General features: G+C 43.2%; 5 protein-coding genes and 1 long non-coding RNA gene across 6 annotated transcripts in view; all 6 read left to right on the plus strand.

The window, feature by feature from the left end:
- The first annotated feature begins 7,280 nt into the window (after nucleotides 1-7,280).
- Nucleotides 7,281-8,005, plus strand: LOC306828522. The gene is made up of 3 exons (XR_013779758.1): nucleotides 7,281-7,321; nucleotides 7,444-7,555; nucleotides 7,700-8,005. It is a non-coding gene; the product is annotated as an uncharacterized lncRNA (long non-coding RNA).
- A 3,963-nt stretch (nucleotides 8,006-11,968) lies between these two features.
- On the plus strand, nucleotides 11,969-22,117 carry LOC306827999 (cytochrome P450 2J6-like). The gene is made up of 9 exons (XM_079350158.1): nucleotides 11,969-12,528; nucleotides 13,918-14,083; nucleotides 14,174-14,326; nucleotides 14,411-14,571; nucleotides 14,687-14,863; nucleotides 14,963-15,101; nucleotides 21,202-21,389; nucleotides 21,478-21,619; nucleotides 21,711-22,117. The coding sequence occupies exons 1-9, from the start codon at nucleotides 12,337-12,339 to the stop codon at nucleotides 21,884-21,886; spliced, it is 1,494 nt and encodes a 497-aa protein (XP_079206284.1). The 5' UTR covers nucleotides 11,969-12,336; the 3' UTR covers nucleotides 21,887-22,117.
- Nucleotides 22,118-23,104: 987 nt separating this feature from the next.
- On the plus strand, nucleotides 23,105-28,125 carry LOC306827995 (cytochrome P450 2J6-like). Its single transcript, XM_079350153.1, has 9 exons — nucleotides 23,105-23,395; nucleotides 24,209-24,374; nucleotides 24,465-24,617; nucleotides 24,703-24,863; nucleotides 24,971-25,147; nucleotides 25,251-25,389; nucleotides 26,689-26,876; nucleotides 26,965-27,106; nucleotides 27,198-28,125. Exons 1-9 carry the CDS (start codon nucleotides 23,201-23,203, stop codon nucleotides 27,371-27,373), a joined length of 1,497 nt encoding a protein of 498 aa, XP_079206279.1. The 5' UTR covers nucleotides 23,105-23,200; the 3' UTR covers nucleotides 27,374-28,125.
- Nucleotides 28,126-32,739: 4,614 nt separating this feature from the next.
- LOC306828615 (uncharacterized protein) lies at nucleotides 32,740-49,783 on the plus strand. The gene is given in 21 exon segments (XM_079351137.1): nucleotides 32,740-32,957; nucleotides 33,768-33,933; nucleotides 34,024-34,176; nucleotides 34,262-34,422; nucleotides 34,540-34,716; nucleotides 34,819-34,957; nucleotides 36,257-36,444; nucleotides 40,551-40,692; nucleotides 40,787-40,957; nucleotides 41,561-41,622; nucleotides 42,233-42,508; nucleotides 43,324-43,489; nucleotides 43,580-43,732; nucleotides 43,818-43,978; nucleotides 44,093-44,269; nucleotides 44,369-44,507; nucleotides 48,342-48,541; nucleotides 48,544-48,615; nucleotides 48,618-48,759; nucleotides 48,851-49,322; nucleotides 49,400-49,783. Coding segments are annotated over 20 exon segments (3,216 nt in total). The 5' UTR covers nucleotides 32,740-32,762; the 3' UTR covers nucleotides 49,027-49,322; nucleotides 49,400-49,783.
- A 580-nt stretch (nucleotides 49,784-50,363) lies between these two features.
- LOC306827993 (cytochrome P450 2J4-like) lies at nucleotides 50,364-56,000 on the plus strand. The gene is made up of 9 exons (XM_079350146.1): nucleotides 50,364-50,596; nucleotides 52,071-52,236; nucleotides 52,327-52,479; nucleotides 52,565-52,725; nucleotides 52,833-53,009; nucleotides 53,112-53,250; nucleotides 54,550-54,737; nucleotides 54,831-54,972; nucleotides 55,061-56,000. Exons 1-9 carry the CDS (start codon nucleotides 50,402-50,404, stop codon nucleotides 55,234-55,236), a joined length of 1,497 nt encoding a protein of 498 aa, XP_079206272.1. The 5' UTR covers nucleotides 50,364-50,401; the 3' UTR covers nucleotides 55,237-56,000.
- Nucleotides 56,001-60,585: 4,585 nt separating this feature from the next.
- The window catches only part of LOC306828616 (cytochrome P450 2J4-like), a 15,561-nt gene continuing 5,926 nt past the window's right edge, over nucleotides 60,586-70,220 (plus strand). The window contains exons 1-7 of the mRNA XM_079351138.1: nucleotides 60,586-61,062; nucleotides 63,907-64,083; nucleotides 64,185-64,323; nucleotides 64,546-64,733; nucleotides 64,866-65,007; nucleotides 65,458-65,537; nucleotides 69,623-69,823. Coding sequence (XP_079207264.1) covers nucleotides 63,931-64,083; nucleotides 64,185-64,323; nucleotides 64,546-64,733; nucleotides 64,866-65,007; nucleotides 65,458-65,537; nucleotides 69,623-69,823 — 903 coding nt within the window. The 5' untranslated portion in view covers nucleotides 60,586-61,062; nucleotides 63,907-63,930. The remainder of the gene's footprint in view (nucleotides 61,063-63,906; nucleotides 64,084-64,184; nucleotides 64,324-64,545; nucleotides 64,734-64,865; nucleotides 65,008-65,457; nucleotides 65,538-69,622; nucleotides 69,824-70,220) is intronic.

Raw genomic sequence — 70,220 nt, forward strand, 5'->3', positions numbered from 1 at the left:
AGCTGGTGACGTCAGATGACAAACACACTGCACGCGACATTGTCATGACAACGGCACTGTCAGGACGAACCGGCTGCATTGTAATGAGATAAATGGAGCTAATAGGGGTTAGCATGACTAGCTTGCTACACTAGCCTGCGAGCCTTCCGTGGACTCTCTTACCAGAGACCGGGTCCGGTTCCGTTCACGTTCACGTTGAGCTCAAACCCGAAGGAGCTTCCTGGCACCGGGACCGAGCGTCACACATGGTTCAACATGAATGTGGAGAGAAAACGTGCTAAGAGCAGCTGAGTGTGAGCACGCCTGTGGAGGGGCAGACTCAGTGTCCACCTCCCCTTTCTCAAGGATCCTGTCCACGTGCATGTATCGGGAGCGCGCATGGACTAAAAGCACATGTGTAAAGGGCTGTTAAACTTAAACACATGAGGGTGAGTTTATTAAACAGTGTGTTTATGAATGACGGCCATCTTCCTGCAGTGTGCTCACAAAATAAGAGTCTTTCAAAGAAATATAAAACATACACAGTCTTTATTGTAAGAAAACAAATTTCCATTGAAATTAGAAAGCCTGACCTGACATTAGGGATGATTCACTCAACTCACGATGTGATTTAGTTCACAAAGTGAGACTGTAGATAAATGATAACCCACAGGGGCCTGTCTGTTGGGGCCCTTGGGCAAACATCCATTGGGGACACTCAAACCAGCAGCCATTATTATTTTCACAGCAGTAGTGCATGTGACACTGAGTCAGATGGGGCCCCATCAGGGAGGTTTCCTACGGTCTTTGCAAAAATGTGCACATTTTGAGGCAATACTATAGTTTAAAGTTTGTCAGCCGCCAGGGGCCCCCCTACTAGCCTGCCCCCCCCTACTAAACTGCCCCCCCCCCCCCCCTACTAGCCTGGGGCCCCCAAGCAGTATCCTACCTTGCCTCTGCTAACCTGCTTGTCAGTGCGGTTTGTTCTTTTAATGGTTTTTGTTTCTCCAACAACGAGGGGCGATTGTTATAACGGAGGGTTAGGTCCACCTTAAAGAAAGAAAAAAAACCAACAACTAACATTTCAAGATTCAAACCGTAAATTTATGAGAATAATCTCAGAAGTTTGAAATCAGTCTGTGCAGCTGTTTCCTCTGCAGACACAATATTCAGAAAGTCAGTGTGGTTCTTTCTACTCAAAGTCACAGTTTCTTGCAGTGTGTTTTCAGGGTCCTGATATTTTAAGACAAATGATGATGAGCCAAAAGCATGCAGTGAAGTTTCATGTCAGCATTGTTCATAACACATGTTTTTGTCTGTGGTCTGAGGGTGAGGCAGCTTCAGTAGGCCATTAGCTGTCTGCATGGCTCCTGCTAGCTTGTGGATGATATGGGCTTGACCTCAGACCTGCGCGTGAAGTTTAGGAGCTGCCGGGAGGTGGATTATCAGTCAATAGCTCTTCAGGTATCCCAACCTGTACAGATGTTTTTAGATTGTCACTTGTACTGGGAAGTTCTGACCTTTAAACTCGCACAAGTCAGGGACCAGCTTCTGCCCCGGCAGTTCTGGTAGAAGTGATGAGTGGTCTGCGGTGCTGTGAGGACATGCAGATACTTTCTACTTGACTGCAGTGCTTATCTTTGACCACCAGATGGCATCTTTGTATCTCTGCCTGGACTTGTTAAAGGCTGGAGGACCATGATGGATCTCTTGCTCTTAAGGTTAGTGGAATCACAATCCAACAACAAAGTAGTCCAAAGCAGACCTGGGAACAAATCTTGCATATCATGGCCAACCAGACGGGATGTGACATCGAAGACATTTCAAGGACGGATCTTTTTCAGTTTCTGCTTTAATGCATTCGAGGACTGATTTGTGTCTCTTGTGCTCTTTCATCACATCCACTGCTTGGACGTCCTCACCTCGTCTCGTATCATCAGTCTGAAACTCTGGATGCCCACATCAGGCACGACTAGTTTTTACATGTGTAGTTAGTCTATTGTATTTTTTTAACCACCTTATTAATTAATGTAAACTGGCTCATAGCTGTTCTTTTTTCTTTTTTGCTATTGATGCTGTTTATATTCCCTGTTTTACTGTTCTTGGAGCTGTTGTAACACCCAAATGTCCCACAGTGGAGGATCAATAAAGGTTGTCCTGAGGATGTATTCAGTGACGGGATTGAACTTCATGAGTCGATTGAGACGTCGTTGGCATCTCAACAGTGTTTTATCAAGGTCCTTGTTGTTGATAAGCATCACCAGGGGTTTGTGATCTGTCGGTAGCTTGTAGCTCTCCAGACTGTCACGAACACACCAAGAGACCCAAATGCACGACTCAGTGGGACAAAAACAGTTTCTCAAAACGTTTATTCCAGGCAGGGTTCGGTACACGGTAGTCAGTCCAATAAGGCAAAGGTACAAAATCGACATGCAAAAACAGAATCCAAAAACACACGGGGGTCAGAACAAGAATCAGAATACTAGAAATTGCTGGGACGCTGCTACGATGAGACAAGACGAACTGGCACAGAGTGAAGGGCAGACAGACATTAAATACTGAACAGGGGGTGGAGTTAACAAGACACAGGTGAGACACATCAGGTAATCAGCAGGCTGAGACACACTGGGGGAAGGGCATGCAGCCAACAGACCTGAAACGAGACACAGGGTGAGTAACAAGTAAAACAAGCACAAGACATGAAACATGAGGAAAAACATAAAATAAACAAACACTTAACCCGGGGATGTGACACAGACCACAACACAACTCTATTAACCAAATGCTGCTTCTTGTTTGGCCTGCATGGCTTTTGTATTTTCACTTGTGATCTGCCTGCTTAATTACTCCCATGTTATTTCTATTTGTAGCTTTTAGCATTGTCTGAATTTGTTTTGATTGTCCAGGGAGATTTTTGTAAGATCTGGCCAGGGACAGCCGATCAGCATATTTACTGAAATGTTTTAATATTCACTGTCCCTGTAAAATAAGGGAAAGAGAAACTCCCTGACGTCCACACTGTGGCGATCCGCCAAGCGGAAATACCTTTTTTCTCTGGCTCCACGCCTGTGACGGTTAAAGGTGAAATCAAAGATTGACTCACGTACAAGAGAGCCCGCTCTTGTTTTTTTTTTTTTTCACCAGCGTTTTGAAAGAACTGTGAAAAGACACTTTGAGTTATGTTTTGATGGACTGGATACCTTGGTGCACTTAATACATTTCCGTTATTCACCTTTTCATGTCTTTGTGTGAGATTCTTGTGTTTGTGTTTATTGCGTGATTTTTTGAGTTATTTCTGGGTCTAAAAAATTAGATAGCTTGGTTTGAAATAAATTTATAGAAAACAACTGCGGTTGTTGTCGGTTGAGATAGCGGCTGGCACCCCAACTAAAAAAAGACCTCTTAAAACCGCTACAGAAAATGGCACCCCAGCAAAAAGGAAAATCAAACTTACAATGATTTTCTTGAAAAGAACCACTGCATCCCTGGTAAAATAAAATAAATTAAAAAAAGAAACAAAGGAAAAAGGAAATAAATGGCCGACTTGGAGGAGCTCTTTCAACATGCAGCCTCCCCTAGTGGACAAGAAAACCCCAGAAAAAAAAATGGAGAAAACTCAGACACTTGCATCCTCTAACAATAAAGAGGAGTACAGTCAAACAACAAAAGCACTTCCCTTGACTGGACCTTTATTTGGACATATGAAAAAAGGACACCCAATGGAGGACTGGGAAAAGCCTCTTTGGGATTCTGCTCTCTCTGGAGGGCACAAGGACATCTTGCAAAAAAGTGAGCCTGCGTATAAATTGGTTCCCTCTTGTGACAATCAGGAGGAGTCGCAGGTTAAAGCAGCACCTGAAATGGATAAATTAAACTATGAATCCCATATGTCTTTACTGGATATGGAAATTTGTGACAATGGCGAGCTTGCAGCTCCACTTTTGGCCCCAATGTCGTTACCTCCTGGAGAAGACGGAAGCATAACTCAAACATTAACAGGCCTGGATCAGTCAATGAAGAGACTGGAAAAGATGATGCAGGGCTTAATAACTGCTCAAAATCAATAAGTGGATAAAAAGTTTGAGCTAAAGAATTCAACAACTATGAAACCAGATCAAGCGTATGGAGAATTGAAGGAGTTGCTAAATAAACACATGGAGTACTTGAGAGGGCAACTTACAGACACAATAAAATGGCGTCTGCACCAGCACCATACCGAAGTGTTGAAAGACACACACAGAATTATGTCTCCTATGGTGGAAACTGTTAGCCAACTGCAAGAAGAAATGACTGCATGTACACTTCAGTTGCACAGTATAAACGAAGAGTTCACAGCAGTAAAGCAACAAACTCTTCCCTCAGTTCACCAAACTTTGTTTTCGACAGCTGTACAGACCGATGAGTTGGCTGACTCAATTGGGCTGCCTCCCGTTTTAATAACGCGCCTTCGTCTGCAATCCACCATGCAGCCGGGTAGTCAGGCTGAATCCATGTCCTCTCCCAATGACTGCTTGGATGTAAGGGCAAGATTTATAAATCAAAGTCCTGTTAAATTGCAGTTTCCCTGTTTTGGTCGCATGGAGGATAGCAGTGATCCTCTGACTTACTTAGAACAATGTCAGGATTATCTGGCCCTTAACCCCCTTAACAATGAAGAACTTCTTGCCACGCTGCGTAATGTCTTGAATGGCACTGCTAGGGATGGGTGGGATGTGACAAGGCTGGAAACACGGACTTGGAGAGATTTTGAGAGTACATTTCTTGCAGCGTTCCTTTCAGAGAATTATGCAGAAGAGTTGGAGGAAAGAGTGAGGACACAAATACAGGCTGAAGGTGAAAGTGTACGGGATTTTGCATATAGATACTGCTCACTCTGTCGATGCTGGAAGCCGGATGTCACAGAAGAAAAGACAATCCAGCTCCTCTTAAAAAACATCAAACCACAGCTGGCCAGCAGTAGAGTGACTACTGTAGACGACCTGGTTAGGCTGGGGCAGCAGCTAGAAAAGGATTGGGAGAAACACTTACTTCTAGAACAGCAGAAAAAGTACAACTAGATTGATAATCAGCCTCATAAAATTGCAACTACACGCCCCCCACCCCCTCAATCATTTCCCCACAAAGCATCAGACAAACCCCCTACAGCTTTCTGTTGGCGCTGTAAGGGCTCCCACCCACCTTACTCGTGTCCTCAGCATAAAGGCAAAGGTCCCAAACCTTCACAACACCATCAACTACAAAATCAAGATTCACCAGAGTGCTCTGCAAGAAGCAATTCTACACTACATGTGTTGTCCCACATCCCACCCAAAGCACCTTCCTTCCCTTTTGTACCTAGCAGGCCTGTTAGGTGTTTGTAACCCTGACAATAGGTACGCAACAGGGCAGAGCCATGGTAGATTCTGGATCTTCATACACCCTTCTTAATGACAAATTGTGGCACACTGTCAATGGGGAAGGGGCTAACCTTTACCCTTGGTCAGGAGATCCGCTGTATCTGGCCGGGGGGGGGGGGGGGTGGCAGGACATTACTGTCACCTTACAAGGAAACACCTGTACATTGCCTGTGGTGGTTTTGTCCTCAGAAGCCCTGGCTTGCCCTGTGGTGTTAAGTCTGGACTTTATCTGTATGATTGGCCTACAGATGGAGGTAAGAAGAAATCAGTACAGCCCTCACTCTAACCCGGCAGTCAAATATTGCTTTGAGCAAGGCAACAACCATCCTGATGAATGGGGATGGAGAGAAAAACTCTGCTTCTTCTCGGCAATCAACCCCCGAACCTCACATCAAACTTCCACAGATCTGGAGCTTATACAAAAAGCAGTGGAGGGGAGCAATTTAGACACGACTGGAAAGAGGCAGCTCTTTGAGCAATTACAGTGGAACAATGATGTCTGCACAACCAGACTAGGATGTACTGAAGTCCTCACCCATAAAATCTTCGTCACTCAGGATGTACCCATCAAACAGCGACCTTAAAGAGTCTCTCCCTCAAAACTGCAGGTCATTAAGGAACTTGTGGAAGAAATGCTCAAGATGGACATCATCGAACCTTCCGCCTCAGCGTGGTCCTCTCCAGTAGTTCTCATTCCGAGAAAGGACAGAAAACCTTGGTTTTGTGTAAACTACATAAAACTCAATGCTGTAACCTACACAGATGCCTTCCCCCTACCCACCATTCAAGAAATACTTGACTCCCTACACAGCAAATTGAGAAGAGTTAAATTTTGGGTGTTGGCAAAATTTAAGCAAGTGTAGAGTTAATTTAACTCTAGAAAGAGTCATATCCCTCCAAATGTACTCTCAGTGTAAAAAGAGTTGGTGTCATAAACGAGAGTAAAAACAAAGTGTCAGGCAAAGAAATCTGTAAGTGTTACTGCAGCATCTTTAACTCTGAACCTGTCACTCTTAACTCTGAACCTGGATGTGACACTTATCAAGTGTTAGTTATCCCGCCCCCAACATGCTCAGACATGCCCACCAAGCCAGAATGTTTCACTTGATAAAACAGCGGCAGACGTGCCTCAACTACTGGATAAACTTTCAGGTAAGAAAACACGTAATTTCTGTAATTTTTTCTCATATAGCTATTGATTCCTTTCAAATTGTTTTGAGTTATTGTATTACTGATAAGCCAATGTAGCACTGTAGGCTAAAGTTATGCTAACCGATCCAGATATGCAAGTAGCTTACATGTTTATTTAGCTTGCTTAAAGCCAAACCTCATTGTGATAGCATACAACTTATAATGTTGCAGGTAGGGCTTTCAAATTAGCTTTTAGTTAAGCTGAATTGGTTAAATTTAATTTAAGGCTGGTTGAAATAGCTTTTCTGTGTTAACTACTAAACTTCTATGAGCACTAAGTTAGAGTTGGTACATTAGCATATGGTGAACAACATTAGTTTGGTCTTATTTGGTACTCCCAGTTTTTAAGACTTGAATCATTTTTTTGGTGCTTTTTAAACCACAGCAACCGAAGACAGACAGGCAGCAGTTTGTCAGACAGACAGACAGACAGACAGACAGCAGTTTGTCAATACAATATCTGTCAACAATATCTGCCATACAATTAGGCTTTTGAAAAATCCTGATGATGCATTTCTATCATCATTAAAGTTTTATTATTTTGTCTTGTGATCTCAAAATATATGTATTTAAATTTATCATGATGTCATTGTTTTAAGGACTTCAGTTATTATATAAAGTATTTATGTTGATTTTTATTTCATTTTTTAGATCCAGAAATCCATTTGGTTGCAGAAGAATCAGAGCCATCAGCACCACCAGCTTCTTCCAGGGAGAGGGGCTGGAGAGAACTTGATCGTGATGAAGCAAAACAGGTAAACATCACTATAGAAATATATTGTTAGCTCACCAGTTCTTGAACTGCGAAACTGCAGCTGAAGTAAATCTTTAACATTTTCAAACTTTTCTGTCTCCTGTCCTCTTCTTTATCTTAAAGGCTGGAATAGTGACATGTCCTCACTCCAGCTGCTGTTGCAGCTCCTGCCCTCTACGTCAACAGCCAACATTAGCTCAGCACAGGCAGCAACCACCTTGTGAGATTTGTTAAGGTGTGTACCATAATCTTTTCATATCACCAACATTGTTTTTTACAGCAGTTGTGAAAAAAAGTGCATGTAGTTTTCTGTAAGAATGCAACAATACACTTTTAACTTATCTGGTATATTTTTGGATCTCTTTCATTCAAACTACAGGAAGGAGTCCGCCTCGCTGGAGAAAGAAATGCAATTCAACCCTTCCTTCTTCGCACTGCTGAGCAAAAGAAGAACATCCAAAGGTTCTTCATTGTTTTGGACAAGAAAGCGATCCCAAATGTTTCTTATGTATGCATAAGACTATCAGTGAGTGTGTGAGTGATTTATACTGTATATCTGGTGTGCTCTAAGACGGCAAAGTGGGAGATGTTCCTGGTTTTGATTCTTCTTTCTTTCGACCCTGCACAGTACCTGTGAATTGCATTGTGGTGCACATTTGAAAAATAAATTTGATTTGATCAAACATGATATCAGTATTTTTGCATAATTTTGAAAACATTTTTTGATAATTCATTACCCACATGTTTACACCCTGTAGTGTTAATAGAAAAGTGACACTTTTTAGAGTTAAAAAATATACTCTAAAAGAGTTAAATTCTAACACTACATTGCAGTGTTAAGCAAAAGTGACACTGGTTAGTGTTACCCAGTGTTAAATTTTAACTCCAAAAAGAGTCAATAATAACACTAGAACAGTGTTAGTGTACCAACTCTCCAAAAAGAGTCAAATTAACACTTTGTGGTGTGGACCCATATAGACACTTTAAAAGTGTTGATATTAACTCCTATAGAGTTAATCTGAGTATCCTGGTTTTGCTGTGTAGCTGGAGCAGTCATCTTCTCCAGCATTGACTTGAACAATGGCTATTGGCAATGTAAAATGGACTCAGACAGTATTTACAAAACAGCCTTTACCTGTCCCCTTGGGCTTTTCCAGTTTAAGGTTATGCCCTTTGGCCTGAAAAACGCCGCCGCAACCTTTCAAAGGTTAATGGAGACAACCTTGAGAGAGCTCCGAGGCCACTGTTGTTTTGTTTACCTGGAAGACATCATCATATACTCAGCATCATACACCCAGCGCTCGTCAGACATTCAAGCTGTCTTGGATAAACTACGAGGAGCAAGTCTGACAGTTAACATGAAGAAAAGCAAATTCTTTCAAACCACTTTACATTTTTTGGGTCATCTCGTCTCTGCAGCTGTGGTCCAGGTGGACCCCGAAAAGATGAAGGCAGTGGCAGATTTTCTCGTGCCTACCAACCTTAAGGCCGTACAAAGGTTTCTGGGAATGGCTGGTTGGTACCACTGGTTTGTGCCCAACTTTTCCCAAACCGCAGAACCCCTAAATGCCTTGAAAAGAAAAGGAATTAAATTTCGGTGGACCCTTGAATGCCAGCAAGCTTTTTAGACACTCAAAACCTACCTCCTGTTGCCACCCATCTTCGGTCACCCAAATTTCGATCTGCCCTTTGTGGTGTACACGGATGCCAGTGATGTTGGACTTGGGGCAATACTGGTCCAACAAACAGGGTTGGGATCGGAGGAGGTCTTGGTTTATGGCAGCCGAAGCCTAAACAAAGCAGAGAAAAATTATTCTGCAACTGAAAAAGAGTGTCTTGCTGTGGTGTGGTCTTTAGAAAAATGGCGCTACTATTTAGAAGGCAGACACTTCACCGTGGCTACCGACCATTCCTCCTTGGTCTGGGTTTTCAAAACCCAAAAACCTTCGGCTCGACTTACCCGCTGGGTTCTCCGCCTACAGGAGTTCAACTTTTCAGTAGAGTACCAGCGGGGGAAGTACAACACAGTACCGGACGCCTTATCCAGAACACCAAGGGACACTAGCAGCAGGGATCCAGCAACGTTTGCTATGCTATTGTCAGTTGAGGGGAAACCTCACCAAGAACTCCCCATCACAGACGAAGAGATATGGAAAGCTCAGCAGGAAGATGAGGAAATTCCAAAAATATATCAAAACATCATGGAGGATGGAGAGCCACCTGTAATAAACTCCTCAAGGTTCACCATTTTAGAGGACAAGCTCTACAGAGTTTTGCAACTTCCACATCGGACTACTTACCAAGTCTACATGCCAGAAAGGCTCCGAAAATCCCTTCTGCAGATGCTCCACCAGGACACTATCTCTGGTCACCTCGGAAGATATAAAACCTACAAACGTCTGCAAGCAATGGTATATTGGCCCGGTATGAGCTTGGATGTGAAGACATTTGTACAAACTGCCAAATTTGTCAGAAATACAAACCTGAAAGCCGCAAAATGGCTGGAAAGCTTCAGCAGGCCATTGTCCATAGACCCTGGGAGATGCTAGGTGTGGATTTCATTGGTCCTTTCCCTCGACGCTCCAGCGGAAACATTTACCTAGTGGTGTTTGTTGATTATTACACCAGATGGGTTGAGCTATACCCTCTGAGAAAAGCCACAGCCGAGACAGTGTCAAAGGTCTTGGTTAATGAAATACTCACACGGTGGGGAGTACCAGACTACCTTCTGTCAGATCAAGGGCCCCAGTTTGTCTCTGGTGTGTTCAGGGAAACCTGTCAAACCTGGAACCTGAAGCAGAAACTTACCTCTGCTTACCATCCACAAACAAACCTCACTGAGAGGATTAATCGCATATTGAAGACAATGATAGCCTCCTATGTTGCGGATAATCATAAAAGACGGGATAGATACCTGCCAGACTTCCGTTTTGCTCTGAACTCTGCTGTTCATGAGTCCACTGGGGTCACTCCTGCAGAGTTGAATCTGGGCCGATCCCTCAGGGGCCCCCTGGATATTGTGTTACGGCCCTGGGCTCCTGTTCCTGATATGCCCCCCTACAAGAAGGTTTCGGACCTGCAGGCCCTTACTGACTTTGGACAGGAAAACCTAAATAAAGGACGGGGTAGACAGAAAAGGAACTATGACAAAAAGCGGCGAGACCAGACCTTACCAGACCAGGAAAGAGTTTGGTTACGATCAAATGCTTATTCTAAAGCCGAAAAATCATTCACGGCCAAGTTGGCACCAAAATGGCTTGGTCCTTCCCGGGTCATATCCCAATTAGGGCCGGTGAATTATGACTCTCTTAAGCAGAGCGAGAGCTCACTCGATTTATTTTCTGTTCATACGGTTAAAGGTGAAATCAAAGATTGACTCACGCACAAAAGAGCCCGCTCTTGTTTTTTTGTTGTTGTCACCAGCGTTTTGAAAGAACTGTGAAAAGACACTAACTTTGAGTTATTTTTTGATGGCCTGGATACCTTGGTGCACTTAATACATTTCCATTATTCACCTTTTCATGTCTTTGTGTGAGATTCTTGTGTTTGTGTTTATTGCTGATTTTTTGAGTTATGTCTGGGTCTAAAAAATTAGATAGCTTGGTTTGAAATAAATTTATAGAAAACAACTGCGGTTGTTGTCGGTTGAGATACCGGCTGGCACCCCAACGAAAAAAAAGACCTCTTAAAACTGCTACAACACGCCGTTCTTTCTCTACGTTCTCCTCTTCAGTGAGAATATGAGAGCAACAGGCTACAGGTTTAAGGTTACCAACATGATCCTGCAACAGGACTCCATCCAGCCCGTAACTGGATGCATCGGAGTCCAGTCAGCAGTTTGGAGTCACATTACTGGAGCACAGGTGCAGATGGTATTAATGTCTTTACCTGTCTGAAGGCTTCATCCTGCTGTGGGCTCCACCTCCATGCTACTAGTGAGGTATATATCTTAACATCAACATAATTTACCATACCTAGCACTCGCCTTAACTCTGTCAAGGTCTTGGGCATCCCCAGGGCGGTGATGGCAGACACCCTCTCCGGGCATGAAGCAGCACCATCTGTGCTGATAACACTTCTGTTGGTAGAACTTCAGGTCTGATTTGTGGATCGTGTCCATTACTGTTTTTACACGTGAATGTTCTTCCACAGTGGCTCCAAACATCAAAAGACCATCCACATAAACCTCAAACTTCTTGCATATTTCTTTGGAATATCTCTGGTGCAGATGTGATTCCAAAGGGGAGCTGCTTAAAGTAAAAACCTTTTTATGGGGTTATGAATGTGGTCAGATTTGGACTTTCCTCGCCGAAGGTTATCTGCCAGAATCCACTCTGCTGCGTCCAGCGTCAAGGACTCTGAGCTTCTGGAAGTCTTATCAAATCTTATCTTTCCCAGTGTGTTTGATTACAGGTAGCACAGGTGCTACCTCTTCAGTTAGCTTAGTCACATGCTCTATTATGCCATTATTCTCCGTTCGTTTCGTGTGTGTGTGTAAGTGTAGGTGTGTGTGTCTGTGTGATAGGAGGCGTGGTTGGCTCGCTCTCTGTCCTCTGCAGCTGCAGCAGAGGAACATTTGTTCTCAACAGGTGAAAAACCAACTTGACTTATTACCTGTATTCCTAAGTACAAATCAGATACCTTTTGTTCACACTGCACTTTGTATGTTGGTATCTACTCAGAGTCTTAGGTCACTGAAATGCTCAGGTGTGTTATGTAATGTTACATGGCTGTGATTTTCTGTTTTTCAAGCAGTAATTTCCATAATCAGACCTGTTTTGACAGCGGAAACCAGGCGTGGCTGCAGCGAGTTCCATATACATTATGTCACATGACCTCTTTGTACAGTGTTTAACCCGAGCCCCAACCTGTTCACTCAGTATAGAACTCAGTCACTGAGTGAATAGATCAATGTTTGACAGGAATTGGTCAAACACAAGTGTTTCAAGATAGAAAGCAGAAAGTCTTCCTCCTGCTGCTCTCTCTCTCCCTCTCTCTCTCTCTCTTTTATTAACAATGTGGCTTTATGATTTTTTACTGGGTTTAGACCTCAAGGGTCTTTTCCTGTTTCTTATTATTTTCATCATCATAGCAGACTACCTCAAAAACCGGAATCCTCCTAATTATCCTCCAGGACCGTGGTCTTTACCGATTGTGGGGAATATTCTCAGTGTGGACAGTGAACATCCAGACCAGTATATTACCAAGGTAAGGTTTAAAAGAAATCTTACAGTCTGTTTAAATTCAATGGATCAGGGTAATTGCTCTGTGATTAATCTGATTTCAGAGTGGATGAAGAACTTAGGATAACGGTCTGTTTTACAGACAGGTGACAGATAAGCTATAGAGAAAATGTGACTAAAATACACAAAACAAGCTAGCTAAGCTAATATATATTCAATGTTTTTGGAGGATCTGTTAAGTTCAAATCGTTGTTTTTCACCCCAGTAATGTTAGGACAGATTTTAACGATGCTGTTAAAAGAAGAAACAAAGGAGACTCAGAGTTATAGGACTGACTGAGAATACATTCAATTTCCTTCAAGGACAAACTCTCTGTTGCCTCCACTTTACAATGGACTCAGTTTTGACATCACATTTAAATTGGTTAACTTGAGTCATGTAGATGATTTCTTCCATCTTTGTGCAGGTTCATGTACACATAAGGAGGAGGGGCAGGATGTAAGAAATGTTTTATGACGTCTTTGTTTCTTTGTCAGCTGCCACTGGATGCTTTGAGTTTCCCTCCTCTGGATCAACAAAGAATCTATCGATTTAAAAAACGTAGTCAGAACTCAGATATGCTCAAAATCTATATAATTTGTTGGCGATTATTCCAGTAGAATAAGATTGCCAAAACCCAAAGAAGTAGGAATGAGCGGATTAGATCAAGCTTTTATTTTGACAATCAGAATAAGGGAGGAAGCTCCAGGAGGCGTGGCTTCGTGGCACCAGACAAGAGGGCATGAAATGAGAGGCTGCAGACACAAAACTAACCAGACATGCACGCATGGTTAGATTATCCTCTCCTTTCTTTGTCTGCATATTAACCTATATGTAACTTGTAATGTATGATGTCTTGTGAATCATGTACTCTTTTCTATCTGTCTTATTGAATGTTCGCTATACCTGCCTTAGGACTAGGGAGGAAAATTAGCTACTGTGCTAACTCCGGCATTTTTACATTGCTGTTTATGCTGACATGTTGATGAATATGCATTGTCCTAATTCAAATAAATAAGTAAATAAAATTTTCTTGGGTGTCCACCGCGATTCAGCGCTGGAAACCTTTGATCTGTGCCCGCTCCTTTGAAGGCATTTTCCTTCACGAGCTGCTTTGCATAAACCATTTATGGTTGAATGTGGGCGGAGCATGGGGTTAATCTATGCGCGTATATTTCCAGGTGGATTGTGATTTATAAAGGGAACATTGCGTGAAGTTGTGCGTGCGTACGGACGGTTTTGGGTTAGGGTCATTTTTATCTTAGTATGGATTCTATGCACTGGGACTTAAATGAGACTCCTTTTCATAGTTCATGAGAAACATTCAGTTAACGTGTGGTTCACAAGTGTTTAATCATTGATGTGTTGTCCACAGCTGGCTGACATTCATGGAAATGTATTCAGCGTTCGTCTCGGCAGAGACAAGCTGGTGTGTGTGTCTGGATACAAGGCTGTGAAGGACGCTATCATAACGCAGGCCGAGAACTTCGTGGATCGACCCTTCAGTCCATTAGAAAGTAGATTTTACTCAGGAAGCTCAGGTGAACATCTCTCTTTCACTTCTTGGCCTTTAAAAAGAAAAGAGTGTTGCTGAGCCACAAACCTTATTTCATCTGTATGCACTTGTCCAGGTGGTCTGTTTATGAGCAATGGTGAAACATGGAAACAACAGAGGAGATTTGCCTTATCTACGTTACGTAACTTTGGCGTTGGCAAAAACTCCATGGAGCAGAGTATCTGTGAGGAGATCCGACACCTGCAGGAGGAGATAGAGCAGGAGAAAGGTTCTACATGTGAATTTAACATCAGCTCATGATCAGCATCTTCAGGTATTTATATTTGTCAAACAGTGGACTCCTTTCCTGCAGGGGAACTTTTCAATCCAGCGAACAGCTTTAACAAAGCGGTGTCAAACATCATTTGCCAACTGGTGATGGGGAAACGATTTGACTACAGCGACCAGGTCTTCCAACAGATGCTGAAATATCTCTCAGAACTTATCTATCTGGAGGGCTCTATATGGAGTTGGGTGGGTCAAACTTTCATCACATCAACATTTGACAATCAGGCAGATTGAAAGTCACGTCTTTGGTAAAAAATTAACAAATTATGACGCAAGTGTTTCTTTTATTTTTTGGATGAAGCTGTATGAGTCATTCCCTTCAGTGATGAAGCACATGCCAGGTCCTCACAACAAAATGTTCAACAATTTCATCATCCTCAAAGAATTTATCGCTCAGGAGGTACAAGTGCACAAGAAGAACCTGGACCACAGCAATCCCCGGGACTACATCGATGCTTTCATCATTGAAATGGAAAAAGTAAGAGAAGAAATATTTGACAAACACTGCGCTTCATTGAAGTTCTTCCCCTCAGTTTTTATAAGATATTTATTTTATCATTTCTGCATTTCTAAATAGAACAAAGAGACCAACGTCATCTTCAATGAGACCAATCTGGCTGTGTGCTCTTTGGATCTTTTCCTTGCCGGGACCGAGACAACCGCCACCACTTTGCTGTGGGCTTTGGTTTTCCTTATCAACCACCCAGAAATTCAAGGTGGGTGATAATTAAAGTGCCTTTACTTAACTTACTGTGAAACCGCAAGAAAACAAGACCTCTGGGGGGCAATGCTTTTACGATTTAGTCTACAGCTGAGGTTGAGTGAAATTCTAATTTGTTTTAGCTATTTTCAAATAAATCAAAATATGCAAAATGTTAAGATATACCCTCTTTTTTCCCACTCCTCATCTGCACTGCTGACCTCAGAGTCAGCCCCCAGTTGGACACTTTAATGCATATTAATAGTCACGTACTGAGCACAGGTCACTTTAATGATAATCACTCTAATCATGTCTGGTTTCATCCTACTGTTGTGTTATGCTACATCTGTAATGGTTGACATGATCACCCTAACTAGGTCAAGTTTCACTCTATTGTCTTCAACACTTAATGCTAATCTGCTCCTCAATAGTTGGGTACTTAAATGGCAATCACCCTAATCACTCCTGGTTTCACCTTATTGTTTTGGACACTTAATGCTATCTATCTGCTATCTAATCTATCTATCTATCTATCTATCTATCTATCTATCTATCTATCTATCTATCTATCTATCTATCTATCTATCTATCTATCTATCTATCTATCTATCTATCTATCTATCTATCTATCTATCTATCTATCTATCTATCTATCTATCTATCTATCTATAAAACAAACAGGCAAAATTCCAGCTTAATGCAATTCATCCCAAGTAATGGCTCATTTAACCAGAGCGACACTGACATAAGGCAATTTCACAAGTATGGTTGTTTCAGAACAGATGCAGGGATTAACCCTCCACCCATCATTTCCTTCCACTTAGCCGAGGTTGGGTCATGGTGGCAGCAGGCAAAATCAAGTCAACCTAGACTTCCTTCTCCCCAGCAACATTACTCAGGTTGTCCCCGGTCAGATGGGATATACTCGTCAACAAACTGGTTCTACACCAGGCTCTACCCGAAGTTGGGGCATGGCCAAAAAACCTCAGAAGGGAGGCATCCTAGTCAGATGTTTGAACCTCCTCAATGACCTCTTTTCGATGTGAAGGAGTAGCAGCTCTACTCTCAGCTTGTAAGGACTCCTCACCCTAACTCTATAGGATGAGCCCAGCCACCCCCTTGAGGAAACTAATATTGGTTGCTTGTATCTTCTTTTAGTCAATACCCAAACATGGATTTGAACTTGGAGTTTCTGTACCTCATCCCAGCCGTTGCACACTCACTGCAAACTGCCCATGTATACATGTTGGATGCCACAGCATGAGGAACGAACAAAACCACATCATCTCCAAAAAGCAGAGATGAGATTTGATACCCCCAAACCATAAACCCTCCTCCCCCCGGCTTCATCTTGAGATCCTGTACATGAAAACAGTATCAATGACAAGGGGCAATACACCCACATATCCCCCTGATCATCAGTCATGAAACTTTCTCCATAAAATGTTTATGACTGCATGAGCAAACTCCCATGTCCCCCCAAGAAGCCCTGTCAGGGTAAAGGACTGGTCCACTGTCCCATGCCAGGGCACATTTTTTCTCCTGTATCTGAGGTTCCACACTGGGTTGGTGCCTCCTTTCCAGCACCCCAGAGTGGACTTTTCCTGGGAAACCCAGATAATTGGAGCACACCCTCCGGTTCGCCTTTTTAAAATGGGAACCATCACCCAGGTCTGCCACTCCACAGGCACTGTCCCTCCATGCATTGAAGAGGTAGGTCAGACAAGACACCCCAAAAATTTTCAGTGCCTTGAGCATCTTAGGGCAAATCTCATCCACTCCTGGCGCCTTGCCGCTGAGGAGCTCTTTGACTGCCTCAGTGACCTCTGCCAAGGTTAAAGGTAATGCTCCCCAAGATCTTCAAACTCTGCTCCCCCTTCAGAGGATGTATTGCTTGGGTTTGGGAGTTCCTCAAATTATTCCACACTATGCTATTCCCAGTCCGGGTCAGCAGTTCTACAGTCCTTGCCTGGGGGGAGGCCTCCTTTTTCATTCTAAGCCTTCAAGTGATATGCCAGAACTTTCTTTTAATTACCCAACCACTGCGGCCACAGTCTTTCAAGCCAACTGTTACGTGTCAGTGTTTTCCAAAGAGTCTTGGGCTAACCAAGCCAGAAAGGCCTTCTTCTTTAGCCTGAGGGCTTCCTTACTGCTTGTTACCAGTGTTGCGGAAAATTATTACATGCTAAATTGATTAACACACCTCGTAAGAAAAAGGGGCACCACCTGGCTTACCAGGAACAATTGTATTAATTATGGAAATCAATAAAAAAATATTAATTATGAAAATTTATAAATTTATGGATTTTATTATTTTAATCAATCTCAAATCTAAGTTATGAGTTACCCAAAACGTTCAACCACTATGAATCAATACGAACACACTTCTGAATTTTATGCGTGATATTTAATGAATAAAAATTAAACAAGAACAGAATAACGATCCAAAAAGGCAACAGATATATGAAGAAAACCACACGATGACTGGTGTATTCTATAGAGGAAAATCAGGAATGAAAGATACTATCCTAACTAATTGAGTATGGTACGGTGTTTAACGTCTGTCTAACAAAATTATTTATTAGATTCGGACCAAAAATACCGAACGGCAAAAAGATAAAAAGAAGGGAGTTGAAGACTGAATTACGGGCTGATATGCTCAGGGAAGATTAACAGTGAACACTTTATGACACGAAGTTCTGAGTTGACAACCAAGCTGTTAAGTGTCTTACTATTGTCGCTTAACCAACGAATCCGCCAAATGGTGCTGGAGTCTGGAGAACGGATCTTGGACGGTCCTTTCTCCCTTCCTACAGCCCGGAATCACCTTAGTGAAGCAGGTCGGAGTCGGGTTAGCCGGTTACTCAGGAATGTGTCGGCGCGTTCACGTCTTCTCTCGCGGAGCTCAGATGACTCGTCCAAAAAGTTTGATGATAAACGATCGTCAACTTCTGTTAACTGAATTGGCCAGTTCAGTTGTTTCAGGTAACGAGTCGTTTCAAAGTCACTTGTTGAAAAGAAAAATCCAAAAATTGTCCAGAATTGATAAAAACAATTTAATTAAAACTGCGCGTTCACGAGCTTTAATCAATGTCTCTTAGGCTTGGAAATATTGAGTCAAACAAAAAGCAATAACGTCCTTAAAAGAAAAATTATAAATCGAATAAAAATTAAAGTTAGAAAACAGAAGAAAAATGCTCTGGAGTTAAAGTTTCGCTTTGACGACAAAGTCCAAAAAAACGGAGTAAAACAAGAAAAAAAATTACGAGTTACAAAAGAGTTACAAAGAAGAAGTTGGGGACCAGCCTGCGGGTAGAGAGCGTGCACTGGGAGAATACTGAGGATGACACACGTCCACTTTGATGACGCGTGCTTTCAGGTAGAGCCGGAAAACTGAACTCTCTAAAGTTTAAAACAAATCTGAATTAAACGTAAGACACTGCACCATACTCAAGTTTTTACTTCTATTTTATATAAAAGTAAAAATGCACAGTTCTAACCATTGAAATGAAACTAAACATGAGTCATTATTGACTTGTAACATACATTGAGTTGTCAATTCTTAGTTGATAGTTTAAGTCAACAATGAAATAACATATACAGACATTAAAATTGAAAAGGGACATAACATCAAACCATGAATGGATTTATTAAACATAAAAGTGATGTCCGGTCTAACGGATTAAACATAGATTTAAAAGAACCACTAGATGGCAGTAGCGCTCCATGTAAATCCTTGAACCAAAACAGTGAATTTTTAAATGGCAGAGTAATTTCTCATATCTTCGCGATAGATGGTCCGATTTGAGTCCTGTTTGGATGAAAACATTAGTTTCAATGTTCTTAGGAAAAATACATGTTATTTAATATACATCTGAACATGGAGGCATCTGGTCTCCATTTTATGGTTGAGTCACGTAGAGGTCAGGGCATTCCTGGGTCGATTACAGTTGTCCTGTAAATCATGGGTTCGTGGCGAAGGTGTTTATGTTAATGTCAAGGAGAGCTCTCTCAGGGGGGAGAAGATCTATACAAAGGGGGGGGAAACCGGTTCCAGCTAGGGATTTGCGTATTGAAGCCTTTGAAGATGTTTTTCTTTTACATTCCATGAGGTGCGATGGCCTTTAGGATTTAAAGGGTGGATTGTCTGGAGACAGGGGTCCTGTCTGAATGGAGGGAGAGGGTCATAAAGTTGAGTTGTGTAGGACATATGGTGAGGTGCGAAAGGGGAGAACTCCAGCAGAGCCCCTCCTGGATCTAATCAGATAAGGAATACTACTCAACACCAGCAGCAGGCTTTAAGGTCGCCCCCAAAACAGCACAGATTGGCTTCCTGCCGGAAGTTCTAGCAGCAGCTTCTGAAGGCTTTGTACATGCACCACTTGACTCCATGTCTCCAACCTATCCCGGGGTAAAAGACAAATTCTTCCAAAGGTAGCTAGCACTGACGTCTAATAACAAAGCACCACTTGAGTTCAGATCGGGCAGGCTGTTTGTCCCAATCACCCCCTCCAAGTGTCTCCATCATTGCCTATGGAAGCGCTATGTAAGCGTTCAAGTAACCCAGTAGATCTATTGAGTCCCCAAGCTCAGAATCAGAATCAGATTTATTTGTCATTGATACAGGTACAAGTACAAGTACAACGAAATTGCTTTGGTCAAAGAGGACCGGTCTGCAGTGATACTTCGCGCTGACCTGGCTTCATCTCGGAACCTTTGGAGAGGGAGGGGGAGGGCGTGTTACAGGTAGGATGCAGGGGGAGGGGGGGCATAAAAAACACTACTTCCATGCTATGCCTGTAGAGCGAGGCACAGATTGAATGCAGGGAAAAAACATTGCCCTTAACACAAACATACAGTAGCAGAGTGTGTAAGGGTGGGAGGGAAGACGGTGTGTGCAGGGAGCGTGCGTCATATGTTTGTGTGTGCGTGTGCCTGGCTTCCACGGGCTCGCTCAGGTCAGAATGTTCTCACTTGCGATATCCGGCGAAAACACTGTGTGTGCTGCGGAGACAACCTCGGAGCCTCTCAGAGTTCGCTGATAACATTTGCGAAAACACAGTCCCACTCAGTGGAGACGTCCTTGGCCCGGGCTCCTCCGGCAGAAACAACAGGTGCATGTGGGGGGGTTGGGGTGGGTAGCGTTGGGAGCGTGTCTCCGTCCTTGTCCATCCGTGGAGGAACATTTTCGTCTGTGGGAACCAAATTAAATCCAACAACTCCTTTAGGACGGGGGGACACACATGGTTGTCTGTCCCCCCTAAAGTTTTTCAAGTCCGGCTCTCAACAGGATCAACTCGCCTTGCATCGCAGTGAGCTTTCCCCAGATTCCATCCATCCTTCGGCCTAGCTCTGCCAGTGCCACAGTCTGTGCTCCAACAGCTTTACCCATCTCGATCATCATGACCGGCAGCCTCGGTGCTCCCGCCAGAGCTGCCGTCTTCCCAATTTTCCAGTACACCAGAGCTATGCCAAGGCCAATCAGCACAAGCCCGGTGAACATGAAGCCGAATATGTACACATCCTCAACATCTTCCACCGAAAGCACTCCCAGGCACTCCCAGGCACTCTCCATGTACTCCACGGATCCATCACGTACCCAGCAGTGTTCGTTCCGTCCGGGCAGGTGGACTCCCCCGGTCCAGTGGATCTTGTAGAAAAGATCTTGTCAATTGCGTTGAGAGACCAGCTTATTAATTCCATGTTAGCTAAGTTCCGGAGAGACAGAGAGAAGAAACACTCCAGTATCAGACGAGACAAAAGCAATGGGAACACACACAAGGACGAGATAAGGTAGGGAGAGAAAAAGCGTCCGCCTTCCTTGAGCGCTGAAGTCAAAGCTGAACCCCTTCCAGCAGCCTACACACAGGATCCAGGAAGGCTGTGTGATCTGAACTGCTGTTGGGTGCATATGCACACAGAAGAATAAGTGCCGTCTTCTTCACGGACTGAAGTTGCAGGATTGCAACCTTCTCATTCACTTTGAGAAACTCCAACACAGCAGCGCTCAGCTAGGGTCTTGTTAGTGTCTTGTAATGTTTCGGCTGGTAGACAAAAATCCGTTTTTAACATGTCAAGATTGCTTGGTAAGTTACTTTAGCTTTACTGTTTTTCAGAGAAAGTCCAGGCAGAGATAGACAGAGAGATTGGACAAAGCCGCCTGCCCACTATGGCTGACAGACCCAACCTTCCTTACACTGATGCTGTCATCCATGAAATCCAGAGATATGGAAATATTGTTCCTCTCAATGGATTGAGAATGGCTGCCAAGGACACAACACTGGGTGGTTACTTCATCCCAAAGGTACATGTCCTAAGAATTTAAACCATTTAAACCCTAAACTGCTCTTTTTGCATCGACCCCTAATATTGGTTTTTTATTTATTTTTTAGGGTACATCCCTGATGCCCATCCTCTCTTCTGTGCTGTTTGACAAGACTGAGTGGGAGTCTCCAGACACTTTCAATCCTGGACACTTCCTCAACTCTGAGGGAAAGTTTGTGAAGAAAGAAGCTCTCCTTCCCTTCTCTGCAGGTACACCTCTACCACCTTTAACCTGATGCACAATACAGTTTCTCCCTGAGCTTACTTCAGTATGTGTTGTTGTTGTTGTTGGTCATTTCAGGGAAACGTGTGTGTCTTGGAGAAAGTCTTGCCAAGATGGAGCTGTTCCTATTTTTGGTTGGTTTACTGCAGAAGTTTTCTTTCTCCGTTCCTGATGGAGTTAAGCTCAGCACTGAAGGAATCACTGGAACAACACGCGTGCCGCACCCATTCAAGGTTTACGCTAGAGTGCGCTAAACTGAACAACATCTACCTGAGCCATGCAACATCTAATCAAAGATAGACAAGAAAACGCGTAATGCCTGAGGAACTGTTTGGGGCCAAGCCAACCAAACAACACTTACACCTATCAGGTCATTATATAAACAGGCTCTTAAAATGATGGAGCAGAAATCAGTCTGATGGCACCATTGCCACACTCTAAAGAAGTTACTACGTTCTGAGTTCTGACAATTTTGGAAAATGTCCTTTTTTAAGAATGTGTGTAAACAACCTGCTCCAAAGACAATCAACAAACTAAACAGCATATTCAGAACAAAGGCTACACAGGTGGAAATTGTAGAGCACCGAAATGCAGAACTACATTTGGTCAGTCATCTTTTTCAGTAGGAAAACACCTCTACCATCTCAGCATCACTGTTATTGTGTTTTCTTTCAGTTTTATTATTCTGTTTGAATCCTAAAAGCCTAGCCAGGGACAGAGGTTGAAGATTAGCCAAGGTTAGAAACTTTTATGCATGGCATCTACGTTGTATTTAACATATAAAGCAATGTTTACTGCATGTGTCCCAAATAAATAAAACTAACAGTGTCTTTGACAGAGGTTTTTTTTTAAATGTCTTTGAGGTGTGTTTTAGATAGCGTTGTATGATCAATATTTTCTTTAATTTAAGGGAATATCACAAAGAAAACAATGTAAACTGTTCATGTCCTGACAGCAGCAGCTCTACACCTACAAACGTTGTTGACGTTAAAGCCTGATGTAAGTGAAATTCGACGACTGAAGTTAGCATGATGACGAGGTCGGCCTTCTGGGGTCTGAAAGACGGTTCAACAAACTCTCAGTGTCACCCTGAACTCTGAGTTGATTTATCCTCAAGTGGAAACTCTGAGTTTCTGCTCCAGATCAGCTGATTTGAGGTTGTTTAATCAATACCGATATCGAGACCTCTTGTTCACACTGCACTTTGTATGTTTGGCTTGATTCTGTTATATTATCTAATCAGAGTCTCAGGTCACTCAAATGCTCAGGTGTGTTATATAATGTTACCAGGCTGTGATTTGCTGTTTTTCCATAATCAAACCTGTTTTGACAGCGGAAATCAGGCGTTGCTACAGCCAGTTATGTAACCATTAATGTCACATGACCTCTTTGTACAGTGTTTAACCCGAGCCCCAACCTGTTCACTCAGTATAGAGCTCAGTCACTGAGTGAATAGATAAATGTTGGACAGGAATTGGTCAAACACAAGTGTTTCAAGATAGAAAGCAGAAAGTCTTCCTCCTGCTGCTCTCGCTCTCTCTCTCTCTCTCTCTCTCTCGCTCTTTTTAATGATGTGGCTTCACGATTTTTTACTGGGTTTAGACCTCAAGGGTCTTTTCCTATTTCTTATTATTTTCATCATCATAGCAGACTACCTCAAAAACCGGAATCCTCCTAATTATCCTCCAGGACCGTGGTCTTTACCGATTGTGGGGAATATTCTCAGTGTGGACAGTGAACATCCAGACAAGTATATTACCAAGGTAAGGTTTAAAAGAAATCTTACAGTCTGTTTAAATTCAATGGATCAGGGTAATTGCTCTGTGATTAATCTGATTTCAGAGTGGATGAAGGATTTAGGATAACGGTCTGTTTTACAGACAGGTGACAGATAAGCTATAGAGAAAATGTGACTAAAATACACAAAACAAGCTAGCTAAGCTAATATATATTCAATATTTTTGGAGGATCTGTTGGTGACACAATAAGTTCAAATCTTTTTTTTCACACCAGTAATGTTAGGACAGATAATCAGAACTCAGATCTGCTCAAAATCTATCTAATTTGTTGGCAATTATTCAAGTATGATAAGATTGGCAAAACCCAAAGACGTAGGAATGAGCGGATTAGATCAAGCTTTTATTTTGATCAGAATAAGGGAGGAAGCTCCAGGAGGCGTGGCTTCGTGGCACCAGACGAGAGGGCATGAAATGAGAGGCTGCAGACACATGCTCTTGGGTGTCCACCGCGATTCAGCGCTGGAAACCTTTGATCTGTGCCCGCTCCTTTGAAGGCATTTTCCTTCACAAGCTGCTTTGCATAAACCATTTATGGTTGAATGTGGGCGGAGCATGGGGATTATCTATGCGCGTATATTTCCAGGTGGATTGTGATTTATAAAGCGAACATTGCGTGAAGTTGTGCGTGCGTACGGACGGTTTTGGGTTAGGGTCATTTTTATCTTAGTATGGATTCTATGCACTGGGACTTAAATGAGACCCCTTTTCATAGTTCATGAGAAACATTCAGTTAACGTGTGGTTCACAAGTGTTTAATCATTGATGTGTCTTCCACAGCTGGCTGACATTCATGGAAATGTATTCAGCGTTCGTCTCGGCAGAGACAAGCTGGTGTGTGTGTCTGGATACAAGGCTGTGAAGGACGCTATCATAACGCAGGCCGAGAACTTCGTGGATCGACCCTTCAGTCCATTAGAAAGTAGATTTTACTCAGGAAGCTCAGGTGAACATCTCTCTTTCACTTCTTGTCTTTTAAAAAGAAAAGAGTGTTGCTGAGCCACAAACCTTATTTCATCTGTATGCACTTGTCCAGGTGGTCTGTTTTCGAGCAATGGTGAAACATGGAAACAACAGAGGAGATTTGCCTTATCTACATTACGTAACTTTGGCGTTGGCAAAAACTCCATGGAGCAGAGCATCTGTGAGGAGATCCGACACCTGCAGGAGGAGATAGAGCAGGAGAAAGGTTCTACATGTGAATTTAACATCAGCTCATGATCAGCATTTTCAGGTATTTATATTTGTCTAAACAGTGGACTCCTTTCCTGCAGGGGAACTTTTCAATCCAGCAAACCACTTTAACAAAGCGGTGTCAAACATCATTTGCCAACTGGTGATGGGGAAACGATTTGACTACAGCGACCAGGTCTTCCAACAGATGCTGAAATATCTGTCAGAAGTTCTCTATCTGGAGGGCTCTATATGGAGTTGGGTGGGTCAAACTTACATCACATCAACATTTGACAATCAGTCACATGTCTTTGGGAAAAATTAATCACAAATTATGATGCAAGTGTTTCTTTTATTTTTTGGATGAAGCTGTATGAGTCATTCCCTTCAGTGATGAAGCACATGCCAGGTCCTCACAACAAAATGTTCAACAATTTCATCATCCTCAGAGAATTTCTCAGTCAGGAGGTACAAGTGCACAAGAAGAACCTGGACCACAGCAATCCCCGGGACTACATCGATGCTTTCATCATTGAAATGGAAAAAGTAAGAGAAGAAATTTTTTGACAAACACTGCGCTTCATTGAAGTTCTTCCCCTCAGTTTTTATAAGATATTCTTTATTTTATCCTTCCCGCATTTCTAAATAGAACAAAGAGACCAACGTCGGATTCAATGAGACCAATCTGGCTGTGTGCTCTTTGGATCTTTTCCTTGCCGGGACCGAGACAACCGCCACCACTTTGCTGTGGGCTTTGGTTTTCCTTATCAACCACCCAGAAATTCAAGGTGGGTGATAATTAAAGTGCCTTTACTTAACTTACTGTGAAACAGCAAGAAAACAAGACCTCTGGGGGACAATGCTTTTACTATTTAGTCTACAGCTGAGGCTGATTGAGTCATGGTGGCAGCAGGCAAAATCACGTCAACCTAGGCTTCACTCTCCCCAGCAACATTTCTCAGGTTCTCCCAGGTTATTGTTAGGCATTCCCAAGTCAGATGGGATATACCCCCCAACAAACTGGTTCTACACAGGGCTCTACTCCATGTTGGGGTACGGCCAGAAGGGAGGCATCCTAATCAGATGCTTAACCAACCTTAATGACCTCTTTTCGATGTGAAGGAGTAGCAGCTTTCCACCCATCTCTACACAAATGTAAGGGCTCCTCACCCTAACTTGATAGGATGAGCCCAGCCAACTTCTGGAGGAAATTAATTTTGGTAGCTTGTATCCGCGATCTTCTTTTAGTCAATACCCAAACCATGGATTTGAACTAGTAGTTTCTGTACCTCATCCCAGCCGTTGCACACTCACTACAAACTGCCCAAATATGTGCTGGATGCCACAGCATGAGGAAGCAAACAACAACCATATCATCTGCAAAAAGCAGAGATAAGATTTGATACCCCCAAACCATAAACCCTCCTCCCCCCGGCTACACCTTGAGACCCTGTACATGAAAACAGAATCAATGACAAGGAGCAAAACACCCACACAACCCCCTGATATATACAGTTATAAACCTCACCACCAGACAAGACACCCCAAAAATGTCCAGTGCCTTGAGAACTTTGGGGCAAATCTCATCCACTCCTGGCGCCTTGCCGTTGAGGAGCTCTTTAACTGCCTCAGTGACCTCTGTCAAGGTTAAAGGTAATGCTCTCCAAGATCTTCCAATTATGCTCCCCCTTCAGAGGATGTGTTAGTTGGGTTTGGGAGTTCCTCAAATTATTCCACACTATGCTCTTCCCAGTCCAGGTCAGCAGTTCTACAGTCCTTGTCTGGGGCTTGAGTCCCCAAGCTGAACCCCTTCAAGCAGCCTACACACAGGATCCAGGAAGGCTGTGTGATCTGAACTGCTGTTGGGTGCATATACACACACAAGAATAAGTGCCGACTTCTTCCCGGACTGAAGTTGCAGGATTGCGACCTTCTCATTCACTTTGAGAAACTCCAACACAGCGGCGCTCAGCTAGGGTCTTGTTAGTGTCTTGTAATGTTTCGGCTGGTAGACAAAAATCCTCAAAATCCGCTTTTTAACATGTCAAGATTGCTTGGTAAGTTACTTTAGCTTTACTGTTTTTCAGAGAAAGTCCAGGCAGAGATAGACAGAGAGATTGGACAAAGCCGCCTGCCCACTATGGCTGACAGACCCAACCTTCCCTACACTGATGCTGTCATCCATGAAATCCAGAGATATGGAAATATTGTTCCTCTCAATGGATTGAGAATGGCTGCCAAGGACACAACACTGGGTGGTTACTTCGTCCCAAAGGTACATGTCCTAAGAATTTAAACCATTTAAACCCTAAACTGCTCTTTTTGCATCGACCCCTAATATTGGTTTTTTTTTTTTTTTTTAGGGTACATCCCTGATGCCCATCCTGACTTCTGTGCTGTTTGACAAGACTGAGTGGGAGTCTCCAGACACTTTCAATCCTGGACACTTCCTCAACTCTGAGGGAAAGTTTGTGAAGAAAGAAGCTCTCATTCCCTTCTCTGCAGGTACACCTCTACCACCTTCAACCTTATGCACAATACAGTTTCTCCATGAGCTTACTTCAGTATGTGTTGTTGTTGTTGTTGGTCATTTCAGGGAAACGTGTGTGTCTTGGAGAAAGTCTTGCCAAGATGGAGCTGTTCCTATTTTTGATTGGTTTACTGCAGAAGTTTTCTTTCTCCGTTCCTGATGGAGTTAAGCTCAGCACTGAAGGAATCACTGGAAAAACACGCGTGCCGCACCCATTCAAGGTTTACGCTAGAGTGCGCTAAACTGAACAACATCTACCTGAGCCATGCAACATCTAATCAAAGGGTAGTAGACAAGAAAGCGCATTATGCCTGAGGAACTGTTTGGGGCCAAGCCAACCAAACAACACTTACACCTATCAGGTCATTATATAAACAGGCTCTTAAAATGATGGAGCAGAAAGGAGTCTGATGGCACCATTGCCACACTCTAAAGAAGTTACTACGTTCTGAGTTCTGACAATTTTGGAAAATGTCCTTTTTTAAGAGTGTGTGTAAACAACCTTGCTCCAAAAACAATCAACAAACCAAACAGCATATGTACAAAGGCTACACAGGTGGAAATTGTAGATCACCGACATGCAGAACTACATTTGGTCAGTCATCTTTTTCAGTAGGAAAACACCTCGACCATCTGAGATTTGAAAAATTGACAGAGCTCAAGATTTTTAAAACATGAGTAAAACAGTGGCTGAAACTGAAACAAGTTTGTGAGCATTGAATTGATCCTCTTAGAACAATCATTTTACTGTTTAATCTTAATTAAACTCTTGTTGCATTGAGTTCATAATGTCTGTATTTGCATGCATATTAGCATCACTGTTATTGTGTTTTCTTTCAGTTTTATAATGCTGTTTGAATCCTAAAAGCCTAGCCAGGGACAGGGGTTGCAAATTAGCCAAGGTTAGAAACTTTTATGCATGGCATCTACTTTGTATTTAACATATAAAGCAATGTTTACTGCATGTGTCCCAAATAAATAAAACTAACTGAGTTTTGGTTGGGTTTTTTTGCACTGGAAGCACTGAAGACCTGTGATTTAGGGTGCTTCTTACCAGTGCTAATTGTTGCTAGGTTATCATCGTTAACTCCAGACTGTTATGATTCAGAATTGAATTGGAACCAAACGCACGACTCAGAGACAGAATCAACGAACAATAATTTATTAAGCAACGAGTGACAACGGTGAATAAATGTACTACAAGAATATAAGTGACACTAATGTGTAGCATAAATCTAAAGTGACAATAATGTGTACAAGTAATGTAATGTGACTCTAATGTGTAACAAGAAATATACGGTGACTCTAAATGTGTAACATGAAAAATAATGTGACTCGAAGGTGATCCAAAAGCACGCGTGTAGTAGAGCCAGATGAAGATAAACGAGACGACGAGGAAACACGAGGTGCAGGACGGGCAGGACTGGGAAACTAGCGAGAGGGAGAAAAAACACGAAAGGTCAAAAACACGACAGGGAAAAACACGAGCAATCACAGAGCCACTAAATAACTGGTAAAGACACGGAGAGTACAAACCACTGAGGGAAGAACAATAATCTGGCGCCGGCAGCATGAGCCGGCTTAAATAATGAGCTGATTGAAGTGAACACACCTGTGAGACAACCTGAAACCAATGAACAATTAAGGGGTGAAGGGAGAACACAGAGGGAGTAGACAGACAGGGAAAACAAAACAAACATACATGGGAAGGCACACAGAAAGCCAAACATGACAGTACCCCCCCCTCAATGACCGCCACCTGGCGGTCCTCCAGGTTTACCCGGATTATTTCTATAGAAATCCTGGATCAAGGCATGATCTAAAATAAGTGCTCTCGAAATCCAACTCCGCTCCTCCGGACCGTACCCAACCCAGTCGACCAGGAACTGGAACCCCCGAACTCTGCGGCGACCATCCATAATCCTATTAACCGTGAAGGCCGGATGGCCGTCGACGAGCTGGGGGGGTGGAGGGGCGACGGCTGGAGGGCTCAGCACACTAAAGACAACCGGTTTCACCTGAGAAACATGAAACGTTGGATGAATCTTTAGAGCCGAAGGAAGTCTGAGACGTACTGCAGAAGGATTAATAATCTTTTCAATCTCGTATGGACCAATAAACCGGGGAGCCAGCCTTTTGGATTCCACACTGAGCGGGATGTCCTTAGCGTTCAGCCAAACCTTCTGCCCGGGAACATAAACAGGTGCCTGAACCCTGCGACGGTCCGCCAACCTCTGGTTCTTTTCCTTGGTCCTCAGGAGCGCAGCACGAGCCTCCTTCCATGTCCTGCGGACCCATCGCAGGGGATTCTGGACAGACGGAACGGCGATCTCCTCCTCCTGACTGGGGAACAATGGAGGTAAGTATCCCAACGAGCACAGGAATGGGGCCATACCTTTCGCGGAAGAGGTGAGTGAATTGTGAGCGTATTCCACCCATGCCAGATGTTGACTCCAGCTGTGGGGTCTCTGCGCACAGACGCAGCGAAGCATGGCCTCAAGGTCCTGGTTGGCTCGCTCAGTTTGTCCGTTCGACTGAGGATGATAACCGGATGACAAGCTGACCGTGGCTCCCAAGGCTCGAACGAACGCTCTCCACACCTGCAAGGTGAACTGTTGACCTCTGTCAGAGACAATGTCAACGCCGATGCCATGCAACCTGAAGACGTGAACTGTCATAAGTTCAGCAGATCCGGTTGGTCCCTTTGAGCCTCTCTAACCAAAGACTCAACTCCCATGTAACCGACGCCACCAGGCATGAGGGAGGCAGAATAGTGTCAGGTACGATCAGAGTCTCATTGTCCTTATTGAATTGCCTGGATAGTGCATCAGGCTTGATGTTTTTATTACCTGGACGATAGGTATCGGTGAAACTGAACCTCGTAAAAAACAACACCCACCGGGCCTGTCTCGAATTAAGTCTTTTTGCTGTCTGTATGTACAAGAGATTTTTGTGGTCTGACCAAACCACAAACGGCATCTCCGCTCCCTCCAACCAATGACGCCATTCCTCCAACGCCAATTTGACTGCCAACAACTCCTTGTTACCAACATCATAGTTCTTGAGAGAGAGTTTTCGGGAAAAGAAGGCACAGGGATGAACCTTTTTATCACTAGAATCCCTTTGTGATAACACCGCCCCGACCCCAATGTCAGACTCCACTACCTCCACTATGAACTGCTTGGTGGGATCCGGCTGCACCAGAATAGGTGCCGATGAGAATCTCCCCTTGAGGTCTATGAACGCCTTCTCCGCAGCTGGTGACCAAGCAAAAGGAACCGTGAGGGATGTTAGTTTAGTGAGTGGTGCGACCACCTGACTGTAGTTTCTGATAAACCGGTGGTAGAAATTGGCGAAACCCAGGAATCTCTGTAGTTGTTTTCTTGATGTAGGGGTGTCCCATTCCAGCACTGCTTTCACTTTCGCCGGGTCCGTCCTTACTTGTCCGCTCTCTCGGATATAACCCAAAAAAGAGACTGACGCAGCATGAAAAACGCACTTCTCCGCTTTGACGAACAGTCTATTCTCAAGTAGTCTCTGGAGCACCTTTTTAACCATGACTACATGCTCGTCGATGGTTTTAGAAAAAATAAGAATGTCGTCCAAATAGACAAAAACTGAGTGATTCAAAAAATCCCTGAGAACGTCGTTTATCAGAGCTTGAAAAATGGCTGGAGCATTGGTTAACCCAAACGGCAAAACCAGATACTCAAAGTGACCAAGATGAGTGTTAAAAGCCATTTTCCATTCGTCCCCCTCTCTGATGCACACTAGATGGTAAGTGTTACGTAAGTCGAGCTTAGTAAACACTGTTGCCCCATGAAGTGGTTCGAACGCCGAACTAATGAGTGGTAGAGGGTACTTATTCTTGACTGTGATATTGTTCAACCCCCTAAAGTCAATACAAGGCCGCAAAGATTTGTCTTTCTTGTCAACAAAAAAAAATCCGGCGGCGAGGAAGATGGCCAAATAATCCCAGAATTTAGTGACTCTGTGATGTACTTTTCCATGGCCACCTTCTCAGGATTGGACAGGTTGAATAAACGACTAGATGGTAAGGGGGCCCCCGGAAGCAAATCAATAGCACAATCGTATGGTCTGTGAGGGGGTAAGGATAGAGCCCTTTCCTTACTGAAAACTTCACTGAGGTTGTGGTAAACAGGAGGTACTGCAGATAAATCCGCGGAAGAAACGGAGTGAGCACGAGGAGCTAATTTACACGACGAATTAGCCGCAGTCAGACAATTAGCATGACAGAAGTTACTCCAACCTGTGATCCGACCCATGGACCAATCAATCGTGGGATTATGGCGCTGGAGCCAAGGAAGACCTAGCACTAAGGGAGCGTGAGAGGATGGCATGATGTTAAACGTGATCTCCTCTCTGTTGTTACCCGCTAGCGTCAGTGACAATGGTGACGTCTCCGACTCAATGCGAGCAATAAGTTGACCGTTCAAAGTGTGTACTTTGAGGGGTATCGACGTGGGTTGACTCGAGATCTCCACCTGTTTCACTAATTCAGAATCAATAAAATTAGAATCGGCACCCGAGTCCACCAACGCCAGTACGGTAATAGGTTTACCATGAACTAAGAAACTAGCCTCCAGATTGAGACGTTTACGAGGGGATTTTATTACTTCAGCTCTGCTTACCAGCACCCCTGCTGCTACTGATGAGCGAGCAAGTTTAAACGAATGGGGCAATTGATTAACCGATGTCCATCCTCACCACAATAAATGCAGATTCTAAGTGAGAACCGTCTATTTCGTTCCGCAGGAGTTAATCGGCTCCGACCCAACTGCATGGGTTCTGAAGGATAAAAGTTGGCATTTAATCCTTTTCCTATGTTGTTTATAGAAATCTGACTCCTCTAAATAATTACCTCAAATCTCTGCGCATTCTTTTGATGGGATGAGAGGAATGACTGAAGGCGTCTCTTTCAGGTTAACAGAGTTTATTAACCCGATGAATCAAGAATAGAAGTTACAGAGTCTCTGGGTTCAACACTACGTGTCCCTGACAACAGACAGATACCTGGTCAGTTCGCGAAGTCTGAGCCCCGACTATCTTTCCCTGATCCCTTTTATACATAAGACAGAGATGTGTGTGTGAGTGTGTGTGGTAGGAGCCGTGGCTGGCTCGCTCTCTGTCCTCTGGAGCTGCATCAGAGGAACACTTGTTCTCAACTGGTGAAAAACAACTTGACTTAAGTCAGATACCTCTTGTTCACACTGGACTTTGTAAGTTTGGCTTGATTCTGAAATATTATCTAATCAGAGTCTCAGGTCACTCAAATGCTCAGGTGTGTTATATAATGTTACCAGGCTGTGATTTACTGTTTTTCCATAATCAGACCTGTTTTGACAGCGGAAACCAGGCGTTGCTACAGCCAGTTATGTAACCATTAATGTCACATGACCTCTTTGTACAGTGTTTAACCCAAGCCCCAACCTGTTCACTCAGTATAGAGCTCAGTCACTGAGTGAATAGATCAATGTTGGACAGGAATTGGTCAAACACAAGTGTTTCAAGATAGAAAGCAGAAAGTCTTCTTCCTGCTGCTCTCTCTCTCTCTCTCTCTCTGTGTCTCTCTCTCTCTCTCTCTCTCTCTCTCTCTCTCTCTCTTTTTTAATGATGTGGCTTTATGATTTTTTACTGGGTTTAGACCTCAAGGGTCTTTTCCTGTTTCTTATTATTTTCATCATCATAGCAGACTACCTCAAAAACCGGAATCCTCCTAATTATCCTCCCGGACCGTGGTCTTTACCGATTGTGGGGAATATTCTCAGTGTGGACAGTGAACATCCAGACAAGTATATTACCAAGGTAAGGTTTAAAAGAAATCTTACAGTCTGTTTAAATTCAATGGATCAGGGTAATTGCTCTGTGATTAATCTGATTTCAGAGTGGATGAAGAACTTAGGATAACGGTCTGTTTTACAGACAGGTGACAGATAAGCTATAGAGAAAATGTGACAACACAAAACAAGCTAGCTAAGCTAATATATATTCAATGTTTTTGGAGGATCTGTTGGTGACACAATAAGTTCAAATCTTTTTTTTTTCACACCAGTAATGTTAGGACAGATAATCAGAACTTAGATCTGCTCAAAATCTATATAATTTGTTGGCAATTATTCAAGTATGATAAGATTGCAAAAACCCAAAGAAGTAGGAATGAGCGGATTAGATCAAGCTTTTATTTTGATCAGAATAAGGGAGGAAGCTCCAGGAGGCGTGGCTTCGTGGCACCAGACGAGAGGGCATGAAATGAGAGGCTGCAGACACATGCTCTTGGGTGTCCACCGCGATTCAACGCTGGAAACCTTTGAACTGTGCCCGCTCCTTTGAAGGCATTTTCCTTCACGAGCTGCTTTGCATAAACCATTGATGGTTGAATGTGGGCGGAGCATGGGGTTAATCTATACACGTATATTTCCAGGTGGATTGTGATTTATAAAGGGAACATTGCGTGAAGTTGTGCGTGCGTACGGACGGTTTTGGGTTAGGGTCATTTTTATCTTAGTATGGATTCTATGCACTGGGACTTAAATGAGACTCCTTTTCATAGTTCATGAGAAACATTCAGTTAACGTGTGGTTCACAAGTGTTTAATCATTGATGTGTTGTCCACAGCTGGCTGACATTCATGGAAATGTATTCAGCGTTCGTCTCGGCAGAGACAAGCTGGTGTGTGTGTCTGGATACAAGGCTGTGAAGGATGCTATCATAACGCAGGCTGAGAACTTCGTGGATCGACCCTTCAGTCCAGTAGAAAGTAGATTTTACTCAGGAAGCTCAGGTGAACATCTCTCTTTCACTTCTTGTCCTTTAAAAAGAAAAGAGTGTTGCTGAGCCACAAACCTTATTTCATCTGTATGCACTTGTCCAGGTGGTCTGTTTATGAGCAATGGTGAAACATGGAAACAACAGAGGAGATTTGCCTTATCTACGTTACGTAACTTTGGCGTTGGCAAAAACTCCATGGAGCAGAGTATCTGTGAGGAGATCCGACACCTGCAGGAGGAGATAGAGCAGGAGAAAGGTTCTACATGTGAATTTAACATCAGCTCATGATCAGCATTTTCAGGTATTTATATTTGTCTAAACAGTGGACTCCTTTCCTGCAGGGGAACTTTTCAATCCAGCAAACCACTTTAACAAAGCGGTGTCAAACATCATTTGCCAACTGGTGATGGGGAAACGATTTGACTACAGCGACCAGGTCTTCCAACAGATGCTGAAATATCTGTCAGAAGTTCTCTATCTGGAGGGCTCTATATGGAGTTGGGTGGGTCAAACTTACATTACTTCAACATTCGATAATCAGGCAGATTGAAAGTCACGTCTTTGGGAAAAATTAATCACAAATTATGATGCAAGTGTTTCTTTTATTTTTTGGATGAAGCTGTATGAGTCATTCCCTTCAGTGATGAAGCACATGCCAGGTCCTCACAACAAAATGTTCAACAATTTCATCATCCTCAGAGAATTTCTCAGTCAGGAGGTACAAGTGCACAAGAAGAACCTGGACCACAGCAATCCCCGGGACTACATCGATGCTTTCATCATTGAAATGGAAAAAGTAAGAGAAGAAATATTTGACAAACACTGCGCTTCATTGAAGTTCTTCCCCTCAGTTTTTATAAGATATTATTTATTTTATCCTTCCCGCATTTCTAAATAGAACAAAGAGACCAACGTCATCTTCAATGAGACCAATCTGGCTGTGTGCTCTTTGGATCTTTTCCTTGCCGGGACCGAAACAACCGCCACCACTTTGCTGTGGGCTTTGGTTTTCCTTATCAACCACCCAGAAATTCAAGGTGGGTGATAATTAAAGTGCCTTTACTTAACTTACTGTGAAACAGCAAGAAAACAAGAGCTCTGGGGGGCAATGCTTTTACTATTTAGTCTACAGCTGAGGCTGATTGAGTCGTGGTGGCAGCAGGCAAAATCAAGTCAACCTAGGCTTCACTCTCCCCAGCAACATTTCTCAGGTTCTCCCAGGTTATTATTAGGCATTCCCAAGTCAGATGGGATATACCCCCCAACAAACTGGTTCTACACCGGGCTCTACTCCATGTTGGGGTACGGCCAGAAGGGAGGCATCCTAATCAGATGCTTTACCAACCTTAATGACCTCTTTTCGATGTGAAGGAGTAGCAGCTTTCCTCCCATCTCTACACAAATGTAAGGGCTCCTCACCCTAACTTGATAGGATGAGCCCAGCCAACTTCTGGAGGAAATTAATTTTGGTGGCTTGTATCCGCGATCTTCTTTTAGTCAATACCCAAACCATGGATTTGAACTAGGAGTTTCTGTACCTCATCCCAGCCGTTGCACACTCACTACAAACTGCCCAAATATGTGCTGGATGCCACAGCATGAGGAAGCAAACGAAAACCACATCATCTGCAAAAAGCAGAGATAAGATTTGATACCCCCAAACCATAAACCCTCCTCCCCCCGGCTACACCTTGAGACCCTGTACATGAAAACAGAATCAATGAAAAGGGGCAAAACACCCACACAACCCCCTGATATATACAGTTATAAACCTCACCACCAGACAAGACACCCGAAAAATGTCCAGTGCCTTGAGAACTTTGGGGCAAATCTCATCCACTCCTGGCGCCTTGCCATTGAGGAGCTCTTCAACTGCCTCAGTGACCTCTTCCAAGGTTAAAGGTAATGCTCCCCAAGATCTTCCAACTCTGCTCCCCCTTCAGAGGATGTGTTAGTTGGGTTTGGGAGTTCCTCAAATTATTCCACACTATGCTATTCCCAGTCCGGGTCAGCAGTTCTACAGTCCTTGTCTGGGGCTTGAGTCCCCAAGCTGAACCCCTTCCAGCAGCCTACACACAGGATCCAGGAAGGCTGTGTGATCTGAACTGCTGTTGGGTGCATATGCACACAGAAGAATAAGTGCCGTCTTCTTCACGGACTGAAGTTGCAGGATGGCGACCTTCTCATTCACTTTGAGAAACTCCAACACAGCAGCGCTCAGCTAGGGTCTTGTTAGTGTCTTGTAATGTTTCGGCTGGTAGACAAAATTCCTCAAAATCCATTTTTTGACATGTCAAGATTGCTTGGTAAGTTACTTTAGCTTTACTGTTTTTCAGAGAAAGTCCAGGCAGAGATAGACAGAGAGATTGGACAAAGCCGCCTGCCCACTATGGCTGACAGACCCAACCTTCCCTACACTGATGCTGTTATCCATGAAATCCAGAGATATGGAAATATTGTTCCTCTCAATGGATTGAGAATGGCTGCCAAGGACACAACACTGGGTGGTTACTTCATCCCAAAGGTACATGTCCTTTTTCACACATTTCCACAAAGGGAGTACAAATATTCAGAGGTAGACAGAGGTACGTGTGCGTAAACTGTAAATCAGCAGAAATATACAGGTACACTTCATCATTTGTAGTATGTAGGTACAAACGTACAGAGAGGATCTACATAGTTCGCATCACACATCTACAGTTACTGGTCACTTTCTATACCCCCACACAACCTCAATCTATAGAAATAAGGCGTAAACAATTTTGAAAAAGAGCAAAGAAACAAAACAAAACAAAACAAAACCCCCCAAAAAACGCACACTGTCTCTTGCCTGGAGCGAGTCGGAAAGTTACAGATCTAGAAGCCAGGTTATTTGAATGTTAAAAGATAAACAAGTCTGCTTTTATTGTAAGATAACCAAGATCTGGGACATTGAAGTTTACAGTATTTTTCCAGACTGGGACACGACCAGAACATGTGGATCTGAGAAGCCTCAGCAGTCCTACACTTATCACAACAGGGATCAACATCTGGATAGAAGCAGGATAATATAGCTTTTGATATGTGGGCCCGATGCACTACTTTGAACTGTAGCAGGCTATGACGAGCACAGAGGGAAGTTGAATTGACCAGTTAAAAAATTGAACTCCAAGTATCATCCGAAATAGACAGGTTTAGATCCTGTTCCCAGGAAGATTTGATTTCGTCAAGGGGGGTCCTGTTTAATAGCTGCCAGTCTGTCATATGTTATCGATATTAGCCCTTTTCGTGAGGGATGCAGGTTGAGGAGAGCATCAACAACATGCGTGTCAGGTGTCTCAGGGAAGTTTGGTAATTGACTACGGAGGAAGTGACAAAGTTGCAGGTATCTAAAGAAGTGAGGTCTTGGTAGGCTGAATTTCTTGCTTTGCTCAAATGAAGCAAAACTGTTTTCTATGAAGAGTTCCTTAAAACGTTTAATGCCCCGTCTGTGCCACTCGTGAAATGCAGGATCAAGTAGAGAAGGTTGAAAAAGATGGTTGGACCAGACGGGGCTCGAGAGAGAGAGAGAAGTCATTAAAACCAAAGTATCTCCTGAACTGGACCCACACTCTTATGGAGTGCCAGACCACTGGGTTGTCCAATGGTTTACTCGAAGAGAGAGGAAGAGAAGATCCGAGCAGAGCGAGGATGGACATGCGTGTATTCAGCGTATATTCGCTGCCCAATAATAAAAGCGAAAATTAGGCAGTCCCAGGCCTCCGTCGTATTATGATTTTTGGAGATGAACTTTACCTAGTCGAGGTCTCTTGCCCTTCCATATATAGGATGTTATAAGTGAGTCCAAAGAATCAAAAAAGGATATAGGAATAAACGTGGGTATGGATTGAAAGAAAGGTGTCAAGGTTTTCTATAAAGAGCAAAAGGTCATCTGCGTAAAGAGACAATTTGTGTTCGACCCCCGATCTCCTAATCCCTGAGAATGCCTTGCAACTACGGAGTGCGACTGCTAATGGCTCTATGGCCAGATCGAAGAGTAGTGGGCTCAGAGGGCACCCTTGACATGTGCCCCGTTCTAGAATGAAAGGTTCTGATAGTTGGTGCGGATTGAAGCCGAAGGGCAGTGGTATAACAGCTTTATCCATTTAATAAAGGTTGGGCCAAAACCAAATTTCTCTAAGGCTTTAAACAGGTACCTCCATTCGACCCGGTCAAACGCCTTCTCTGCGTCTAGAGAAAGAACACACTCGGAGAGTGAGCCTGAAGGCGAGTACAGGATATTGAATAGACGACGCGTGTTGAAGAAGGAGTGACGGTGCCGAACAAAGGAAGTTTGATCATCTGATACAATTAGTGGGAGAGTGGACTCCAATCTGCGTGCCAGAACTTTGGCCAAAATGTTATCATCCACATTCAACAGGGAAATTGGTCTGTAGGAGGAACACTCATCAGGATCTTTACCTTTCTTTAAGATAACAGTGATACAGGCTTCGTTGAATGATGCTGGAAGGTTACCTTGCTTAAAGGAATCCGAGAGCAGTGAGCATTATCTAGGGGAAAGCAAAGCGGAGAATGTTTTAAAAAATTCTACAGGAAACCCGTCTGGACCAGGGGATTTACCCGATTGCAGTGAAGAAATTGCTGCAGCTACTTCCTCTTTGGATATAGGCTCGTCCAGTTTACTTTTGTTGTCAGGGGGAACCACCGGAATGTAAAAACTTCCTCAGGGAGTTCAGAAGTATAGAGGCGAGAGTAGAAATTTCTGAATGTGTCATTAATCTTAGAATGATCAAATGTAATATTGCCATCAGCCATTTTAATTTTTGTGATGAGCTGTTTAGCTTTGAACCCTTTTAGCTGATGAGAAAGTATTTTGCCAGTTTTGTCGCTATGGATGTAAAATTGAGTTTTACTCTTTAGAAGTTGCCATTCAATATGATGAGTCGAGAGGAGGTCAAATTTGGTTTGGAGCTCCACACGCTTTTTATACAGATAGGAGCTACTGTTTTGAGAATATTGCAAATCAGTTTCTTTTATCTGATTGGCGAGATCTTGTCGCTTCCTGTTAGCCTTCCTTTTCATATTCACTGTGTATGAGATAATTTGTCCTCTGAGGCACGCTTTGAGTGCATCCCAAACAACCAGACTGGAGGTTTCAGGCGTTGTGTTCGTATTGAGGAAAAAGGTTATCTGATTCTCCATAAATTTAACAAAGTCAGCATCAGACAGTAGGGTCATATACATTGGCCAGCACTACTGGCATGTCATATAGCTTCCCTGAGACAATGACATACCGACCATTTGTATCCGATAGCACACTGTTGTGCACGAAGGGAACATCTTGGTTGATGAGAATAGAGACTCCCCTGGCTTTAGCCGGAAAGGTAGAGTGGAAATGCTGCCCCGCCCACTGCAACATGAGGCGCAGGTTAACCACTTATTTTCACGGGCAACTCAGCAGAACAAATCGTCACAACTGTATTTGTACTGTAACCTAGCAAATGAAATAGAATGAGCTCGGCGTAAATAATGGCTGGACTAAAGTCTGGTATACTCACATAGATGTTGTACAGGTGGATGTTTGAGCCCCATAAACACAACAACGAAGGTCAGTAGGTCCTCCTCCTCAAGGTAAAAACTAACAAGAGGCTTTAAAAGCAACAATACTGGGACCAAAGGCAACACCATACACCGGCAGACATCAAACAGTCATTCATGGTGATGGAGATGCAGCAGGCAGTCCACTGATGTACCTTCGTGCTTCATCAGCTGAGCGCAGCCACTTTCTGTCACCACTGGGAAGTGTTATACGGAGCCGGGCGGGATACAGTAGAGAGGGTTTTAGCCCTCGGCTGTATAGCTCCAATAAGACGTCTTTTTACTCAGCACACTGGCTCACAACTTCGGGGCTGTAATCCTCAACGACGCGGATCTGCTGGCCGTGGAAATCCAGTTTCCCTCTCCGCCGGGCTTCCCGAACCAATAGGTCTTTGATCTGGTAGCAATGCAGGCGCAGAATAACCGGGCGCGGTCTCTGTCCCGGGGCTGGTTTGGCAGCAAGCGAGCGATGGGCTCGGTCTATCTCCGGTGGTGAAGGCAGCGTCTCCTTGCCAAAAACCTCACAAAGCAGGCTAGAAAAAAACTTGGTGGGGCTACCATCTTCGGTGGATTCGGCCAGGCCCGGAATACGTAGGTTTTGCCGCCGGCTCCGGCCCTCCAGGTCGATAACTTTGGCCATTAGTTTGGAATTAGTTTGGCCGAGCCCGGCACACACATTTTCAAGCTCACTGACACGCTGACCCAGATCATCCAAAGCGAGTTCTAGCGAGGCCAGGCGCTGTCCATGATCCTCGACTGCAGATTGAACTTGCTCAAATTTAGTTTCAAGCGCACTGAAAGAGGACTTGAAGTCACCCACGTGGCGCCATGCGGTGCTGCTCCAGCAGTGCAGAGATAGCATCCATGGTTAAGCTAGTCGCTGAATCGTCCTTTTTCCCAGCCTTACTACTCTTTGAGGACATTCTGATGTCATGACTGAGGAAAAAAGTTAAAAGGACTAAATATGTCATGTCCTAAGAATTTAAACCATGTAAACCCTAAACTGCTCTTTTTGCATCGACCCCTATCATTTATTTTTTATTTATTTTTTAGGGTACATCCCTGATGCCCATCCTGACTTCTGTGCTGTTTGACAAGACTGAGTGGGAGACTCCAGACACTTTCAATCCTGGACACTTCCTCAACTCTGAGGGAAAGTTTGTGAAGAAAGAAGCTCTCCTTCCCTTCTCTGCAGGTACACATCTACCACCTTCAACCTTATGCACAATACAGTTTCTCCCTGAGCTTACTTCAGTATGTGTTGTTGTTGTTGTTGTTGGTCATTTCAGGGAAACGTGTGTGTCTTGGAGAAAGTCTTGCCAAGATGGAGCTGTTCCTATTTTTGGTTGGTTTACTGCAGAAGTTTTCTTTCTCCGTCCCTGATGGAGTTAAGCTCAGCACTGAAGGAATTACTGGAACAACACGCGTGCCGCACCCATTCAAGGTTTACGCTAGAGTGCGTTAAACTGAACAACATCTACCTGAGCCATGCAACATCTAATCAAAGGGTGATAGACAAGAAAACATAAATGCGTGAGGAACTGTTTGGGGCCAAGCCAACCAAACAACACTTACACCTATCAGGTCATTATATAAACAGGCTCTTAAAATGATGGAGCAGAAATCAGTCTGATGGCACCATTGCCACACTCTAAAGAAGTTACTACGTTCTGAGTTCTGACAATTTTGGAAAATGTCCTTTTTTAAGAGTGTGTGTAAACAACCTGCTCCAAAAACAATCAACAAACAAACAGCATATTCAGAACAAAGGCTACACAGGTGGAAATTGTAGATCACCGAAATGCAGAACTACATTTGGTCAGTCATCTTTTTCAGTAGGAAAACACCTCGACCATCTGAGATTTGAAAAATTGACAGAGCTCAAGATTTTTAAAACCTGAGTAAAACAGTGGCTGAAACTGAAACAAGTTTGTGAGCATTGAATTGATCTTCTTAGAACAATCATTTTACTGTTTAATCTTAATTAAACTCTTGTTGCATTGAGTTCATAATGTCTGTATTTGCATGCATATTAGCATCACTGTTATTGTGTTTTCTTTCAGTTTTATTATGCTGTTTGAATCCTAAAAGCCTAGCCAGGGACAGAGGTTGCAAATTAGCCAAGGTTAGAAACTTTTATGCATTGCATCTACTTTGTATTTTACATATAAAGCAATGTTTACTGCATGTGTCCCAAATAAATAAAACTAACTGAGTTTTGGTTGTTTTTTTTGCACAGGAAGCACTGAAGACCTGTGATTTAGGGTGCTTCTTAACAGTGCTAATTGTTGCTAGGTTATCATAGTTAACTCCAGACTGTGATGACTTTCTGTGAGTGTGTGTGTGTGTGTGTGGTAGGAGCCGTGGCTGGCTCGCTCTCTGTCCTCTGGAGCTGCATCAGAGGAACACTTGTTCTCAACAGGTGAAAAACAACTTGACTTAAGTCAGATACCTCTTGTTCACACTGCACTTTGTATGTTTGGCTTGATTCTGTTATATTAGCTAATCAGAGTCTCAGGTCACTCAAATGCTCAGGTGTGTTATATGTTACCAGGCTGTGATTTGCTGTTTTTCCATCATCAAACCTGTTTTGACAGCAGAAACCAGGTGTTGCTACAGCAAGTTATGTAACCATTAATGTCACATGACCTCTTTGTACAGTGTTTAACACGAGCCCCAACCTGTTCACTCAGTATAGAGCTCAGTCACTGAGTGAATAGATAAATGTTGGACAGGAATTGGTTAAACACAAGTGTTTCAAGATAGAAAGCAGAAAGTCTTCCTCCTGCGGCTCTCTCTCTCCCTCTCTCTTTTTAACGATGTGGCTTTATGATGTTTTACTGGGTTTAGACCTCAAGGGTGTTTTCCTGTTTCTTATTATTTTCATCATCATAGCAGACTACCTCAAAAACCGGAATCCTCCTAATTATCCTCCAGGACCGTGGTCTTTACCGATTGTGGGGAATATTCTGAGTGTGGACAGTGAACATCCAGACAAGTATATTACCAAGGTAAGGTTTAAAAGAAATCTTACAGTCTGTTTAAATTCAATGGATCAGGGTAATTGCTCTGTGATTAATCTGATTTCAGAGTGGATGAAGAACTTAGGATAATGGTCTATTTTACAGACAGGTGACAGATAAACTATAGAGAAAATGTGACTAAAATACACAAAACAAGCTAGCTAAGCTAATATATATTCAATGTTTTTGGAGGATCTGTTGGTGACACAATAAGTTCAAATCTTTTTTTTTCACACCAGTAATGTTAGGACAGATAATCAGAACTTAGATCTGCTCAAAATCTATATAATTTGTTGGCAATTATTCAAGTATGATAAGATTGCAAAAACCCAAAGACGTAGGAATGAGCGGATTAGATCAAGCTTTTATTTTAATCAGAATAAAGGAGGAAGCTCCAGGAGGCGTGGCTTCGTGGCACCAGACGAGAGGGCATGAAATGAGAGGCTGCAGACACATGCTCTTGGGTGTCCACCGCGATTCAGCGCTGGAAACCTTTGATCCGTGCCCGCTCCTTTGAAGGCATTTTCCTTCACGAGCTGCTTTGCATAAACCATTTATGGTTGAATGTGGGCGGAGCATGGGGATTATCTATGCGCGTATATTTCCAGGTGGATTGTGATTTATAAAGGGAACATTGCGTTCCAAGTTGTGCGTACGGACGGTTTTGTAAATCTGAAGTCATTTTTTTCTTAGTATGGATTTTATGCACTGGGACTTAAATGAAACTCCTTTTCATAGTTCATGAGAAACATTCAGTTAACGTGTGGTTCACAAGTGTTTAATCATTGATGTGTTGTCCACAGCTGGCTGACATTCATGGAAATGTATTCAGCGTTCGTCTCGGCAGAGACAAGCTGGTGTGTGTGTCTGGATACAAGGCTGTGAAGGACGCTATCATAACGCAGGCTGAGAACTTCGTGGATCGACCCTTCAGTCCATTAGAAAATAGATTGTACTCAGGAAGCTCAGGTTAACATCTCTCTTTCACTTCTTGTCCTTTAAAAAGAAAAGAGTGTTGCTGAGCCACAAACCTTATTTCATCTGTATGCACTTGTCCAGGTGGTCTGTTTTCGAGCAATGGTGAAACATGGAAACAACAGAGGAGATTTGCCTTATCTACGTTACGTAACTTTGGCGTTGGCAAAAACTCCATGGAGCAGAGTATCTGTGAGGAGATCCGACACCTGCAGGAGGAGATAGAGCAGGAGAAAGGTTCTACATGTGAATTTAACATCAGCTCATAATCAGCATTTTCAGGTATTTATATTTGTCTAAACAGTGGACTCCTTTCCTGCAGGGGAACTTTTCAATCCAGCGAACAGCTTTAACAAAGCGGTGTCAAACATCATTTGCCAACTGGTGATGGGGAAACGATTTGACTACAGCGACCAGGACTTCCAACAGATGCTGAAATATCTCTCAGAACTTATCTATCTGGAGGGCTCTATATGGAGTTGGGTGGGTCAAACTTTCATCACATCAACATTTGACAATCAGGCAGATTGAAAGTCATGTCTTTGGGAAAAATTAACACATTTTGACGCAAGTGTTTCTTTTATTTTTTGGATGAAGCTGTATGATTCATTCCCTTCAGTGATGAAGCACATGCCAGGTCCTCACAACAGAATGTTCAACAATTTCATCATCCTCAAAGAATTTATCGCTCAGGAGGTACAAGTGCACAAGAAGAACCTGGACCACAGCAATCCCAGGGACTACATCGACGCTTTCATCATTGAATTGGAAAAAGTAAGAGAAGAAATATTTGACAAACACTGCGCTTCATTGAAGTTCTTCCCCTCAGTTTTTATAAGATGTTTATTTTATCATTTCTGCATTTCTTAATAGAACAAAGAGACCAACGCCATCTTCAATGAGACCAATCTGGCTGTGTGCTCTTTGGATCTTTTCCTTGCCGGGACCGAGACAACCGCCACCACTTTGCTGTGGGCTTTGGTTTTCCTTATCAACCACCCAGAAATTCAAGGTGGGTGATAATTAAAGTGCCTTTACTTAACTTACTGTGAAACCGCAAGAAAACAAGACCTCTGGGGGGCAATGCTTTTACGATATAGTCTACAGCTGAGGTTGAGTGAAATTCTAATTTGTTTTAGCTATTTTCAAATAAATCAAAATATGCAAAATGTTAAGATATACCCTCTTTTTTCACTTTTTTTCCCCACTCCTCATCTGCACTGCTGACCTCAGAGTCAGCCCCCAGTTGGACACTTTAATGCATATTAATAGTCACGTACTGAGCACAGGTCACTTTAATGATAATCACTCTAATCATGTCTGGTTTCATCCTACTGTTGTGTTTAGCTACATCTGTAATGGTTGACATGATCACCCTAACTAGGTCAAGTTTCACTCTATTGTCTTCAACACTTAATGCTAATCTGCTCCTCAATAGTTGGGTACTTAAATGGTAATCACCCTAATCACTCCTGGTTTCACCTTATTGTTTTGGACACTTAATGCTAATCACTGCTCCTTTATGTGGCGGAGCCCAATTGCATCTCTACATTGACTGTTTAACGACTGTACTCACACCTCTGGCATAAGCTCAAAGACCTCTGTACATACACATGTAACTAGTTTCTAGAAGGCCAGCCCTTGTTTCCAAGGCTCTTTAACTGTCTACAGGTCTCTTTTAACCAGCACACATGTTTTTCTCTCCTCACAGGTTATGTACATTATGCTATATAAGTTTTAAGTCTAATGCGAATGCTAACTGCCCAGGTTTAACCTTTACTCTGAGTCACATAGGGGCTGCTAAATCTTGTTTGGGGGATTATTGTATAGAGAGGGGAGGGGGGACAGCGGGTGTGTATTGTAACCAATGTCTTGTGTCTATCTATCTATCTATCTATCTATCTATCTATCTATCTATCTATCTATCTATCTATCTATCTATCTATCTATCTATCTATCTATCTATCTATCTATCTATCTATCTATCTATCTATCTATAAAAGAAACAGGCAAAATTCCAGCTTAATGCAATTCATCCCAAGTAATGGCTCATTTAACCAGAGCGACATTGACATAAGGCAATTTCACAAGTATGGTTATTTCAGAACAGATGCAGGGATTAACCCTCCACCCATCATTTCCTTCCACTTAGCTGAGGTTGGGTCATGGTGGCAGCAGGCAAAATCAAGTCAACCTAGACTTCCTTCTCCCCAGCAACATTACTCAGGTTCTCCCCGGTCAGATGGGATATACTCTTCAACAAACTGGTTCTACACTGGGCTCTACTCCAAGTTGGGGCATGGTCAAAAAACCTCAGAAGGGAGGCATCCTAGTCAGATGTTTGAACCTCCTCAATGACCTCTTTTCGATGTGAAGGAGTAGCAGCTCTACTCTCAGCTTGTAAGGACTCCTCACCCTAACTCTATAGGATGAGCCCAGCCACCCCCTTGAGGAAACTAATATTGGTTGCTTGTATCTTCTTTTAGTCAATACCCAAACATGGATTTGAACTTGGAGTTTCTGTACCTCATCCCAGCCGTTGCACACTCACTGCAAACTGCCCATGTATACATGTTGGATGCCACAGCATGAGGAACGAACAAAACCACATCATCTCCAAAAAGCAGAGATGAGATTTGATACCCCCAAACCATAAACCCTCCTCCCCCCGGCTTCATCTTGAGATCCTGTACATGAAAACAGTATCAATGACAAGGGGCAATACACCCACATATCCCCCTGATCATCAGTCATGAAACTTTCTCCATAAAATGTTTATGACTGCATGAGCAAACTCCCATGTCCCCCCAAGAAGCCCTGTCAGGGTAAAGGACTGGTCCACTGTCCCATGCCAGGGCAAAATTCACATTTTTTCTCCTGTATCTGAGGTTCCACACTGGGTTGGTGCCTCCTTTCCAGCACCCCAGAGTGGACTTTTCCTGGGAAACCCAGATAATTGGAGCACACCCTCCGGTTTGCCTTATTAAAATGGGAACCATCACCCAGATCTGCCACTCCACAGGCACTGTCCCTCCATGCATTGAAGAGGTAGGTCAGACAAGACACCCCAAAAATGTTCAGTGCCTTGAGCATCTTAGGGCAAATCTCATCCACTCCTGGCGCCTTGCCACTGAGGAGCTCTTTGACTGCCTGAGTGACCTCTGCCAAGGTTAAAGGTAGTTCTCCCCAAGATCTTCAAACTCTGCACCCCCTTCAGAGGATGTATTGCTTGGGTTTGGGAGTTCCTCAAATTATTCTACACTATGCTATTCCCAGTTCAGTTCAGCAGTTCTACAGTCCTTGCCTGGGGCGAGGCCTCCTTTTTCATTCTAAGCCTTCAGGCGGTATGCTAGAACTTTCTTTTGATTACCCAACCACTGCGGCCACAGTCTTTCAAGCCAACTGATACATGTCAGTGTTTTCCAAAGACTCTTGGGCAAACCAAGCCAGAAAGGCATTCTTCTTTAGCCTGAGGGCTTCCTTACTGCTTGTTACCAGCAGCAGGCTTTAAGGTCGCCCCCACAACAGCACAGATTGGCTTCCTGCCGGAAGTTCTAGCAGCAGCTTCTCAAGGCTTTGTACATGCACCACTTGACTCTATGTCTCCAACCTATCCCGGGGTAAAAGACAAATTCTTCCAAACGTAGCTAGCACTGACGTCTAATAACAAAGCACCACTTGAGTTCAGATCGGGCTGGCTGTTTGTCCCAATCACCCCCTCCAAGTGTCTCCATCATTGCCTGTGGAAGCGCTATGTAAGCGTTCAAGTAACCCAGTAGATCTATTGAGTCCCCAAGCTGAACCCCTTCCAGCAGCCTACACACAGGATCCAGGAAGGCTGTGTGATCTGAACAGCTGTTGGGTGCATATGCACACAGAAGAATAAGTGCCGTCTTCTTCACGGACTGAAGTTGCAGGATGGCGACCTTCTCATTCACTTTGAGAAACTCCAACACAGCGGCACTCAGCTAGGGTCTTGTTAGTGTCTTGTAATGTTTCGGCTGGTAGACAAAAATCCTCAAAATCCGTTTTTTAACATGTCAAGATCCTCATCCCAGCCGTTGCACACTCACTACAAACTGCCCAAATATGTGCTGGATGCCACAGCATGAGGAAGCAAACGAAAACCACATCATCTGCAAAAAGCAGAGATAAGATTTGATACCCCCAAACCATAAACCCTCCTCCCCCCGGCTACACCTTGAGACCCTGTACATGAAAACAGAATCAATGAAAAGGGGCAAAACACCCACACAACCCCCTGATATATACAGTTATAAACCTCACCACCAGACAAGACACCCGAAAAATGTCCAGTGCCTTGAGAACTTTGGGGCAAATCTCATCCACTCCTGGCGCCTTGCCATTGAGGAGCTCTTCAACTGCCTCAGTGACCTCTTCCAAGGTTAAAGGTAATGCTCCCCAAGATCTTCCAACTCTGCTCCCCCTTCAGAGGATGTGTTAGTTGGGTTTGGGAGTTCCTCAAATTATTCCACACTATGCTATTCCCAGTCCGGGTCAGCAGTTCTACAGTCCTTGTCTGGGGCTTGAGTCCCCAAGCTGAACCCCTTCCAGCAGCCTACACACAGGATCCAGGAAGGCTGTGTGATCTGAACTGCTGTTGGGTGCATATGCACACAGAAGAATAAGTGCCGTCTTCTTCACGGACTGAAGTTGCAGGATGGCGACCTTCTCATTCACTTTGAGAAACTCCAACACAGCAGCGCTCAGCTAGGGTCTTGTTAGTGTCTTGTAATGTTTCGGCTGGTAGACAAAATTCCTCAAAATCCATTTTTTGACATGTCAAGATTGCTTGGTAAGTTACTTTAGCTTTACTGTTTTTCAGAGAAAGTCCAGGCAGAGATAGACAGAGAGATTGGACAAAGCCGCCTGCCCACTATGGCTGACAGACCCAACCTTCCCTACACTGATGCTGTTATCCATGAAATCCAGAGATATGGAAATATTGTTCCTCTCAATGGATTGAGAATGGCTGCCAAAGACACAACACTGGGTGGTTACTTCGTCCCAAAGGTACATGTCCTAAGAATGTAAACCATTTAAACCCTAACCTGCCCTTTTTGCATCGACCCCTAACATTTATTTTTTATTCATTTTTTAGGGTACATCCCTGATACCCATCCTGACTTCTGTGCTGTTTGACAAGACTGAGTGGGAGACTCCAGACACTTTCAATCCTGGACACTTCCTCAACTCTGAGGGAAAGTTTGTGAAGAGAGAAGCTCTCATTCCCTTCTCTGCAGGTACACCTCTACCACCTTCAACCTTATGCACAATACAGTTTCTCCCTGAGCTTACTTCAGTATGTGTTGTTGTTGTTGTTGGTCATTTCAGGGAAACGTGTGTGTCTTGGAGAAAGTCTTGCCAAGATGGAGCTGTTCCTATTTTTGGTTGGTTTACTGCAAAAGTTTTCTTTCTCCGTCCCTGATGGAGTTAAGCTCAACACTGAAGGAATCACTGGAACAACACGCGTGCCGCACCCATTCAAGGTTTACGCTAGAGTGCGCTAAACTGAACAACATCTACCTGAGCCATGCAACATCTAATCAAAGGGTAATAAACAAGAAAACACGTAATGCCTGAGGAACTGTTTGGGGCCAAGCCAACCAAACAACACTTACACCTATCAGGTCATTATATAAACAGGCTCTTAAAATGATGGAGCAGAAATGAGTCTGATGGCACCATTGCCACACTCTACAGAAGTTACTACGTTCTGAGTTATGACAATTTTGGAAAATGTCCTTTTTTAAGAGTGTGTGTAAACAACCTGCTCCAAAGACAATCAACAAACCAAACAGCATATGTACAAAGGCTACACAGGTGGAAATTGTAGATCACCGAAATGCAGAACTACATTTGGTCAGTCATCTTTTTCAGTAGGAAAACACCTCTACCATCTGAGATTTGAAAAATTGACAGAGCTCAAGATTTTTAAAACATGAGTAAAACAGTGGCTGAAACTGAAACAAGTTTGTGAGCATTGAATTGATCCTCTTAGAACAATCATTTTACTGTTTAATCTTAATTAAACTCTTGTTGCATTGAGTTCATAATGTCTGTATTTGCATGCATATTAGCATCACTGTTATTGTGTTTTCTTTCAGTTTTATAATTCTGTTTGAATCCTAAAAGCCTAGCCAGGGACAGGGGTTGCAAATTAGCATAGGTTAGAAACTTTTATGCATTGCATCTACTTTGTATTTAAAATATAAAGCAATGTTTACTGCATGTGTCCCACATAAATAAAACTAACAGTGTCCATGACAGAGTTTTGGTTGTTTTTTTTGCACTGGAAGCACTGAAGACCTGTGATTTAGGGTGCTTCTTAACAGTGCTAATTTTTGCTAGGTTATCATTGTTAACTCCAGACTGTGATGACTTTCTGTGAGTGTGTGTGTGTGTGTGTGGTAGGAGCCGTGGCTGGCTCGCTGTCTGTCCTCTGGAGCTGCATCAGAGGAACACTTGTTCTCAACAGGTGAAAAACAACTTGACTTAAGTCAGATACCTCTTGTTCACACTGCACTTTGTACGTTTGGCTTGATTCTGTTATATTAGCTAATCAGAGTCTCAGGTGACTCAAATGCTCAGGTGTGTTATATAATGTTACCAGGCTGTGATTTGCTGTTTCCAGGCGTTGCTAAAGCCAGTCATGTAACCATTAATGTCACATGACCTCTTTGTACAGTGTTTAACCCGAGCCCCAACCTGTTCACTCAGTATAGAGCTCAGTCACTGAGTGAATAGATCGATATTTGACAGGAATTGGTCAAACACAAGTGTTTCAAGATAGAAAGCATTAAGCCTTCCTCCTGCTGCTCTCTCTCTCTCTCTCTCTCTGTGTCTCTCTCTCTCTCTCTCTCTCTCTCTCTCTCGCTCTTTTTAATGATGTGGCTTCACGATTTTTTACTGGGTTTAGACCTCAAGGGTCTTTTCCTATTTCTTATTATTTTCATCATCATAGCAGACTACCTCAAAAACCGGAATCCTCCTAATTATCCTCCAGGACCGTGGTCTTTACCGATTGTGGGGAATATTCTCAGTGTGGACAGTGAACATCCAGACAAGTATATTACCAAGGTAAGATTTAAAAGAAATCTTACAGTCTGTTTAAATTCAATGGATCAGGGTAATTGCTCTGTGATTAATCTGATTTCAGAGTGGATGAAGAACGTAGGATAACGGTAGATAGATAGATAGATAGATAGATAGATAGATAGATAGATAGATAGATAGATAGATAGATAGATAGATAGATAGATAGATAGATAGATAGATAGATAGATAGATAGATAGATAGATAGATAGATAGATAGATAGATAGATAGATAGATAGATAGATAGATAGATAGATAGATAGATACTTTATTGATCCCGAGGGAAATTCAGGGCATCCAGTAGCAGTATACAGACAGGCGGGACACAAGACATTGGTTACAATACACACCCGCTGTCCCCCCTCCCCTCTGTATACAATAATCCCCCAAACAATATTTAGCAGCCCCTATGTGACTAAGAGTAAAGGTTAAACCTGTGCAGTTAGCATTAGCATTAGACTTAAAACTTATATAGCATAATGTACATAACCTGTGAAGGAGAGAAAAACATGTACTGGTTAAAAGAGACCTGTAAACAGCCTTAGAAACAAAGTGCTGACCTGCTAGAAACTAGTTACATGTGCATGTACAGAGGTGTTTGAGGTAGTGCCAGAGGTGTGAGTACAGTCGTTAAACAGTCAATGCAGGAATGCAAATTGGGCCATTAAAGTGCTCAGCAACATAAAGGAGCAGTGATTAGCATTAAGTGTCCAAAACAATAAGGTGAAACCAGGAGTGATTAGTCGGTCGCTTTTACAGACAGGTGACAGATAAGCTATAGAGAAAATGTGACTAAAATACACAAAACAAGTTAGCTAAGCTAATATATATTCAATGTTTTTGGAGGATCTGTTGGTGACACAATAAGTTCAAATCTTTTTTTTTCACACCAGTAATGTTAGGACAGATAATCAGAATTTAGATATGCTCAAAATCTCTTTAATTTGTTGGCAATTATTCCAGTAGAATAAGATTGCCAAAACCCAAAGAAGTAGGAATGAGCGGATTAGATCAAGCTTTTATTTTGACAATCAGAATAAGGGAGGACACTCCAGGAGGCGTGGCTTCGTGGCACCAGACGAGAGGGCATGAAATGAGAGGCTGCAGAAACATGCTCTTGGGTGTCCACCGCGATTCAACGTTGGAAACCTTTGAACTGTGCCCGCTCCTTTGAAGGCATTTTCCTTCACGAGCTGCTTTGCATAAACCATTATGGTTGAATGTGGGCGGAGCATGGGGTTAATCTATACACGTATATTTCCAGGTGGATTGTGATTTATAAAGGGAACATTGCGTGAAGTTGTGCGTACGGACAGTTTTGTAAATCTGAAGTCATTTTTATCTTAGTATGGATTCTATGCACTGGGACTTAAATGAGACCCCTTTTCATAGTTGATGAGAAACATTCAGTTAACGTGTGGTTCACAAGTGTTTAATCATTGATGTGTTGTCCACAGCTGGCTGACATTCATGGAAATGTATTCAGCATTCGTCTCGGCAGAGACAAGCTGGTGTGTGTGTCTGGATACAAGGCTGTGAAGGACGCTATCATAACGCAGGCTGAGAACTTCGTGGATCGACCCTTCAGTCAATTAGAAAGTAGATTGTACTCAGGAAGCTCAGGTTAACATCTCTCTTTCACTTCTTGTCCTTTAAAAAGAAAAGAGTGTTACTGAGCCACAAACCTTATTTCATCTGTATGCACTTGTCCAGGTGGTCTGTTTTCGAGCAATGGTGAAACATGGAAACAACAGAGGAGATTTGCCTTATCTACGTTACGTAACTTTGGCGTTGGCAAAAACTCCATGGAGCAGAGCATCTGTGAGGAGATCCGATACCTGCAGGAGGAGATAGAGCAGGAGAAAGGTTCTACATGTGAATTTAACATCAGCTCATGATCAGCATCTTCAGGTATTTATATTTGTCTAAACAGTGGACTCCTTTCCTGCAGGGGAACTTTTCAATCCAGCAAACCACTTTAACAAAGCGGTGTCAAACATCATTTGCCGACTGGTGATGGGGAAACGATTTGACTACAGCGACCAGGTCTTCCAACAGATGCTGAAATATCTCTCAGAACTTATCTATCTGGAGGGCTCTATATGGAGTTGGGTGGGTCAAACTTACATCACATCAACATTTGACAATCAGTCACATGTCTTTGGGAAAAATTAATCACAAATTATGACGCAAGTGTTTCTTTTATTTTTTGGATGAAGCTGTATGAGTCATTCCCTTCAGTGATGAAGCACATGCCAGGTCCTCACAACAAAATGTTCAACAATTTCATCATCCTCAAAGAATTTATCGCTCAGGAGGTACAAGTGCACAAGAAGAACCTGGACCACAGCAATCCCCGGGACTACATCGATGCTTTCATCATTGAAATGGAAAAAGTAAGAGAAGAAATATTTGACAAACACTGCGCTTCATTGAAGTTCTTCCCCTCAGTTTTTATAAGATATTCTTTATTTTATCCTTCCCGCATTTCTTAATAGAACAAAGAGACCAACGTCGGCTTCAATGAGACCAATCTGGCTGTGTGCTCTTTGGATCTTTTCCTTGCCGGGACCGAGACAACCGCCACCACTTTACTGTGGGCTTTGGTTTTCCTTATCAACCACCCAGAAATTCAAGGTGGGTGATAATTAAAGTGCCTTTACTTAACTTACTGTGAAACAGCAAGAAAACAAGACCTCTGGGGGGCAATGCTTTTACTATTTAGTCTACAGCTGAGGTTGATTGAGTCGTGGTGGCAGCAGGCAAAATCAAGTCAACCTAGATTTCACTCTCCCCATTAACATTTCTCAGGTTCTCCTAGGTTATTATTAGGCATTCACAAGTCAGATGGGATATACCCTCCAACAAACTGGTTCTACACCGGGCTCTACTCCATGTTGGGGCACGGCCAGAAGGGAGGCATCCTAATCAGATGCTTTACCAACCTTAATGACCTCTTTTCGATGTGAAGGAGTAGCAGCTTTCCACCCATCTCTACACAAATGTAAGGGCTCCTCACCCTAACTTGATAGGATGAGCCCAGCCACCTTCTGGAGGAAATTAATTTTGGTTGCTTGTATCCGCGATCTTCTTTTAGTCAATACCCAAACCATGGATTTGAACTAGGAGTTTCTGTACCTCATCCCAGCCGTTGCACACTCACTACAAACTGCCCAAATATGTGCTGGATGCCACAGCATGAGGAAGCAAACAAAAACCATATCATCTGCAAAAAGCAGAGATAAGATTTGATACCCCCAATCCACAAACCCTCCTCCCCCCGGCTACACCTTGAGACCCTGTACATGAAAACAGAATCAATGACAAGGGGCGAAACACCCACACAACCCCCTGATATATACGGTTATAAACCTCACCACCAGACAAGACACCCCAAAAATGTCCAGTGCTTTGAGAACTTTGGGGCAAATCTCATCCACTCCTGGCGCCTTGCCACTGAGGAGCTCTTCAACTGCCTCAGTGACCTCTGTCAAGGTTAAAGGTAATGCTCCCCAAGATCTTCCAACTCTGCTCCCCCTTCAGAGGATGTGTTAGTTGGGTTTGGGAGTTCCTCAAATTATTCCACACTATGCTCTTCCCAGTCCGGGTCAGCAGTTCTACAGTCCTTGTCTGGGGCTTGAGTCCCCAAGCTGAACCCCTTCCAGCAGCCTACACACAGGATCCAGGAAGGCTGTGTGATCTGAACTGCTGTTGGGTGCATATGCACACACAAGAATAAGTGCCGTCTTCTTCACGGACTGAAGTTGCAGGATGGCGACCTTCTCATTCACTTTGAGAAACTCCAACACAGCAGCGCTCAGCTAGGGTCTTGTTAGTGTCTTGTAATGTTTCGGCTGGTAGACAAAAATCCTCAAAATCCGCTTTTTAACATGTCAAGATTGCTTGGTAAGTTACTTTAGCTTTACTGTTTTTCAGAGAAAGTCCAGGCAGAGATAGACAGAGAGATTGGACAAAGCCGCCTGCCCACTATGGCTGACAGACCCAACCTTCCTTACACTGATGCTGTCATCCATGAAATCCAGAGATATGGAAATATTGTTCCTCTCAATGGATTGAGAATGGCTGCCAAGGACACAACACTGGGTGGTTACTTCGTCCCAAAGGTACATGTCCTAAGAATTTAAACCATTTAAACCCTAAACTGCTCTTTTTGCATTGACCCCTAACATTTTTTTTTTTTTTTTTTTTTTTTTTAGGGTACATCCCTGATGCCCATCCTGACTTCTGTGCTGTTTGACAAGACTGAGTGGGAGTCTCCAGACACTTTCAATCCTGGACACTTCCTCAACTCTGAGGGAAAGTTTGTGAAGAAAGAAGCTCTCCTTCCCTTCTCTGCAGGTACACATCTACCACCTTTAACCTGATGCACAATACAGTTTCTCCCTGAGCTTACTTCAGTATGTGTTGTTGTTGTTGGTCATTTCAGGGAAACGTGTGTGTCTTGGAGAAAGTCTTGCCAAGATGGAGCTGTTCCTATTTTTGGTTGGTTTACTGCAAAAGTTTTCTTTCTCCGTCCCTGATGGAGTTAAGCTCAGCACTGAAGGAATCACTGGAGCAACACGCGTGCCGCACCCATTCAAGGTTTACGCTAGAGTGCGCTAAACTGAACAACATCTACCTGAGCCATGCAACATCTAATCAAAGGGTAATAAACAAGAAAACGCGTAATGCCTGAGGAACTGTTTGGGGCCAGGCCAACCAACCAAACAACACTTACACCTATCAGGTCATTATATAAACAGGCTCTTAAAATGATGGAGCAGAAAGGAGTCTGATGGCACCATTGCCACACTCTAAAGAAGTTACTACGTTCTGAGTTCTGACAATTTTGGAAAATGTCCTTTTTTAAGAGTGTGTGTAAACAACCTGCTCCAAAGACAATCAACAAACCAAACAGCATATTCAGAACAAAGGCTACACAGGTGGAAATTGTAGATCACCGAAATGCAGAACTACATTTGGTCAGTCATCTTTTTCAGTAGGAAAACACCTCGACCATCTGAGATTTGAAAAATTGACAGAGCTCAAGATTTTTCAAACATGAGTAAAACAGTGGCTGAAACTGAAACAAGTTTGTAAGCATTGAATTGATCTTCTTAGAACAATCATTTTACTGTTTAATCTTAATTAAACTCTTGTTGCATTGAGTTCATAATGTCTGTATTTGCATGCATATTAGCATCACTGTTATTGTGTTTTCTTTCAGTTTTATAATTCTGTTTGAATCCTAAAAGCCTAGCCAGGGACAGGGGTTGAAGATTGGCCAAGGTTAGAAACTTTTATGCATGGCATCTACTTTGTATTTAAAATATAAAGCAATGTTAACTGCATATGTCCCAAATAAATAAAACTAACAGTGTCCATGACAGAGTTTTTTTTAAATGTCTTTGAGGTGTGTTTTAGATAGCGTTGTATGATCAATATTTTCTTTAATTCAAGGAAATATCACAAAGAAAACAATGTAAACTGTTCATGTCCTGACAGCAGCAGCTCTACACCTACAAACATTGTTGACGTTAAAGCCTGATGTAAGTGAAACTCGACGACTGAAGTTAGCATGATGACGAGGTCGGCCTTCTGGGGTCTGAAAGACGGTTCAACAAACTCTCAGTGTCACCCTGAACTCTGAGTTGATTTATCCTCAAGTGGAAACTCTGAGTTTCTGCTCCAGATCAGCTGATTTGAGGTTGTTAAATCAACTCTGAGTAAGTTCACTCGTGCACTATGAGAAAAGCAAACATTCTGGAGCCCCGATACTTAGATTCCCCATGGCAACAGGATACAACAACAGAGCTCCTCCTACTTTAACCCTCTCCGTGTATAAACTCCATCTTCAAGAGGACACACAGAGAATATGAACAGGTTTAATAAAGAGAAAAAGAAACATAATGTCTGTTCATTTCATATTTCATAAGACCCACAGCTCCACAGGGTGGAGTACACCCTGTGGAACGAGAGGGTCGCGTCTCTACACCTTTAGGTCGGGGAACGGTCTCTGACTGTTGTCTCGGCCTACGGACCGAACAGCAGTGTGGAGTACCCGGCCTTCTCAAAGTCCCTGGGAGGGGTGCTGGATAGCGCTTCGACTGGGGACTCCATTGTTCTACTGGGGGACTTTAACGCTCATGTGGGAAACGACAGTGAGACTTGGAGGGGGGTGAGTGGGATAAGGACTGATCTGTCCCTGAGCGGTGTTCTGTTATTGGGCTTCTGTGTTCGTCACAGTTTGTCCATAAGAAACACCATGTTCAGGCACAGGGGTTCCATTAGTGCACGTGGCACCAGATGACGCTAGGCCGGAGGTCGATGATAGAGTTTGTGATAGATAGATAGATAGATAGATAGATACTTTATTGATCCCGAGGGAAATTCAAGCTCGTGTCATCTGTTCTCTGGCCGTGTGTCTCGGACGCTTGGGTGGAGAGAGGGGCTGAGCTGTCAATGGATCACCATGTGGTGGTGAGTTGGAAGCGTTGGCGGGGGTGGAAGTCGGTCAGTCGGAGTCCTTGCCCCAAGTGGAGGAGTTAAAGTATCTCTGGGTCTTGTTCATGAGTGGGAGGACGATGGCGTGCGAGACTGAGGTTGCAGTCATGCAGTCGCTGTATAGTCTGCTATAGAGAGAGAGAGAGAGAGAGAGAGAGAGAGAGAGAGAGAACAAAAGGAGGAAGACTTTGTGTTTTCTAAATTGAAAAATTTGTGTTTGACCAATTCCTGTCAAACATTAATTGAACAGATGATCTACTCAGTGATTGAACTCTATACTGAGTGAACAGGTTGGGGTTAGGGGGAAACAATCTGAATGTACAAATAGGTCTTTAGGGCCCAAATCAAACTGCAGTTGAGTGACCTAAGACTCTGATTAGATAATATAAACAGAATCAAGCCAAACATACAAAGTGCAGTGTGAACAAAAGGTATCTGACTTGTACTTAGAAATACAGGTAATAAGTCAAGTTGTGTTTCGCAACGTTGCTATGACATTTAGCTTCATTAATTATAGGACAAGAAGCTCCTTCTGGCTTCAGACTTTTCAGATTATACTTAACCGGAGTGCCTGACACTTGTCCAATGTTTTCATTGGATAAGTACAGGAATCAAGAATACTGTGGAACGTTACTAAATATCAAGTACTGTGGCTTCGTGGTAGAGTCGGTTGTCTCTCAATTGGAAGGTTGGGTTTATTCCCCAGCTCCTGCAGTCACATGTGTCCTTGGCGCAAGACCCCAAATGAAACCCGCTGCTATGTTGGCAGTGTATAAATGTGTTAATACTGCTCAACACTTTACACAGCAGCCTCTACCATTGGGTTGTGAACTGCGGTGTTCAGAAGACATGTACAAGCTCAAGTCTATTTCCCAAAAAGTTTGGGTGCTTCACATCTTTTGTACATACATATGTTTTTGTTATTGGTAAACATGTTTTGCTTGCTTGTGTAACTTTCTTTTTATGAAATCTTAAAGTATTTTCCAAAATGTAGAATTTTTCCCATGATTTGTAAAAGTGCTTCACACACGGATTGGTTCAGTAAAGCCTGAATCCTGTTTGAGTTTCCACAGCCAACTGTGCCTTATTTGGTAGGCGGCATGTAAGCTGGGTGCTGATAGTGTCGTAATAGCATCACATGATAGCAGCTAATCGCTAACAGCTAAACTGCTAATAAATTCAACAAAGGAGAAAAATGCGACACAAACAAAACCAATGATGGAAAACATTCAGCAATACATCTCCTCTGTCACTGACATGTGACTCTTTCATTACAAAACACAATCCAGCATCCATGTGTTTCAGAGAAAGCTGTGTGCAGTGAGGAGAAATACAGACGAATAAACAATCGACTGTTTAAACACGGCGGGTTGTGTTTGGCACTGTCAAAAGGGAAGTTACGATTCATTCGACCAATCAACAGACTGCAGTGTTTGGCTCCACCTTTTAGGGTTGGATCGATATTCTTGGCACCCCAACAGAAGGGTCCCAAAAATTAGGACGGTACGGATTGGTTATTTGGAGATCTTTCCCGGGATTAGACGATAGAAATGCCGCATAATGAGTGTTGTAGACATAAACTGAACTGAAGCGCCTGGTGGAAACGGGGCTTAAGGCAAAATTAGAACAAGTGTTAAATGACAGCAAAAATCTTTTAAAAAACTAGCAAAGGAACTACTGGTTCTCAAAGAAGAAGACTCTATCTACCACTGGTGGTGAGCAGACTATCTGGCAGAAAATGGATGGAAAACTTACGAACTCTGCAGGCTTGATAGTGGAATGGGAAACAGGTTGAGCAACAAGGAGGAGGTGGAGAGTCTTGACCAGGCAACAAGGAAGCAGGACTGGAGAGTGATAAGAGGCGCCTACCACAGACAAACACAGACAGGAACAGACAGACACAAGCGGGAGTGGGTAAAAAGAGGGAGACACAGAAGTAGGCCGAGGTTGCAGTCAAGGCTATAACATGGACAACTAACAGTCAACAGATGGAGGTTATTAAACGTGTACTTGGATTTGAGTGGATGGACAGATACAGTCTTGTGATCTTTCTGTGTGTTTTTGTGCTGTTGGTTGATATTTTGAAGAACAGAGTCCCAGCAAACTTTCCACCTGGACCGTGGGCTCCCCCACTGATCGGGGACCTTCATCGCGTCAAGCCCAGCAGGCTCCACCTGCAGTTCACAGAGGTTTGTGGAGGCCAAATATTACTCTTTCTTGACTGACATTCTTTCACATTTTTTAACATCTGAAATAATGTCAGCATTAAACATGATAACTTTGGATAAGGACAAAAAAGAAAGACGAAGTCATTTTTAGGTTTGCTGTTCAGCAGCTTTAGGCAAAGTTCAAATATGAGATTGTAACTAATGTCTTGTGTTCTGCCTGTCTGTATACTGCTACTGGATGCCTTGAATTTCCCTCGGGATCAATAAAGTATCTATCTATCTATCTATCTATCTATCTATCTATCTATCTATCTATCTATCTATCTATCTATCTATCTATCTATCTATCTATCTATCTATCTATCTATCTATCTATCTATCTATCTATCTATCTATCTATCTATCTATCTATCTATCTATCTATCTATCTATCTATCATTGAGATAAACATTAACTTTAAAGTTGTACGTTTCCTTCTCCTCAGCACCGGGGGCTCAGGGAAGAAAGAATAAAACAATTTCATTTTGGATTGTTGTTGTGATAGATAGATAGATAGATAGATAGATAGATAGATAGATAGATAGATAGATAGATAGATAGATAGATAGATAGATAGATAGATAGATAGATAGATAGATAGATAGATAGATAGATAGATAGATAGATAGATAGATAGATACTTTATTGATCCCGAGGGAAATTCAAGTTTTTGCATTTTTGAGAAAAACAACCCACAGATGAGACACCCTTCCTCAGAAATGAACACTGTGTTTTATACTTACCTATTGGTGCATAACTTTCTAATGTGTCCAATCAGCCAGGTGAGTGCTTGTGGTGTCACAGGTCCACCTGAACACCTGTCTGCTCTGTGTGCTCAGTTTGCAGAGAAATATGGAAAGATTTTCAGCCTGCGGCTCTTTGGTGGAAGAATTGTGGTCATCAATGGCTACAAGCTTGTGAGGGAGGCCCTGGTCCAAAAAGGGGAGGACTACGTTGATCGCCCCATCATACCTATTTTTGAAGCAATTATGGGGAATATGGGTATTGCTTTTGCATTGTGTGTTATCATCAGATATGTTACTATCAAGCTTGTTGTAAAAGTCATGTTCCTTTTTGTGGTCAGTGTAATGTTGTTTTTGTGGGTGTCTCTAAAAGGTCTGGTGGGGTCAAATGGTGATCCATGGAAGGAACAGAGGAGATTCGCTCTCCATACACACTCAGGAACTTTGGATTGGGCAAGAAGACCCTGGAGCCATCCATCCAGCAGGAGAGCCAATATCTCACAGAGGCTCTCGCAAATCACCAAGGCAAAAAACAAATCATATCAGCCAGCTGACATCATCAGGATCCTGAACTAGTCTTGTAGTCTTGTTTTTCCCCCTTGGACTTTCAATGAATAATCTTGTGGTGTACCTTTATCTTTTAACTTTGACACACAAAACCAAGCAGCACAGGATCATAAAGCATATAAAACATCAACCTGTTGATGATCTGTTATCACAAGCTTATTGACGAGGCACAGCAGTGACTTAAATACATATTTTATGGGTAAGGTCTGTGTCTTCTTACTGCACAACAACTCTGTGTCGTATCTACATTTTGTCTTTACCTTACAGGACAGCCTGTTGATGTTCAGCCACTGATAATCAGTGCTGTGTCCAACATCATCAACTGCCTGGTGTTTGGACATCGCTACGAATACAATGACAAGCAGTTCCAAAGTATTCTAAAAGATTTACAAGAGGTCACTCTCTTGCAAGGAAGTTTAAGTGTACAGGTGAGTTACTTTGTAAACAATATATGCAGCTTTAAGTGTAGATCTTTATTGGGCATTTTATGCCTTTATTTAATGAAATGAAAGTGAACAGGATCAAAACTGTGGGAGATAAACAGTGGGGAATGAGATGCTGGATTTCAAAGGGTCTGACTGCCCTCAAGGAACACAGTCTCTGGACATGGGGCACACGCCCCAACCACCATGCAGGCTCCATCATACCGTAAACAATATAACCACTGTTACTAATTCCTCAGCTTGGCGGCCTCCCTTTCTTCCGGTGTCCACCACCTGGTTCGGGGATTGCCTCCCCTACAGGCACCAGAGACCCTGCAACCACAGCCCTGAGCAGCAGCTTCGACAATGGAGGTTGAGAACAGGGTCCTCTCGGACTCAATGTCTCCAACCTCCCTCGGGATCTGTGAGAAGCACTCCCAGAGGTGGGAGTTGAAGACTTTGCTAACAGAAGGTTCTGCCAGACGTTCCCAGCAGACTCTCCCAATGCGTTTGGGCCTGCCGAGTCAGAGCGGCTTTCTCTCCTTGCAGCGCATCCAACTCACCACCAGCTGGTTATCAGATAACAGCTCAGCCCCTCTCTTCAACTCAGTGTCCAAGACACACGGCCAGAGGTCATATGACCCAACATCCTATTCGGTGTTGTTAGCTCCTGGGACTCCCGAGGTAGCTCACGGGTACCGGCAGGCCAGGCGTGCTGCAGCCCGGGCTGTTGTGGAGGCAAAAACTCTGGCCTGGGAGGATTTCAGGGAGGCCATGCAGGAGGACTTTCAGATGGCCTCAAGGAAATTCTGACAAACCGTCTGTTGCCTCAGGAGGGGAAAGCAGTGCTAACCAACACTGTTTACAGTGGAGGTGGGGAGCTGCTGACCTCAACTGGGGAAGTAGTCGGGCGGTGGAAGGAATACTTCGAGGATCTCCTCAATCCCACCATCACGTCTTCCACTGAGGAAGCAGAGGTTGGGTTCTCAGAGGTAGAATCATCCATCACCCAAGCCGAAGTCACCAAGGTGGTTGGCAAGCTCCTCGGTGACAAGGCACCAGGGGTGGATGAGATTCACCCTGAGTATCTTTTGTCTCTGGATTTGCAGGGACTGTCATGGTTGACACGTCTCTGTAACATCATATGGAGGTCAGCGACAGTGCCTTTGGACTAGCAGACCGGGTGGTGGTCCCTCTTTTCAAGAAGGGGGATCGGAGGGAGCATTCCAACTGTTGGGGAATCACACTCTTCAGCCTCCCTGGGAAAGTCTATTCCTGGGCACTGGAGAGGAGCATCTGGCCGTTAGTCGAACGTCGGGTCCAAGAGGAACAATGCGGTTTTTGTCCCAGCCGCAGAACACTTGACCAGCTCTACACTCTCCACCAGGTGCTCAAGGGTTCACTGGAGTTTGCTCAACCAGTCCACATGTGCTTTGTGGATCTGGAGAATGTGTTCAACTGTGTCCCCAAGGCATCCTGTGGGGGGTGCTCCAAGAAAATGGGGTCCAGGGCCCTTTGCTAAGGGCAGTCTGGTCCCTGTATGACCGGAGTAGGAGCCTGGTTCGCATTGCAAAAAGTCGGATCTGTTCCCAGTGCACTTTGGCCATAGGCAGGGCTGCCCTTTATCACTGGTTCTGTTCATAACTTTTATGGACAGAATTTCTAGGTGCAGTCAGGGGATCTCATCTCTGCATTTTGTGGATGATGTGGTCTTTTTAGCGCCATCGAAATAGGGTGAGGAGCTCAGCCACCAGGGAGGAGCTCGGCGCCACTACTCTTCCACATCGAGAGGAGTCAGTTGATGTGGATCGGGCATCTGTTCCTCCCTACTGGGCGTGTCCCTCTGGGAAGAGGCCTTGGGGTAGACCCGGGATACGCTGGAGACACTTTGTCTCTCAGCTGGTATGGGAACAGACCCCTCCCAACAGAAGAGCTGGAGGAGGTGTCTGGGGCGAGGGAAGTCTGGGCATTCATTTAGACTGCTGACCCTGCGACTCGGCCGGATATGCAGTAGAAAATGGATGGATGGATGGACTCAATCAAAAACAACATCATAATCAACTTGATGAAAAAATCATAAGGGGCATTAAATATTACCATGTAAACTTTTCTACTCCTGTCATATGTACCAAAACATACATGAAGTCTAGCTACTGGTACAGGTACTCAAGTGACATCACCAAGCTGCAACCTCCAGACAGTCGCTGTTTGCACTCGTCTGTCGTCCATCTTCTTCATTCCATCAGAGCAGCCATCAACAAAGTTCATATGAATTCAAATAATCAATCTTTATTTGTATAGCACCAATTTGAAGTGTTATCTTGAGACACTTTAGAAAAGGCAGGTAAAAGAGCTTACTTACTGCTATATTAAAAACACCCAGCATTAATACATCATCAGCAGTAAGGAAAGAAGGGGTTGGTTGATCAGACAAGCCGTCCACCAACGATCCAGAGGAACCAAAGAGAGTTCAGGAGCTCTGTGGTGAGCATCAGAGATTTAGAGATAGTGACATGCAGTAATATGATATATATGCACATAAGGAGAGAAGGGAAGAGAGAGAGGAGCCAGTTCCCCCAGTAGTCTAAGCCTATAGCAGCATAACGAGGAGCTGGTTATTGCCCGCAACAAGCCTAACTATAAGCTTTTTAAAAAAGGAACATCTAAAGTCATTCTTAAAAGTACCTGTGAGCCTCCCAGACCCTGACTGGAATTAAAGTCTTTGGGTCGATGATAAATCACCATGAGATTTCTGTCAGAGAACAAAACTTCCATGACAGTTCTGCCTTTGCCTTGTGTAAGATTTAAACTATCTCCTAATTAACTGATTACTGACCTTGTACTCTGTAGATTTATAACTCTTTCCCCTGGCTGATGAAGTGGATTCCTGGATCTCACAAGAAGGTTGTAACTACTTTCAAAAGGGTCGCTGACTTTGTAGAAATCAAGATCAAAGAACATAAAGAGAGTCTTGACCCGTCCTCACCAAGAGACTACATTGACTGCTTCCTGGCAGAGATGGGAGAGGTAAAAGTTTACATGTTTGGAGGTCTTTGTGGTTTATTTTGTGTCTGCTGTGTTTGCTTATTGTAATTGACAAACACTGTCTTTTTTTGTTTGATTTATAGAGAAAGGACAAAGATTCCAGTTTTGATATTGAGAATTTGTGTGCTTGCACTCTGGACCTGTTTGGTGCTGGATCTGAAACCACTACCACTACTCTACACTGGGGACTGCTGTACATGATCTACTACCCTCCAATACAAGGTGTGTGTGTGTGTGTGTGTGTGTGTGTGTGTGTGTGTGTGTGTGTGTGTGTGTGTGTGTGTGTGTGTGTGTGTGTGTGTGTGTGTGTGTTTGTGGCCTCTACCATCAGTGTGTAACCTGTGTGACCTGTAGTGTTAAATGCTTTGAGTAGTCATAAGAAAAAAAATCCCTTTCAATTTGATCTGTTCAAATGACTTTGTTTAATGTTTTCACTGTATACAGAGAGAGTCCAGGCTGAGATAGACGCTGTGATTGGTTCATCCAGAGCGCCCTCTCTCAGTGACAGAGATAACATGCCCTACACTAACGCAGTCATTCATGAGATCCAGAGAATGGGTGACATAGTTCCCCTTAATGTGTTTCACATGGCAAGCAAGGACACCACACTCGACAAGTACACAATCCCAAAGGTAGGTGATGCACGTGGAACCATTCAAAGATTATTCCTGACCTTAAATTCAATTGTTCCATTATTTAATTTGTTGATTATAGTATCTTAATATGTTTCAGTCATACTACTTTCTTCAATGTGATTTACTCAGGGCACCATGGTCATGCCGACCCTGAACTCAGTTCTTCATGATGAGACGATGTGGGAAACTCCACACTCCTTCAACCCTCAACACTTTCTGGATCAAGACGGCCAGTTTAGAAAGAGAGAGGCCTTCCTTCCTTTCTCAGCAGGTTGGTCCGTTCTAACAAATCCATCAAAACACCCTTAAAGGACCAGTCAGTAGAATTGTTTAATACAGTTTGTAAACAGTGGTGATTCAATCCTCCAACCAGCGTTCAGAAGGGAAACAAGAGTGAGTCTTGTCAGATGGGAACCCCTTAGGGAGGTTTCCTTCCGTCATTGCAAAATGTCCTCCCCCCAAGAAGGATTTCAAGTTAACTAGAACAAAGCAGAACAGTATACATCAAGTCAGAGAACATAGTTTCTGCAGACACAGATGTATGGAGGCCCAGATGATGGACCAGCTTTAGTTTAGTTTTTCACCTGTTGATCTGCCATTGCTCAATAGCTGGGACAGGATCGGTGTCTCTGTCTTGCGAGACTCTGAGCTGCAGCATTATTATAAATCAAATAAATATCTTGTGTTCAATATCCTCACCTGTTGATCTGTGTCTCCTCAGGGAAGCGTGTGTGTCTCGGGGAGCAGCTGGCCAAGATGGAAATATTCATCTTTTTTACCTCCCTTCTTCAGAGGACCCGATAGACCACCAACTGTCCCAGACTCAATCAAGTTTCTGTGAAGGAAACTTTTAATAAAGAATTTAATTTGTATTTTGTGTCTTTAAAAATTATTGCTGAATAAAATAATGTTCCTCTAACATGTGTCTCTATCTGTCTACAAACCCCCCAATGATGAGAAAAGTCCATCCTCTCCGTCTTCTGCCTGCTCCACTTTTCAGAAAATGTGTGCTCAAACAGGCCGTTTGGAGATTTTCCCTTCATAACATCACAAAGGGCAGTAGCCCCTCCCCCAGGTGGGTCACACTCCCACAGCTAGGTGTTTGTTCTGCCCTCTGAGTCTGCCTTCTCACCGTAAACAATAGGACATGGAGCCAGAAAGCAGCGAGTACACCCGAGCCCTTCCAGACAGGGGGCGTGGTCAGACACAGCTCATTTACATATTTAAAGCTACAGACACAGAAACAGCCTGTTCTGAGCAGGGCTGAAATAGAGGGGTTTATAGACATGATCAAATACAGGATCAGAGTGGATTTACAACAACACACTTCACACACGTTGAAGCTGTGATATTGATTTACACCGAAGAGGAGGAGATCATGTGATTCTTTTATTTTGCAACCCCTGTGACTTCTGCTTGTTCCATGACAAGCATCATCATTAAACAGAAATTTTAAAATTGATGAACTCGAGAAAGTCTCAGTCTGTTTATTTTCTATTAACATACTGTAACTCCCTCCAAGCACAGCAGACACAAGTGGCTTTCTTGCAACAGGTTTATTCAAAGCCTTCCTCCAATCCACAGTGAAAACGTAACGGGAAAATTATTAAACAATGTAGACAAACATATACAACAGATACAGCATGTAATCTATGCAGTAACAGCCAACCAAAAGCAAAATACAAATCAAATAAACGACCTCATTGGCTACATGCTAATGAAGAGAATTGCGAAGAAGTTTTCTCCATTGAGAGTCCGCTCCTGCCATGCTGTCGATGTCACTGAATCGCTGTTTCGGTGACAGTCATTTGCATCCAATAAAATGATCAACTTAAATATACAAATAATATTCCAAAACCAAACTTCAATACAACTTAATTCTTTTATTCAACATAAAAGTACACTGAATTACACAAATCTTTTATGTGTGATTCCTTTAAACATCATGGGTGTTGCAATAAAACAATCACCTTCTCAATAAACTGACATTCATAGTAATTGTTGTCAATTACTATGAATGTCATTTGAAACATCATCTAACCCTTTATTCTGCCTCAAGCAGAGCAACAGCTTTCTCTATGGATCTTTCAAGAAACACTGTTTTAGTATTAAGTTTCCCATTGTTGTCAAATGTGGTGTTGCTAACAAGCAATTTTACGTTTCTCACCCTACCATCGGACCCTGGATAAACGTCTGTGATCCTGGCCAGCCTCCAGTCGTTGCATGGTGCCAGATCATCTTGAAGAAGGACAATGTCGTTGATCTTTGCGTTCCTTCTCTTTTTTTGCCACTTTGGTCATGTTGTAAGTTCAACAAATATTAATTCCTCCAGCGAGACCAAAACTCATTGGCCAAATACTGGACACGTCGCCATTTCTTTTGAAGATAGAGATCTTCCTTGACAAATTGTCCTCGAGGAGGGAGAATGATTGTTTACTTCATTTTCAGAATATGGTTGGGAGTTGAAGGTTCAGGTCCAGAAGGGTCGCTAAGATGTTCAGCTGTGAGTGGTCTGCTGTTAATAATAGCAAAAGTTCTTAAGGAGCTACTGTCAAGCTTTTGTGATGACTGATCTAAAATAGCATAAGAACACTTCGTATCATTCAAATTTGTCTTTCCCAGACTATGCGCATGTGACTTGCAGTCACAGAAGTTCACATGCTAGAACTTTCACTCTTTCTTCATCCATTCCATTCATGAGTTCTGCAGGCTCTCCTCGAACACCAAGAAAATTGCTTCCTTCATCGACACTGGTTGAAGAACATTTCCTCCTGGCAATGAAGGCTCTTACAGCAATGAAAAATGTGTCATCTTTCCTTCCGTCATTCACATAAAATGGACTGAAATAGTCTCTGCCAGCGTAAGTGAAAGGAGGGGATGTTTCTGTTCTGTCTTGAGGTAAACCACCCATTATTTGTTCTTCAGAACGTCTCCTGTACTTTCTGCATTTGACACATTTGAAGATGTGTGATGAGACTGTACTGCTGCATCCTATGATCCACCATCCATCACCTCGCAGTTCGTTTGTAGTCATACCTCTTCCTTGGTGATGAAGTTTTACATGAAAGTGCTGATATATGGTTGATCCTTGGAAGTGTTGCCGGATGCTTAATGTGTGGATGTAACGCAGCTTTGCTTAAGCGTCCTCCAACCCTGAGGATACCTCATCATCCAAGAATGGACTCAGCTTACTCATCATGTCCTCTTTGATCTAACCAACTGCTTTCTTTAGTTTCAAGCTCTTTATCTCATCTGAAAAGCTTCTTCCTGAACCAACCTCATGATGGTAAGTTCTGCTTCTTTCCTGTCTGCTAGACTTGTACTTTCTTTTTTCTTTGATTTCTCCCACCATGTGTTCTCTGTTGGGTAGTTTCTTCTCTCATTTGAATGGTAATGGCATCTCATAGTGTCCACTGTCTTTCTGTGTGATATGTTCTCTCAACATTGAAAGGAACTTGAGGTCTTCTTGAGAAACTAGTTCATCTTCTCCAGTTCCTTCTGAGAAGTCTGATTCAAGTACTCGTAGGATTTCTGAGGGAGTGATTTCTTTGACTTTGGTTCAGTTCACATAGTGTACTTCAGTTTGGAAAAAGTTCTGCACGCATGGATTCATGTTGACGATAACACTCCATCCAAGGTCTGTTCGCTGGCCATAAGGCTCATTATCTGGTCTACAAATGATTTCCCTTGGAAGTAGAGCTTGTAGGCAGTTGTTTCCAAAAAGCAAACCAAAACTGTTTTGTCGATTGGTATGTGAGTTCTGTTGGCTGGAATAAAGTCACTTGTGTAAACTGGTGGCAAGGAGATCCTATCTCAGGAAAAGCCTCTGACTTGTAAATTGTTCAGTCTTTGAGATGTGACTACTGTAGCTCTTGAAACCATAGTAGAGAGCATGAGCTTGACTTGAGCTTTCGTTGCATCTAAAGCTTCGGCTACTTCACTTAAGTGTGAAGTCTGTTGTGTCACTTTGAGAATCTAACAAAGCGTACACAAGGACTTCTTGTTCTGGTTGATTTGTGGATGAAAGCCAAACAAGAATTATTGAAGCGGTTTGTGTGTTTGTTTCATCAAGTATCATTCTGTTTGAAGTAGCACTCGTAGTTCTCTTTGTCTTTAAGGTTTGTCTGATCAATCAGTGTTTCAAATGAGAGTTTCCAGTCTTTGTATGTCAATGGATCTCCACTGAATCCTGCAGGTTCAGGAACTAGAATTCTGTTGTCAATTAAAGCTCCTGCAAGAACTTTACCGAGTTCTGCTGTACTGTCAGAAGACGAGGTGGTCGCAGATTGTGGAACAGGACACATCTGTAGGGGCTGGCACCAGTAGGACCTGGGACTCTTCTGTTCCTACCTCATACTCTACAATGTCTGTCAGGTCTCCTTCAGTGGCTTTAACTTGATCAAACATCTGCATTCTTGCTCTTGCTGCATTTAGAACCTTTACTACTTTAATGCTGTATTCGTCTTTTCTTTTCCTCGAGAGTCTTTTGTAGAGCTGCAATCGTCCAGTTGAGCTCTGTTACTGGCTTCTTCTTCTTCTGTCTTTAATCTTTGTTTCAGCTCTTCTGTTTCTTGCTATGAACGACGCTTTACAGCTGCTGCCTCTTGATCAGCTAACTTTCTTTCAGCTTCTGCTTCAAGATGCTCAATTTCTAGTTGTTCTTTCTCTTGTTCTTTTCACACTGTCAAATCATATAAACACAATCTGTCTCTGTCTCTCCTGTTTGTCTGCTGTGTGTAACCCCTCCCACTGCTCAGTGTGGACACAAACACCACGGCACATCTTGACCAAGCAAATCTGGCTTCAACAGAAATAAAAGACGGGGAAACACAGGGAAGGCTGAGTCTGCAGCAAAGATATTAATACGGACAACTAACAGTCAACAGATGGAGGCAATTAAACGTGTACTTGGATTTGAGTGGATGGACGGATACAGTCTTGTGATCTTTCTGTGTGTTTTTGTGCTGTTGGCTGATATTTTGAAGAACAGAGTCCCAGCAAACTTTCCACCTGGACCGTGGGCTCTCCCACTGATCGGGGACCTTCATCGCGTCAAGCCCAGCAGGATCCACCTGCAGTTCAAAGAGGTTTGTGGAGGCCATGAATGACTGTTTCTTGACTGACATTCTTTCACATTTCTTGCACGTGAAATAATGTCAGCATTAAACATGATTACTTTGGATAAGGAAAGAGGAAATCTATTTCAGGTTTGCTGTTCAGCTGCTTCAGGCAAAGTTCAAATGTGAGATTGAGATAATCATTAACTTTAAAGCTGTACTTTTCCTTCTCCTGAGCACCGGGGGCTCAGGGAACAGACACAATGAAACTCAGATTACAAAACCATCCTAATGTTTACAAACACATGAACTTGCAGTTTTCTGTACTCTCTTGAACTTTTGTGCAAAAATTTCATTTTGACTTTTTATTGTGTGCATTTGTGAGAAAAGCAGCCCAGAGATGAGACACCCAACTAACAAGAGAAAA

This window comes from Symphodus melops (genome assembly GCF_947650265.1).
Source record: "Symphodus melops genome assembly, chromosome: 8".
In the NCBI taxonomy this organism is placed as follows: domain Eukaryota; kingdom Metazoa; phylum Chordata; class Actinopteri; order Labriformes; family Labridae; genus Symphodus; species Symphodus melops.

What these genes read in the sequence shown, in the direction of transcription:
- LOC306827999 (XM_079350158.1), top strand. Translation starts at nt 12,337, where the DNA reads ATGTGGCTTTATGATTTTTTACTGGGTTTAGACCTCAAGGGTCTTTTC. An exon ending in TCATCATTGAAATGGAAAAA is followed by an intron (nt 14,864 to 14,962) that starts GTAAGAGAAGAA and finishes ATTTCTAAATAG; the next exon opens with AACAAAGAGACCAACGTCAT. An exon ending in CAACCACCCAGAAATTCAAG is followed by an intron (nt 15,102 to 21,201) that starts GTGGGTGATAAT and finishes ACTGTTTTTCAG; the next exon opens with AGAAAGTCCAGGCAGAGATA.
- LOC306827995 (XM_079350153.1), top strand. Translation starts at nt 23,201, where the DNA reads ATGATGTGGCTTCACGATTTTTTACTGGGTTTAGACCTCAAGGGTCTT. An exon ending in GGAGATAGAGCAGGAGAAAG is followed by an intron (nt 24,618 to 24,702) that starts GTTCTACATGTG and finishes CCTTTCCTGCAG; the next exon opens with GGGAACTTTTCAATCCAGCA. An exon ending in TCTCATTCCCTTCTCTGCAG is followed by an intron (nt 27,107 to 27,197) that starts GTACACCTCTAC and finishes TGGTCATTTCAG; the next exon opens with GGAAACGTGTGTGTCTTGGA.
- LOC306827993 (XM_079350146.1), top strand. Translation starts at nt 50,402, where the DNA reads ATGATGTGGCTTCACGATTTTTTACTGGGTTTAGACCTCAAGGGTCTT. An exon ending in CAGACAAGTATATTACCAAG is followed by an intron (nt 50,597 to 52,070) that starts GTAAGATTTAAA and finishes TGTTGTCCACAG; the next exon opens with CTGGCTGACATTCATGGAAA. An exon ending in GGAGATAGAGCAGGAGAAAG is followed by an intron (nt 52,480 to 52,564) that starts GTTCTACATGTG and finishes CCTTTCCTGCAG; the next exon opens with GGGAACTTTTCAATCCAGCA.